Genomic DNA, 72,089 nt, shown 5'->3' with positions numbered 1-72,089 from the left:
GTCATGTAAATATTGAGATATAACAACAAGAAAAACAACAATGAGTAACGACATAGTACAACTGAAGAATAATGAAATCGGTAAGTAAAGAAGTGAAGGGAAAGAAGTGACTCTGGGAGGTTTGGGCCTCAAAAGGAAGGCCCAACAGTAAAAATGACGAGCGATGACAGACTCTTGGACCACAGTAAGGCTAAACTTGGGCCTGAGTTCTTAAAGAACTCAACATGCCCAAATCATTGTACATGCGCAAAAATAAAAGAGAAGGTCATTAGAATAATAATATTATATACCTATCTATATATAAATTTCGTAAACAATCACTGACAATGTTTAAATACTAAGGGAATCATACTAAGCAAGGATTAAAAGAAGAGGTTACTAACTATATCTAAATGCTAAGGGAATCATGCTAATATGGAGGTTGTGTATAGTGAATGACCCAAATTGAATACCTTTCGTTGCCATTAAACTCCAAACCTAAAAAGAGTAATAAGTGTCAATGAATTAAAGGCTAAGGAGAGAGTTCTACTCAAGGGCGATACCCCCTTTGAATCCCACGACACTTCAAAGTTTTCAAGGGTCTCAAGGCCCGGGCAATGCTTGTGCTGGGGAGAGCAGCCCAACCTAGAGTTAAACTCTACTCCCAAATACCTTTAACCACTAACGACTAGCTCTTCCCTATAGGTTTGAATGCAATTGAGGCCCTTTCAATGCAAATCAACCACTATGTTCCTACCACACAAGCCCACTTTTCTTAGAAAAATAATACAAAAATAGACACATAGAAATATTCCCTATACTTTGGCATAACTGAGTGAAGCACATATTCGAACATGTTTTTAAAATCAGACTTCTAAGAACATATGACAACAGGTACACTTATGGTGTTATTGCTAAAAATCAGACAACATGAATCATACATCTCATAGACAAATAAGGCACATAGTTTTGAATTGTAACAACTTTAGGATACAAATACTAATGCCTTAACATTGATCATAGATTAGTTTGACACCATACACTATCATGAGCATACACGTAGGTTAATGACATTACTTGAATCCCTTGGGATCCTTAGTACAAATTCAGACAATGACACAAGCAAATTATTGCACTCAACCAGTAATAATAGAAGGTTTCCCTTACACCAATTTCAATCCAGAATAGCAAAGGAAAGAAAGGACTGACTATAGGTTCAAAACAATGTTCAAAATGTGAAGTCATGAAGGATAGAAAAAAGTTCATACCAAATCCCACACATACAGAGATTTCAATCAAAATTATGACCTCACAAGACATGATGAGTCCCATATATTGCAGAATTAGGTTGTCAGTATCCTTAGGGGGTTAAGAATAAGGGAAAACATCACACTTGAACAGACTTAAATTAGCTACACAAACTGGGTTGAATAGCTATACATGATCATGTCATATTCAAATTAAAGAAATGATCAACATTCCACCATAAAAGGCACAACTATGTTTTGACTCCATGAGATAGGCTGATCATAACAAATACTGCTGATATTAAAAGGAAAATTCATCCTAGTAAGAGTGTTTACAAGCTAACAGTTAGACATGGATGTATAGCTTTCATGATGAGGATTTAAAGGATACTTAAGGAATAATAAACATTAATGAAAGCATTTTGAACACTCAGGTTTCATAAACCTTAACCTAGTGAGGCAAGGTTATCCTATGTATCTTCATATATACCTTAGCTAAAGCTATCTAACAACATCCCACATTTAGAATGACAGAACTCAAAAGAACATGGTATGATAAATAGGAAGACTGCAATAACAACCCTAAATATAGCATAACAAAACTCAAAGAATATGGCATGATGAACTGAAAAGCCTAAGCATAGGATAACAGAACTTAGAAGGGTGCTTCATGTTAAACATGAAGACTATAGCAGAACCTAAATATAGAGTAACAGAACTCAGGAGAATATAACTTGTTGAATCATGAGGACTTATAACAGAACATTAAGTGGAACAGAATTCAAAATACAACATGATGATCATGAAGGTTATAACAGAATATTAAGTGGACAAAACTCAAAATGCAGCATAATGAGCATGAAGGTTATAACAGAACATTAAGTGAAAAAGAACTCAAAATGCAGCATGAAGATTATAAGAGAACATTAGAGTAAGGTCTGAAGTCTTAGGCAAATATGAGAAATTATCATGTTAAGCAACTTAAACACATAGGCTGTTCAATATAGAAATTGAGGTCATCAAAGTCACACAACAACCTAATTAACATAAACACAACAGCTTATCATAGATCATTAACAAGTCATAGTGAACCAAAATAAATAATTAAAGGCTGAATAAATATTATAGACTAAGCAGTTAATCAGGAAATTGATAACACATTCATGATTTTCTAATGAAGCAATTAAGAGAGATATGATGGACGTGTACTGACATCCTCTTGAGTAGAAAACCAAACAAAAGGCTTTTGTTTAGCCGTGTAGAATCAAGGACTCACTTGTAAGGCCTCGTAAAATTTTACCTAAAACACGAGGTTCCGTGGTGGTGAGGTAGGCTAATATGTTTGGTGATGGTAAGAAAGGGAAATTGAGTCCGAGGTATATCGGACCGTACAAAATCATTCAGAGGATTGGTCAGGTGGCGTACAAGCTTGAGCTACAACCTGAGATGTCATGAGTGCACCCAGTATTCCATGTGTCTATGTTGAAGAAGGTAGTTAGGGATCCGTCGGTTATTATGCCAGTAGAAACTATTGAGGTTAATGAAAAACTGACCTATGAAGAAATTCCAGTTTCCATTTTTGATAGGCAAGTCCGAAAGCTAAGAAATAAAGAAATTGCCTCCGTGAAAGTATTATGGTGAAACCTGTAGGTTGAAGAGGCCACCTGGGAGGCCGAGAAAGAAATGAAAAGGAAGTACCCTCATTTGTTTGAATATCTATGTAATAGTTTCTATGAAATTACTTCCTATGAACTATGTATCACTTGTATAGTTTATGCTCAGGATATTTCCTTTCTAGTAATATATTGTTTATGAGGCCACGATTGGTGTTGTTTCATATTATGTTGCATTGTTGGATTATGTATATGCTGTTAGGATTGGTTTCTGGGATTCTCTGACATGTGGATAGGCCCAGTTACAAGGAAAACTCTGCCGAAATATTTGGGAATTTGGGGAGTTAGTAAAAAATTGGAACTGCTAGTGTGTGAAGTAACAACTGGTTCATGTTGAGTAATTGGGACTACTAGTGTGTGAAGTAACATCTGGGTCATGTTGAGTACTAATGATGGATTTAAACCCTCATTCAAGGAAGAATGATCTTAAGTGGGGGAGGATTTAAGGCCCCATAAAATTTCACCTAAAACCTGAGGTTCCGTGGTGGCGAGGTAGGCTAATATGTTTGGTGATGGTAGAAATTCTTCGCGACTCGAAAGCTCTCTGCGGTACGGAACTTTTGGGTCGAACAGTGCGCTAGGGAGTTAAAGGAAAATTTTGGTAGAAAAAGACATTTCTGCGGCCCACTATGCGGCCGCAGAATCACTCTGCGGGTCGCAGAATCACTCTGCGGGCCGCAGAATCACTCTGCGGGCCGCAGAATGGTCGCAGAGTGAAGCAGGAACATGAGAAAACTTTGTGGGACATTGTGCGGTCTATTATGCGGTCGCAGAATTGCTTTGCGGGCTGCAGATTGTATCGCAAGATCGACATGAGGAATTCCGGGAGGGGATTCTGTGGTCCACTTTGCGACCGCAAAATCGATGTGCGGACCGCAGAATGGCCACATACCCAGGCAAGGCTACCCAATTCCGAAGGGACATTTCGCGGCCCCTTTTAAAGAACGCAGAAGCATTATCTGGTCGCATATGCGACCGCAGATTGGGTTCCAAAGCTTCATTTTTCTGGTTTTTATAACCCGACCCTATTCCATTATATAGACGCTATGGACCATTTCTTAAGTAAAAACCCATTATTTTGAGAGTGAGAGGGTGCTCTGGAGTGGGAGAGGGTTCCTCAATAATTTGTTCTTCAATTCTTGCTCAAATCTTGAAATATTAACAAGGGAAACTCACTAGGTCTTCATCCTAGAGGTAAGATTCTACACCCTAATTCTCAATTTTGAAATTCAACTAAAAATAGGTAATTAGTAAGGAAATTCTTGGGTGTGAAAGTTGTTCATTTTGCATGCATGTGTTATCAAGGTTTGTAGGAAGATTGTTGAGCTAAAAATGATAAATAATGGGCTGTGTGATGATGGAATCCACCATAGGAGGACCTTGAAACCTTAATGCACACCTACTGTTTGATAAAATGCTCAAATGAGCTGGAACCATGATCATCCTCCTATTTTTTGGTTCAATTTGTTATATTTATGAAATAGATCGAAGTTGCTAAGATTTTCGAAATATTTTAGAGTTTAAGGAAGCTCAAGTGAGGTATGTTGGCTAAACTCTTTCCTTAGAATTGAACCCCACAATGTCATTGTAAGTCCTAAGTTACTCATTATGAATCGATTATTCCGAATAAACTTTGCGTTAAAAGACTTTTATGTTCAATATATATTCCAAATGCTCTTGTTAAACTGTACTACTATTTGGTAATGTGTTCAAAGTATTAGTTGCTTAGTTAAATGCTATGACTTCAAGTTGCGTTTCAAATGATAGCTAATGCCAATTGTGTAAGAAATCTCAATGCACTTGAGACTCTTGTTTGCTCATATGTATGCTTATTGTCTTGAACATAAATTCCTTGTTGTTGAAAATCCATGATGATAGTTTAAAGTGAAAACGTAAGCACGGAATATAAAATATGAAATATGGCCAACACGCCACAAAAAGAGGATATTACAATTGTGACCATTAGTGTTAATGAAATAAAAAGATGTGAAATAGATATGAAATGGGATGATTGATAGGGAAGGGTGATGTCTCGGATGAGGCGGCCTAGCTAATCAGGTCGTGATCAGATGCCATGCCGCACACATGGTGGTGATTATGTTGGAAATTGAAATTGAAATTATGATTATGGTTGATGTCTTGTATGAGACGATCTAGATGATCGAGTCATGATCGGATGCCATGCCGCACTCATAGTGGTGACTGTGTCGAAAATTATAATTGAAACTATAAATGGTGGCATATCGGTAATAAAGATCTCCTAACTTAAAATATGGAAATCACTTGAAAACTTGTCTTGTTTCTAACTTGATGTTTTGGGTATTGTTTGAGACTCCCATTGATTTTATGATTGTTCATTCTTGCCTTATCATTCGTTCTAGTGAGATGGTGCTTAGTCATTCATACTAGTACTATTCCATATGTACTAACATCCATTTTTCCGGGGGCACTGCATCTTTAATGGATGCAGGTGGTTCCACAGCAGGTGACTTTGATCGTTGATAGCAGTACACCCTCTTCCCAGCTGACTTGGTGAGCCCCACCTCATTCGGGGTCGTATATCTTTTGTCCTTATGTATTATGTTTTGAGGTATAGCCGTATGTTTTGAGGTATAGCTGGGGCATTGTTGCCGGCACTATTAGAAGCTCCGTAGACATTGTGTGGGTGGTATGTCGGTGTTGGGAAAGTCAAACTAGTAATTTTGGTAACTGCATCACACGTTCCACATCAAACTATGAAAGTGTATGTATTCTGAAACTTATAGATGATGAAACTACTGATAATGAATTGGTGTTGTTGTTCACATGAATCTCCTCACTGTCTAATCAATGAAATATATCTTCTCTTTATTCATGAGTGAGTTCGGGTAGAAGGCATTGTGCCGGCTTGCTCGGCCGGGTTATCTCGGTTAAGCACTAGTCGCACTCCCCGAGGTTGGGGCATGACATCACTCGACTAGTGCAATACTCAAAATCATAGAGAAACCAGAAACTAAGTAGAACCCTAGCTCAATTTACTACTCAAAACTAAAAGCGAGATCTTTCTAAGAAATTTCGTGATAGATTTTGTGTCTATTGAGTGTTTTAGCTCTATAGGTTGAAGATGTTAATGTCTTTCTTGTCGTGTCTTAAGTCTGGTCGGTGAGAGCATTGAAATTCCCTTTTATAGTGCCATTAATGGCTTAGGGTTTCAGTAGAATTCAAATTCAGTAGTGGAGGATGACAACTACTAGATGATGCAAGCATAGGAGAGTGAAATTAGAGTTAGTAGAGGGTAAATCATTTAGGGATTTTACCTGAGAGGAGGGAAGCTAACCGTTGAAGGAGAAACACATCGGGTAAAGCCCCAATGTCCAGAGGTCATTGTATTTGACCTCTGGACCTCGAATAGTCATAAAGAGGTTCTAAGGAGGCTCACATGCGCCTTGATTTGAAAGAACACAAGAAAATCTTAGCTGATTTGAGATATCATACTTCGGTCTATGACTTCGACATTAGAGCTTTTGAAATTAAATGATGAAAATGGAAAGAAAGTGATGAGTTTCATAGTACAGAGACAAAACAAATGCCATGCCTCCCAAAGAATTTGAAAAATCGATGGTGAGTTGAGGTTTCATCTTTGAAGGCTAGGGTTCGGATTTGAGGGATTTTGAAATGAAGCGATAAAACGGGAAAGTATCAACGGGATTCACGGATAGGAAAGACAAAAAACATGATTCTATGATGAATTGGTGACCTTGCACTAATTAGTGCAAGGTTTGGGTGATTGATGGGTCAGTTGGTTTGAGAGGGATGATAGAATAAGAGGAAAGGGTGGCGACTGAGTGTTTAGAGAAATGATTTAGGGCTTTGGGGGTATTGGGGGTTGGTCTTTAGGTTTAAGAGTGAGAGAAGGGATCTGGGCCATTGGATCTATTGATCAACGACCCTGATAATTCGGGCATTAAACAATTAAAATGTGAAAACATCACAGCCGTTGGATTGTTGGATTTGGACGGCTGAGATTAAGTCTGGTGGAGTCCTAAAATTAAAGGAAAAATGGGGATAAAATGCAAGTCGTTGATCTATCAGATCAACAGTCCAGATTCATTATGTTTTCTTTATGAGTGAGAGAGGCGAGTGACGTGGAAGGTTATGATTGGCTTAGGGAGAGTTACCCGAAATGCCAAGTTCGAAAGAGATGTGGTGTCTGGACAGGGTATTTTCTGGATTGGGCTTGTCGTTCGGCTGGAATTGATTTAGGAAATAGCCACTTGTATTTTAATTAGGAATTGCAACTGTAGCCTTATAGTTTTAACCCCTTTTAAAATTTCTTTAATTTAACTTAATTAATTTCTAATACAATATAGTAAAATTATAACTTATCAAATATACTACTAATTATTGTAATTATTTATGAAATACTTTATCTTCTAAATTATGACACTAATTTTGAATTATTAACATAGTGACCTATTCAACTAAAATTGAGAAATAATTTGTTAAATTGACTACAAAACCTCTGTGGTGTATTTTGTTTTAACAATCTAAAAAATGATAAGTGTATTTGTAATTATATAATACTGATACTAAGTTATTAATTTCAAAACTACTAATACCTAGTTAATTTTGTAAAATAAGTATTTATTGATAGAAAATACTTTCAAAACATTCACCGTAAATTATTAAGTATAATTAAATTAATTTTAAAAAAGAGGTTCAAAATTGGCCGTCAACAACTGCCACTCTTTGACCGGAGACGATGAAAGAGTTTGCGGGAAAAGAATTTGAACCAAAGCCAATTTTGTCCCGATTTTAGGCATGCATTGTAGGAGGGGAACATGGATTCAAGAAAGATTATGGATCGCATGATTTAGGGAGAGTTAAGGAAGATTTCAGGACGATTTTAGAGGAATTGGGGCCGAATTCTAGCTTTGAATTGCTTACCTACCTCGGGCTTAACGAGGATCAGGCCTCATGTAATTATGGAGTGAAGATTTTTGAGGAAGCGATACTTGCAGGAACTGCCCCAGTATCGTATTATGACGATACGGCGAGACGGAGGATTGGGCACTCACGATGGCTTGAATTTATGGTTTGACTTGAAGGATTCGAAGATTTGGAGTTCCACCGGTCGTTTTGTGTTTGAACTTGGATCCTTGGCCTGCTAATGAGTTTGTTGTACATTATATCATTGTAGTTTGGTTTGCTGCTTAGTATATATCATGATGTGATGTATATCCTGCAAAAAATGAAATACACATATACCCATATATTGCAATGTAAAATATATCATGATGTGATGTAAATGATGCAGGAATGATGATGCCTGGCTGCCGGCGAGCCATTATTTGGGATCGAGATGATGGGATACTTGAACTTGACTCGATTTGTTAGCCGGGTTATGTACCGTTCCGTAGCTGTCTGAGCATTGAAAAGTAACTCCGCTTGTTGGGAGAGCTTTGCACTGAGGAGATGTCTCCGCTTGTTGGAAGAGCTTGATTCGTGGAGTGCGTCTCTGCTTGTTAGGAGAGCTTTGCACTAAAAATGTAGAATAATCTCCGCTTGGGAGTGATTGAATTAGACCGTAATCATGACTGAAGCTGCATGAAAAAAATGTCAAAACATTCAAGATAATAGTTTAAGAAAGAAAACGCATGCCCAAGAGATACTCTTGACTGCGCAGCTAAGTTGCGGCCATTGATTGGCAGAACGTCGGTGACGAGGTTTGTGACTGTCTATTCTGGCTTCCGTTGCGATAGAGTGGCGGTGCGGATTGTTCCGTTGGCAAACTGAACAATTTTCTATATACAAGGCTTCGATTGGTAAAACTGACATTTGATTTGTACATGGCTCTCCAATCGATTAAGCTGACGGTTTGCTATATACAAGACTTCAACTGGTGAAGCCGACGGCTCATTTGTACAAGGTGCTCCGATTGGTTGAGCAGGTATTTTGCTATATACAAGGCGTTAACTGGGTGAAGCCCGTAGTTTGTTTTGTACAAGGTGCTCCGACGGGTTGAGAAGACAGTTTTCTATATACAGTTCCTTTTCCATATCTGCGGTCAAACTCTGAGGTACCTGCAAAGGATTCAAGGATTAGATTTAGCTATACCAGAAAAATTCAAGTAATGGAGTAAAGGGAAATAATCCTGGGAAGGTGACAGATTCGTCATCTGCCCAGTGTGGTCTAAATGCTTCCTTGCTTCTTGTTGACCCTACGCTCAAAGAAAAATTCTTAGTGGTAGCGGGGAAGTTGGTTTGTGTCGACCACAGTGTTGGTTTGCCCCGACCTTTGATATGGTTATGCCACGAAGTTCGGTAGGTGGAACAAATTACTGTATGTTTAAAAAAGGTTTTTTGAAAAACTTTATTTTCAGACAAATGCCGTCGTTTCAGATTATGACATGTTACGAAAAGTTCTCCACATGCAAGAGACTCTTCTTGAAAACTCTATCCCGTTGATGTCGATCTTTCGCGATGCTTGACAATTCAGATGCTTGCCATTGCGACTGCGTTCTAGTTCAACTAATGCATTACAAAGGTTTTTCTTAAGATTATAACCGAACCCTTTCAGGTTGCCTACGTATCCAAAATGGAATCAGGTCTGAACGTAGTTCGTGGATGATGACAAAATGTGATGAAGATGACCGAGCCTGACTCAGGCAGCCTACGTATCCAAATGGAATCAGGTCAAGATGTAGTTCAATTACAATTGATACCAAAATGATGAGATTAAGAATGAAATGGCCGAGTCTGACTCAGACTACCTGCATATCCAAATGGAATTAGGCCAGAACGTAGTTTAATTAAAAAGATGACTGAATCAGATGAGGATTGCCTACGTATTCCGTTTTGAGGAAATCAAGTCGGCGTAGTTCTAGAGCAACAGAACCCTACATGGGTTGCCTACGTATCCCTCTATTGGAAGTCAGGTTGAACGCAATTTTGTTACAACAAAAACCAAACTCTATTTGTCTTCAAACATAGTATCTCTTGATTGCGTCTAAGTTGATGGGCTTTCTGTTGATTCTTACATCCGTTTCTTCCAAAATTAGAGCTCCACCCGACAACACTCGGTGAACCATGTAAGGACCTTTCCAGTTTGGTGCGAACTTTCCTTTGGCTTCCTCTTGGTGGGGAAAGATTTTCTTCAAGAACAACAACCCAGGTGTGAACTGGCGAGGCTTCACCCTCTTGTTAAATGCACTGGCCATCCTGTTCTGATATAGCTGACCATGGCATACCGCATCTATTCTTTTTTCATCGATGAGCATGAGTTGCTCCTGTCTGACCCATATCCACTCTGTATCGTCCAACATGGCCTCTTGAATGACCCTTAAAGATGGTATCTCGACCCATGCGGGTATCACAGCTTTAGTGCCGTATACTAACATGTACGACATTGCCCCATTGGATGTTCTCATGGTGGTTCAGTAACCCAATAAGGCGAAGGATAGTTTTTCGTGCCATTGCCTGTGATTATCCATTATTTTTTGTAGAATCCTCTTGATATTCTTGTTGGCTACCTCTACTGCATCATTCATTTGTGGTCTGTAGGCTGTGGAGTTACGGTGGACGATTTTGAACTTCTCGCAGATTTCTCTCATGAGGTCGCTGTTGAGGTTAGTGACATTGTCAGTGATGATTGACTCAGTTATCCCAAATCTGCAGATGATGTTGTTTCGGACGAAATCTGCCACTACCTTCTTTGTGACGGCCTTGTAGGTGGATGCTTCGACCCATTTAGTAAAGTAGTCGATATCTACCAAGATGAAGTGATGCCCATTTGATGCGGCGAGCTCTATGGTTCCAATCACATCCATGCCCCAAGCGGTGAACGATCAGGGTAAACCCATCACATTCAACGCATTCGGCGGAACCCCGATGAAATCCCCGTGAATTTGGCACTGGTGACACTTTTGCACGTAGCGGATACTATCACCTTCCTTAGTCATCCAAAAGTATCCATCTCTTAAACTCTTATTGGCTAATGTGAACCCATTCATGTGGGGTCTACACGTTCCTGCATGTATTTCTTCCAATAACCTGGTTGCCTCAGCAGCATCTACCAACTCAACAAACCTAAATCTGGGGTCCTATTGTACATGACTTCCCCGTTGAGGAAATATTGGTTTTCCCACCTCCTGAGGGCTCGCTTTTGACTATTAGTTGCATTCTATGGGTATTCTCTAGTTACAAGGAATTTCCTGATGTCGTGATACCATGGTTTACCATCTGGCTCTTTATCCACATGGAAGCAATAGGCATGTTGATCCCTGATCTCTACCTCGATAAGGTCGATGTAGTTCTTGTCTGGATGCTGAATCATGGATGATAGAGTTGCAACGACGTCAACAAACTCGTTCTGAATACTGGGGACGTGCTTGAACTCAATCTTTGTGAACTTCTTGCATAGCTCTTGACCAAAAGTTCTTTGATGCTCATGTCGACTGCTATTCTGATCCCAAGGATGCACGCTTCGTATTCAACTATATTATTAGTACAATGGAATCTTATCTTTGCCGACACTAGATAGTGCTATCCAAATTCAAAAATTAGGACTGCCCCAATTCCGACTCCTTTAAAGTTTATTGCTCCATCGAAAAACATTCTTCATCCAGCGTATGATTCTGCAATATCTTCTCTAGCAAATAATACTTCTTCATCAGGAAAATACGTACTGAGTGGCTCGTAATCCCCGTCCACCGAATTCTCTATGAGGTGGTCAGCTAAAGCTTGCCCCTTGATAGCCTTCTGAGTTATGTACACAATGTCAAATTCGTTGAGGAGAATTTGCCATTTAGCTAGTTTTTCGGTCGGCATCGGCTTCTGGAAGATGTATTTGAGCGGGTCAAGCCGAGATATCAGATGTGTAGCGTATGCTGACATGTAATGCATTAGTTTCCGGGCGATCCAAGTCAAAGAACAACAAGCGCGTTCTATCAAAGTATATTGGCCTCGCATGGTGCGGACTTCTTACTTAAGTAGTAGATGGCCTGCTCCTTTCTCCCAGTTTTGTCATGCTGTCCCAACACACATCCGGAGGCGTTATCCAAGACTGATAGATATAGTAACAATGGCTTCCCGGTATCGTGGGGAACCATCACTGGCGGATTTGAAAGATACTCCTTGATTCTGTCGAAAGCTCTCTAGCACTCTTCTATCCATTTTGTGGCAGCATCCTTCATAAGCAACATGAAAATAGGTTCACAGATTACTGTGGACTGGGCTATGAAACGACTGATGTAATTTAGTCTACCCAAGAATCTCATCACGTCTTTATTTTTCTTGGGTGGTGGAAATTCCTGAATGGCCTTGTTTTTTAATGGTTCCAGTTCTATCCCTTTCCTGCTTACAATGAAGCCCAACAGTTTTCCAACAGGGACTCCGAACCCGCATTTTGCCGGATTCAATTTCAAATTGTACCTTCGCAGGCGCTCGAAAAATTTTCTCAAATTGTCCAAGTGCTCTGAACTCTTTCGAGACTTGATGATGGTGTCATCCACATATACTTAGATCTCCTTATAAATCATGTCGTGAAAAAGAGTCATTATGGCCCTCATGTATTTTGCACCGGCGTTCATGAGACTAAATGATATGACTCTATAGTAGCAAACTCCCCAAGGTATGGTAAAGGCTGTCTTTTCTGCATCTTCCTTGTGCATCAGGATTTGGTGGTACCCAGCAAAAAAATCCACAAACGACTGCAGTTCATGCTTCATGCAGTTGTCGATGATGATGTGGATATTTGGTAGAGGGAAGCTATCCTTTGGACTAACTTTGTTGAGATCTAGGTATTCCACACATATCCTAATCTTTCCATCTTTCTTGGGTACTGGACGATATTTTCCAACTAGCTGGAATAATTGGTGACCCTAACCACATTCGTCTCTATCTGCTTGGTCACTTTCTCATTTATCCTCAAACTTAAATCAAGTTTGAATTTTCTGGGTTTCTGTTTGACCGGCATTCTAGTAGGATTGGTGGATAGTCGAAGCGAGACAATGTCAGTACTTAATCCCGACATGTCATCATATGACCACACAAACACATCGATGTATTGTCGGAGGAGCTCAACCAGTTTTTCTTTCTGCTCGGCTTCTAGATGAATGCTGGTTCTGGTTTCTTTCACGTCTTCTTCATTTATGAGGTTGATCACTTCCGTTTCTTCGAGGTTGGGATTTTTTTTAACTCTCCAGCTGTTCGATCTCTTGTGGGATATTTTATGGCATCATACTCTCATCATACTCCTCGTAATCTAGGTCATTTCGCTTGACGATTTCATTACATGTCACAATCACGGAATGCGGTTTTTTAACATTTTTATTACTAAAAAGAAAAACTAAGTATAAATGAAGCGGTAAATAAAGTTGCAATATTTTTAAAAAAATGATTCTTTTAATTTCATCAAAAGAGGAACGTCTGAGCGTTCGCAAGAGGCAAATGACAAAAAGGTACAGACACGGTGCATGCCTTAATTGACCGTGTGCTTTTCAAAAAAGAAAACTTTTATAGTTCCACACTACTAAGACTGTCGGCGAACCAAAGATGGACTGGCGGTCCATTTCCACAGCTCTTCCCTTAGTTCAGCATTCCTAATGGTCAGTGTCTTGATGTTAGTCCCATCACAACACTCTTCAATCATATTCATGAACATCATTCCCATTCCATCGAGGATATCATCTTCTGGTACTGAAGTTTGGCCCGTACTTGAAATATGCTCTAGCAAAAAAACCCTTTTCTCGGAGCTACCGGTATGAGCTTTCCCCACCAGAGGCTGATATCTGATGCCGGCCCTTCCTTTCTGCCCATTAACTTCTATTGGCTCTGTGATCACGTCCGACCTGACTCCTAACCCTGTTCCTGGTTTGTATCCATATTTCATAATCTCCCTCATAGCCATATTGGATCTATACGGCAACTTCATTCCCAAGTTTTGTTCAGTCTCTTCCATTTCAGTGGTCTGTATGATTTCCACTGCATGGAAAGCAACTTCATCTAGCCCTTCAATGAATGGAACAACATGCTCCAAATAAGCGGAGTGACCCCACTCTCCATGGACCACAATCTCCTGACATCCCCACTCAAATTTCATGCATTGGTGTATAGTGGATAGGACGGCGCCGACCATGTGTATCCAGGGTCTTCCCATCAGCAAGTTGTATGAAGAAGAAATATCCTATACTTGAAATAATATGGGAAATTTGACCGGCCCGATCTGCAAAGCCAAATAAATTTCTCTGATAACATCCTTTTGCGAACCATCAAAAGACCTTACCCTCACATGTATTTCCTTAACTTCCCCCAAATGGATTCCCAACTCCCACAAGGTAGATATCGAACAAATGTTGACTCCTGATTCTCCATCAACCAGACCTAGGGACACTACTTTGTCCCCGCATTTAACAGTGATATGAAGAGCTTTGTTGTGACTTATGCCTTTGACCAGAAGTTTGTCTCTTCTGAAAGTGATCATATTTGCTTCAACCATTTTCCCGATTGTCGCGGCCAGCGCCTCACTAGTGGTGTTAATTGGTACACTTACCCCTCTTAGTACTTTAAACAGGGCATCCTTATGACTGTTGGAGCTCATCAGCAAGTCCATGATTGATATCTGTCCTGGAGTTTTCTTCAGTTGCTCCTCCACGGAGTACTCTTTGGTAGACATTCTCTTCAAGAATTTGGCAGCTTCTGGGTCTGTTATGTTCCTTCTTTTAATCTGCTCTCTTCCGAAGTTCCCTCTATTAGCATCTTCAGGAGCGTAGCATCTCCCAGACCTAGTCATACCATGGGTTACGACAGAGTCTGTCATCTTGGCCTTCCCCTTCTGCTGGTACGTCCATGGGACAATTTTGTATTCCCGACTCTCTTCATCCCCTGTAGCAACGGCAGGTTGTCACTGTTAAGTCTGAATTATCATCGTACATATCACTTGTACTATAATAATTTAAGTCCTTTGAGGTGGGATCCTTGCGGCCTCTGCATTTCCTATTGTGACAATCGTTCCCTTCAGATCATGTTCTTCATCTAATGTGATCATGTTGACCCCCTAGTTTCGGTGATCTGGCAACGGGTTGCGATTCACATTGGGTGGTGCCATAGTGCACTGAATGGCTACGCTCTTTATTAGTGTTTTAATCTTATTTTTCAGCTTAAAACAATCTTCAGTATCATGTCCAGGCACATTGGAATGGTACACACACCTTTTAGTTGCATCAAAATACTTGGAAGGATTCTCAGAAACCCTTCCTTCCACTAGATGTATCAATCCTTCTTTTCACAATCTCTCGAACAACTGGTCCAGAGGCTGAACAATCAGGGTATAATTTCTGGGACCCCTCTTTTCAAAATTGGGATGAGGGCGTGATGCATAAGTGGGTCAGTTTTGGTGGGTAGTGGTTTGGACAGGGGCATATGGTCGTTGTGGGTTCGGGTTATTATGGGCTCCAGGATGGTTGTATTGGGGTTGAGGGTGGTAATATGGATGGGTGTTATAGACTGGAGTAAGCGGGTGGTGGTGAATGGTTGTTTGGGGAATAAGAAGTGTTTAAGTGATGTGGGTTGGGTTGAGAGTAAAGGACGATTGGTGAGACCTCCTGTTTCTTCTTCTTTCCGCTACCGATTGACCCTGATTGGATTTCCTTGCTGGCTACTTGTAGTGCTGCCATAGATTGTACTTTACCAAATTTTATACCTTCTTCTAAGAAATCTCCCATCTTGACCAGCTCGGGGTATTTCTGTCCCAGCATTCCCATCATTTTTTTGAAGTATATCCCTTCCTGGGCTTTGATGAAATACTTGGTTAATTCACTGTCGTTCAGCAGAGGTTGCGCCCTAGAGGCCTCTGACCTCCCCCGACGTGCATATTCTTGGAATGACTCAGATGGCTTTTTCTGTAGGTTTACTAGTGCGAACCTATCAGGAATGATCTCTGTGTTGAATCAAAAGCGATTCATGAAGTCCTCCGCCATATCTTGCCAGGTTCTCTAGTTTTGCGGATGCTGTCGATTATACTAGGTTAGTGCTTCTCCCATCAGGCTCCTTATAAATAGCTTCATTCTTAGCTTCTCGTTCCTTCCCAATTCATCTAACTTGTCAAAATATGACCTCAAATGCACATGGGGATCACCCGTCCGATCGAAGATATCGAGCTTCGGAGGCTTATACGCTGCTGGTATATCCACATTCAGATGGATACACAGATCCTTGTTGTCCAAACTTTCACTTCCTCGGGCGACTTGGAGGTTCTTCATTTGTTTTCTCAAGATTTGAAGCTGCTTAGATACTGACCTCTCTTCCTTACTCCTAGCTTCCCTCTCCATCCTGACATATCGGTCAATCTCATAAGGCACCTTGATCGTGACAGGCGCTATAAAGGTAGGTTCAGAAATGGCATATACATGAGGAACATATCGCTCATGGGCGGCGGTATGTGCCATAGGTATTTGTTGATTTGGATGAGTGGTAAAAGTGACTCCGTCATGAGGAGGGGTGTGAGTTGCGTTGGTTGTGGTAGGCGATTTTGTGGTGTTTGAACGTATTGTGTTATGTAGGGAGTGTTGATAGGGGGATTTGGTGGGTTTGCGGGGGTTACTAGAGGTATGACTTGAGTGGTGGGGACTGAAGCTGGGATGTTGTTGTTTTGGCGCGATGTGGAAGGAAAATTGTCGGGAATTGAATCCAAAGAAGGAAAGCGAGGTGGTTGAGGAAGCGTTGTCACAGCCAGGTGTTCTAGTTTCCTGATATGCTGTACTTCCTCCCTTAAGGACTCCATCTCTTGGGCCATCTTGGCCACGTGATCATTATTCCTGGTATCGTCCTTCTCCCTTGATCACTCTGGGCTATCGGCTATGACCAAAGTATGTTCAGTCAGTTTTTTGTAGCTGACATCTTTCCCTTTGATCTTAGATTGTACAGTGGTTCCGCCAGTTTCGGTTCGACACAAACCAACTTTCTTTTGAGGAGAAATAATAAAGTAAAAAACAAGAAAAAAAAGAAAGGAACATGAGTCAGTCTCTTCATTTATACAAGAAGGAAATCACACAGAGCAACTAATTCACGCATTAAGACTAGCGTGTTTTCCAAGATTTCGTGGGACCTCTCATTGCCGTAGGTAGGCTTAAATTGTAGATGTTTGACAAACAATTAGACTTGACTCATTTAGATACGAAGCAAGTTTGTTTTCATTGATAATTTTGGACTGAGATAAGTGGGAACAAAGATTACATCACCGTTTCTAGAACTACATGGGCTTAAACAACTTGCACTTTAGGAAAGTAAAAAACAACTGGGGATAAGGGTACAAAGTGGGAAAGAAGGGGAAGTCAACCAACATCAAGTACCCATCCCGGAATCATTTCCCATCTCATCTTCTTCTGGTTCTTCCTTCGGGTCTTCTTCAAACTCCTTCTCATCATCGTTGAACTTAGACCTTCCTCTGGATCTTCTTCCGGCCCTGTCCCAGATTCTATCTGGATGCACTCCACTAGTTAATACACTTCTAATATTCAAGTGAGTCTCTCGAATTCACTCAATTATTAGTTCAAACGTTTAGTAGAAACTCCTCTCTCGATTAAGTCTCAACCTCACAATGTGAACCAATTTAAGATCGGTGAGGATATGCAAGTGTTCATAGTGGATTGGTCTTTGGGAGAACCTCTTTCGATTATTCTCCTAACTAGGTCTAAACAATAATTCAACTAGCCTCTTCGATTACTAAGAAGAATTAATGAATTCAACCAACAAGATAGTGCAAAGATGTCACAAGTATGCCTCTCTCGATTATATGAACATGTAAAAATAGATGCAATAATTAAAACACCCAAAATGATTCAATGCATAAAAACTAGAGTTAATATCCATAAACAAATATCAATACACCAAATCCATCAACCGCTAAAGAGAACTACTCCATAGATATGGAGTAATTCATCACAAATATAAAGAAAAACATAAAATTATCCAAACTCTTGTCTTGAGTGAGGATTGAATGATGAATCCATTGTGCTTTTGCTTCTTCACCTCCTTAGGTCTTAGATGTGTCAAAAGTCTTAAAAATAGCATTTTTACAAGTATTTATACCAAGTAGGGTCGGGCCCAAATGAAACCACTTTTTCCTACGTGAATTAGGACAATTACTTTGTAAAATTTGTAGAGGCGCGCCACACGGGGTGTTAATGGGAAAGTCCAGAGAGTTAAAATTTGTCATGCAGCTGGAAAATGTACATGCACGCCCCATGCGATGGGTGTGCTATTTTCTCAGAATCCGGATTTTTCTTGACTTTTTGATATCCAGACGTGGTTTTCGACCCCCGAACGCGATTCCAGCTTTATCCCTTGGGCTTTTACTCAGACTTCAAATCTCCAAATCACTTGAATTCATTATGTAACATCTACATAGCTCGGAATCCTCCTACAAGGCATAAAACACATAATTAGTGCAAAACACTATCAATTAAAGCTCAAAACAAGTAAAGTATAATAAATTAGACTGCAATAAGCGACTAAAACACGCGATTATAGCCTACCATCAATACCCCACACTTAAACCATTGCTCGTCCTCGAGCAATCAAACTATACTTTATAAAGACACGACCTTTTTACACAACCCTCCTAACTCATCATACTAAGAATATTTAAAATATATTAAGCACAATAACATAACATCATAGCCTCAAAATTCGACTCAAAAGCACCAAGCATTATTTATAACCCGATCACTTACTCTAACATAGAGGTCAACGACATTATCTTTCCTTCATGAATTAACTACCCTCACCACAATAGAGAGTCGTTCCACACACAATAGAAATTAAGAATAATTAGGAACTCAAGATAGAAAGAATTCACTCATTCTCAGAAACAACATTCATATGCCACAAAAGATGAACCATAGGCTTGCCCGTAGTGTACTACTCTACTAATCGAGCCCATTCAGTCAAGGATCAAGTAGGACTTTAATTGGTTGTAATGTAGGTTGAGGGACGAGTATGATACATTTAGATATAAGAGTGACTACACCTCCCTAAGCACTTTAATACAAACAATTTAACATTTAAAGACCCCACATTTGTGTCAAACCATACTCCACCTTCACATCAATATACATTAATTCCCAACTTTTTTAAGCACAATTACATCAAAAGTTACCACTATCAAAGAATATTTTTGCACAACAATACAACAATTTTTCCTTTTCCTATTCAATTCAAGTGGTTCTTACTTACTTTTGTTTTCAAAACAAGTGCACCTTTCTCCTTAATTCATTAGTTCCACTCAAAAGCCAAACCAACCACCCCACACTTCAACTTTTGCAAAGTTCATATCAAATTCAATTGCTCACGAGAGGTAAATGGGTCAAATATATGGTCAATTCAAACAATTGGGTAAAACCTGTAATGTGGTTGCCAAAGAAACATGATTACAGGCTCAAACGTGTTAACTAAGATACATAACAATTAGGTGGGTAAGAGCATATAACTGGTTCAACAAAGAAATGCCTAAACCACTTCCAAGACTGAACAACGCTACTATTTCTCTTTGCAAACACACGGGGCAAGTTCTAGATATCAAATGCAATATATAGAATACTCAAAAACTCACACACACATGGCACCTAACTCACTCAAGATCAGACTATCAAGACACTCTAGTCAAAGCAGTTAAGTAAAGTTAAAATCATACAATTTAAGGTGCTTATGCAAAAGTCAAAAACTAAGCCTAAGCGTCACAACTAAAGCACTCACTATTATCAAGGCATAATAAAGTCAAGATACATTGCTTCCAATTCAAATCATAACACAAGGTTTTCTACTATTCTATAAAACCAAAAACTAACTACACCCAGTTCAAACAAAACCCTTAGAAAAGAACCGCGACACAAAGAAAAACCAAGGGGGAAATATTACACTACCTAACAAAAAAATATTTTTTGTCTTTTTCTTTCGACTTTAATCCCTCAATAAACCCGTCGAATGATATCCATCATCGGGAAAAGTCGAAAATTTTAAATTTTTATGGTTTTTCTCATTTTTCTATCTCTAACTACTAAAACAACAAAACTAAATTACTAACACAGATACATACAACATACAACATACAACATACAACTATCCCCCCACCCAACACTTTAAGTTGTGGCATGTCCCTATGACATAGAATTAAAAAGCATAAGGTATAGGAAACTTCCTTGAATCTCTAGTCAGGGTCTAAGTCAAAGTTGGACTCCATTCTTCATGCCCAAACTAGTGCACACATCCACGTGGACAACTTCTTCTCAACCTTCTTGGGGTACACCCCACACTTGTCTTTCTCAATCACTAGGACCTTCTCTTTTGAACTTTTCACTTTCCACTCTACGCTTGTAGCTGGCTTCTCTATTCTCACCCCATCTCCACATTCATCTCGAAAGTCACCGTCTCCTCACCCACTCTAAGCATGAGCTTTCTATCATGTATGTCTAATATTGCTCTGTCCGTCGCTAAGAATGGTCTTCCTAAGATAAGGGGGACCTCTTTGTTCTCCTCCATCTTCACAACTATGAAATCTACAGGAAATACAAACTTATCGACCCGAACTAAGACATATTCAACTATCCCTTCAGGTATAAAAGTTGTTTGGTTGGCCAGTTGCAAGGATATTGGTGCGGACCTTATCTCTCCAATCTCATTCTCCATCTTCCTATAAATAGACAAAGATATTAAATTTATTGAGGCACCAGAATCACATAAAGACTTATCAAAATTAAGAGTGCCTAAAGAGCAAGGTATAGTAAAACTTCCTAGATATCCACACTTTTGTGGGAGTTTGTTTTGCAACATTGTACTGCAATACTCTGTGAGCTTGACCATTGAGGTCTCTTCTATCTTCCTCTTCTTTGTAAGGATCTCCTTCAACGATTTGGCATAAGCTGGCATTTGTCAGAGCACTTCTGTGAATGGCAAGTTTAAATTAACCTGCCTCAGCATCTCTAGAAATTTGGCAAACTTCTTGTCCAACTTTTATCTATATAACTTTTGGGAAAAGGGTAGATCAGGCATGTGCTTGCTTTCTTCAGATTCATCCCTTCTTGAATTCTTTTCCTTCTTCTTTTTCTCAGTTCCCTTCTTGCCTTTCTTCTTCTTATCAACTTCATTTTTCAGCTGCTCCACACTTTCTTTTCCAGGTACCACCTCTTTTTAGTGGGCTCTTTCACTACTTGCCCACTTCTCAAAGTTACAGCATTTACAGTCTCCTTGGGGTTTCTTTCAGTATCAGCTGGCAGAGTACCTAGGATCCTTTCAGATAATATGGTGGCAATTTTTCCCAACTGCTTTTCCAAGTTTTGCAACACTGTGCCAAGTTCTTTGATACATGCACCATGAGCATCTAACCTCTCATCTGTCTTGATAATGAAGGATTTCATTAGATCTTCTAACCTAGGCTAACTTGGCTGTTGAGGATGGAACTGCGTCCTAGGCTGATTTTGGAAGCTTAGGGGCTCCTTGTCCCTGGAATCTGGAGTTGTTTTGTTGCCATGCATTTGCAGTACCCCCAAGTGAACTTCATAAAAAACCGGGGTGCTTCTGACCCATTGCATTGAAGTTATAATTCCCCACATCATTTACTTCCTCAGTTGAGGCTTGGCACTCATGAGTAGGGTGTCCTCTTCCACATATATCACAAGCTGCGTTATTCTCACTTTGTATTGAAGCTAAGGTTAGCTTCCGTATCTCTTTCGCCATGGCATCAAGTTGTACTTGAACAAATATGTTAGCATCAACCTGGTGAACACCATTCACCCGTCTTCTTTCAGCACTTTCAGAGGGCCACTGATTTGCATCTTCAGACAATTCATCGAGAATAGTGACTATCTCCTCTGGTGTCTTTTTCATCAAAGGGCCTCCAGCTACATTACTCAATGTTTTACGTGAGGTCGGTGTCAAACCATCCCAAAAATCCTAGAGTTTCATCTAGAGTTCAATTCCCCTATGTTGACACTTTCGCACTATCTCCTTAAACCTCTCCCATGCTTCAAACACAGTTTCAGTATATTTTTGGCAGAAGTTATGGATTTCTCTTCTGAACTTGCCTGTCTTAGCTGAGGAGAAATATTTATCAAAAGAAATTTTCTGGTCATCTCTTCCCATGTTATAATTGATCCCGGGGCAAGCTTCTAAGCCACTGCTTTGCATCATCTTTGAGTGTGAAGGGGAATGCTCTTAAATACACTGCATCTTGTGACACACCATTGTATTAAAAGGTGTTCATAATCTCCTCGAAGTCCATTAGATGTGTATTTGGATCTTCGTTTGGCTTCCCTCTAAAGACACAACAATTCTGAAGAGTTTGGATCAACCCTTGCTTCAATTCGAAATTGTTCACAACCACTGGAGGTGGTTTAATACTTGATAAGCCTTGGTTGTAGACCGATCTAGCGTAATCACCAAGTGGTCTCCTAACTCCAAGAGCTATGTTTCCGAACTGGTCTGCAACCACGGGTTGATTCTGAGCAATTCTCCGAGCCCTCTCCTCTTCATAGACAAGTTATTCATTTCGAAGAGCATCTTCCTCCACATCTCGTGCAGCTTTTTCCCATTGTTGGGTGCCTCTCTTGCAGCCAAATCAATATTATCATCATCTCCAGCCATAATTTCTTTGGTTGAGGATTGCCCAACCTTTTCTATAATCTCGGGGAAATTTCTTTCCATCTTCAGTTGTCCCAGTTGTTTCTCGATTTCTGGTTCGTATGGTAGAACTTCCTTCCCAGAAGATTGAGTTATGCACCAACTTAACCTGCAGCCTGCGCATAGTCAAAGAACATCAAGCGTAAAAATGGAAAAATAAAATAAAATAAAAAGAAAAATTTCTGAATTAGCAATACAAACTATTTCAAACACTATTGATTACCAATCCCCGACAATGGCGCCAAAATTTGACGAGCGCAAAACACACACAGAAATATGCTCGCTAGTCAAATATAGTATAATATAATATCGTATCCACAGGGATTAGAGTTAAATAGTATTTTCGTAGTTTATAGCTTGGTTGCTATCCAAGATGATCAACAGTTGAGAATTATGCGATTAAAAACTAAAATTAACTAAGAATCTAGAGCTAATTGACTATGACAATCGTAACAAAAATAAGCAAGGAAGATATCAATGGGAGAAAATAGGGGTTGATTTGATAGGTGCAAGATAATTGTCTGGGATTTAACTCTAGTTAATTCACTTCTAATGTTCAACTGAATCTCTTGAATTCACTCTATTATTAGTTCAAATGTTTAGTAGAAACTCCTCTCAATTAAGTCTCAACCTCACAATATGAATCAATTTAAGCTCGGTGTAGATATGCAAGAGTTTGTAGTGGATTGTTCTTTAGGAGAACCTCTCTTGATTATCCTCCTAACTAGTTCTAAACAATAATTCAACTATCCTATTTCGATTACTAAGAAGAATTAATGAATTCAACCAACAAGATAATGCAAAGATATCACAAGTATGCCTCTCTCGATTACATGAACATGTGAATATAGATGCAACAATAACAACACCCAAAATGATTCACTGCATAAAAACTAGAGTTAATATCCATAAACAAATATCAATACACCAAATCCATCAATACCTAAAGAGAACTACTCCATATATATGGAGTTATTCATCACAAATATAAATAAAAACATAAAACGATCCAAACTCTTGTCTTGAGTAAGGATTGAATGATGAATCCCTTGTGCTTTCGCTTCTCCACCTCCTTCTTAGCCTCCTTAGGTCTTAAATGTATCAAAAGTCCTAAAAATAATGTTTTTACATTTATTTATACCAAGTAGGGTCGGGCCCAAACGAAACCACCTTTTCCTACGTGAATTAGGACAATTACTCTGTAAATTTGTACAGGCGTGCCGCATGGGGAGATGCGCCACGCGGGGCGTTAATAGGAAAGTCCAGAGAGTTAGAATCTATCAGGCAGCTGGAACATTTACAGGCGGGTGCGCCACGCACCGCCCCACGCGCCGCGGGTGTGTTATTTTCTCAGAGTCCGGATTTTTCTTGACCTTTTGATATCCAAACGTGGTTTTCGACCACCGAACGCAATCCCGACTTTATCCCTTGGGCTTTTACTCAGACTTCAAAGCTCCAAATCACTTGAATTCATTTCGTAACATCTACATAGCTTGGAATCCTCCTACAAGACATAAAACACACAATTAATGCAAAACACTATCAATTAAAGCTCAAAACAAGTAAAGTGCAGTAAATTATAGTGCATAAGCGACTAAAACACGCGATTATAGCCTACCATCAGTATACTGACTTCCTCTTGAGCAGCAAACCGAACAAAAGGCTTTTGTTTAGCCGTGTAGAATCAAGGACTCACCCGACTAGTGCAATACTCATAATCAGAGAGAAACCAGAAACTAATTAGAACCCTATCATAATTTACTACTCAAAACTAAAAGCGAGATCTTTCTAAACAATTTCGTGATAGCTTTTGCGTCTATTAAGTGTGTTAGCTCTGTAGGTTGAAGACGTTAGGTCTTTCTTATTGTGTCTTAGGTCTGGTTGGTAGGAGCATTGAAAGCCCTTTTATAGTACCATTAATGTCTTAGGGTTTCAGCAGAATTCAAATTCAGTAGTGGAGGATGACGACTACTAGATGATGCAAGCATAGGCGAGTGAAATCAGAGTGAGCAGAGGGGAAATCATTTAGGGATTTTTACCTGAGAGGAGGGAAGCTAACCGTTAAAGGAGAAACCCATCGGGTAAAGCCCTAATGTCCAGAGGTCATTGCATTTGACCTCTAAACCTCGAATAGTCATAACGAGGTTATGAGAAGGCTCCCATGCGCCTTGACTTGAAAGAACACAAGAAAATCTCACACGATTTGAGATTTCATATTTTGGTCTATGACTTCGACATTAGGGCTTTTGACATTAAATCATAAAAATTGAAAGAAAGCGATGAGTTTCGTAGTATTGAGACAACAAATCCCATGCATGTCAAGGATTTAAAAAATCAATGGTGAGTTGAGGTTTCATCTTTGAAGGTTAGGGTTCGGATTTGAGGGATTTCAAAATGAAGCGAGGAAACGGGAAGGTATCAGCGTGATTCACGGCTAGGAAAGACAAAAACCATGATTCTCTAATGAATTGGTGACCTTGCACTAATTAGTGCAAGGTTTGGGTGATTGATTGGTCTGTAGGTTTGAGAGAGATGAGAGAAGAAGAGGAAAGGGGGCGGCTGAGTGTTTGGAGAAATGATTTAGGGTTGTGGGGTATTGGGGGCTGGTCTTTGGTTTAAGAGTGAGAGATGGGATCTGGGCCGTTGGATCTATTGATCAACGACCCTGATAATTCGAGCATTAAAGAATTAAATTGTGAAAAAGTCACGGCCGTTGGATTGTTGGATTTGGACGGCTGAGATTAAGTATGGTGGAGTACTAAAATTTAAGGAAAATGGGGATAAAGTATTGGGCATTGATCTGATAGATCAACAGTCATTGTGTTTTCTTTGTGAGTGGGAGAGGCGAGTGACATGGCAGGTTATGATTGGTTTAGGGAGAGTGACCCGGATTGCTAAGATGGAAAGAGATAGGGTGTTTGGACTGGATATTTTCCGGATTGGTCTTGTCTTTGGGCTGGAATTTATTTAGGAAATAACCAATTGTATTTTAATTAGGAATTGCAATTGTAGCCTTTTAGTTTTAACCCGTTTTTAAAATTTATTTAATTAAACTTAATTAATTTCCAATAAAATATAGTAAAATTAAAATGTATCAAATATACTACTAATTATTATAATTATTTATAAAATAATTTATCTTCTAAATTATGGCACTAACTTAGAATTATTAACATAGTGACCTATTTAACTAAAATTGAGAAATAATTTGTTAACTTAACTATAAAACCTATGTGGTGTGTTTTGATTTAATAATCTAAAAAAAATGATAAGTGTATTTGTAATTACATAATACTGATACAAAGTTATTAATTTCAAAAATACTAATACATAGTTAATTTTATAAAATAAGTATTTATTAATAGAAAATACTTTCAAAACATTCATCGTAAATTATTAAGGATAAATAAATCAATTTTAAAAGGGAGGGTCAAAATTGGCCGTCAACAATAACCGGCCCTGCATCCGCTACACACCGTCATCTCCAATAGAAACCTCCTTAGCATCACCGTGCTGTACCGTGTCCTTAAGGACAAGCAAATGGGGGTCGTCATACTGACGCTCTCTGATGCGATCATATAAAGAAGACCGAGAAACGACGTAAGCAAGAACTCGACTGGGCTTCGAAACATCCAATCTAACAAATTGGTTGGCCAAGGCCTGAACATCCATGGCTAGCAGCCTCTCCGCTATCGGTAGATATGCCAAACTACCCATACTCTCTGCTTTTCAACTCAAGACATCGGCCACCACATTGGCCTTCCCCGGATGATATAGAATAATGATATCATAGTCTTTAAGTAACTCTAACCATCTCCGCTTCCGCAAATTAATATATTTCTGTTTGAACAAATGCTGGAGACTCCGGTGATCAGTATAGAACTCATATGGGATACCGTACAAATAGTGCCACCAAATCTTCAAGGCATGAACAGTACCTGCCAATTCTAAGTTCATGTACATGATAATTCTTCTCATGCACCTTTAACTGTCTGGGCGCGTAGGCAATCACCCTACCATCTTGCATCAACACCGCGCCAAGGCCACTACGTGACGCATCATAATACACAGTGTAAGACCCCAAACCCATAGGCAAAATCAACACTGAGGCTGTAGTCAAATCAGTCTTGACCTTTTGAAAGCTCACCTCACACTCCTCGGACCATCTGAAAGGAGCACCCTTCTATATCAATCAGGTCATAGGTGCAACAATGGATGAGAAACCATCTACGAAACGGCGATAATACCCAGCCAAACCAAGGAAACTCCAGATCACAGTAGCTGAAGACGGTCTGGGCCAACTCTGAACTGCTTCAATCTTCTTCGGATCTACCTTGATCCCCTCACTCGACCCCACATGACCCAAAAATGCCACCGAATTAAGCCAGAATTTACACTTTGAGAATTTTGCATACAACTTCTTTTCTCTCAAGGTCTGGAGCACAAACCTCAAATGCTTCTCATGATCCTCCCGGTTGTAGGAGTACACCAAGATGTCGTCAATAAACACAATGAAGAATGAATCAAGATATGGTTGGAATACACTGTTCATCAGGTGCATAAATGCTGCTGGGGCGTTGGTTAGCCCAAATGACATCACAAGGAACTTGTAGTGACCACACCAAGTCCTAAAGGTAGTCTTCGGAATATCCGGATCCCGAATCTTTAGCTGATGATAACATGACCGCAAATCATTCATCCTCGATTGATGATCCTAAGTTAGCGAGGGCATCGGCTTCACTGTTTTGATCTTGAGGTACGTGTTGCAAAGTCCATTCTTTGAACCGATGTAATGTTGCCTGCAACTTATCCAGGTACCTTTGCATTCATTCTTCTCTGACCTCGAACGTCCTATTAACTTGGTTTACCACAAGGAGAATGTCGCACTTGGCTTCGATCACCTCTGCCCCCAAGCTTTTGGCTAGTTCGAGACCTGCAATCATGGCCTCATATTCGGTTTCGTTGTTAGTCAGTTTCATAGTCATAATAGATTGTCTAACTGCATTTCCTGTTGGTGGCTTCAATACGATGCCAAGTCCGGACCCTTTTGCGTTCGAGTCGTCGTCCGTAAAGAGGATCCAGATCCCCGATGAGGTCCCTGAGTTGATTAATAACTCTCTTTCGACCTCGGGGATGAGGGCTGGCATAAAGTCGGCCACAAAGTCTGTCAAATTTTGAGATTTAATGGTGGTCCGGGGTCGATATTCAATATCGTACCCACTGATATTTACAGTCCATTTGGCCAGCCGGCCCGAGAGCTCGGGCTTATGCATAATATTCCTCAACGGGTAAGTAGTCACGACACATATAGGGTGACACTGGAAGTATGGTTTTAGCTTTCTAAAGGCGCTTAGCAAAGCGAGCGCCATCTTTTTTAGGTGAGGGTACCTAGTTTCGGCCTCACCTAGGGTCCTGCTAACATAGTAAATTGGAAATTGCATACCTTTCTCTTCCCGGACCAGGACTCCACTTACCGCTATCTCCGACACCGTCAAGTACAAGTATAGTTGTTCGTCTGGTTTCGGCATGTGAAGTAGCGTTGCGCATGATAGATACCGCTTGAGTTACTCCAAGGCCAGTTGGAACTCCAGGGTCCATGAGAATTTATTATTATTCTTTAATAGTATGAAGAACTGGTGGCTCTTGTCGGAGGACCTAGAGATGAATCGCCCCAGGGCAGTTATGCGCCCAGTTAACCTTTGCACGGCCTTCACGTTATCCACAACTGTTATATCTTCGATGGCTTTGATTTTGTCAGGGTTGATCTCGATTCCCCGATTGGATAGCATGAATTCGAGGAATTTACCTGACCCAACTCTGAACACAAATTTCTCCGAGTTCAGCTTCATATTATATTTCTTCAATATGCTGAAGGTTTTCTGTAAATGTTTTAAATGGTCCTCTGCTCGTAGGGACTTAACCAACATATCGTCAATGTAAACCTCCATTGATTTTTCTATTTGTTGCTCGAACATCCAGTTTACTAGGCGTTAGTAAATGGCACCGGTGTTTTTTAACTCGAATGGCATGACGTTATAGCAGTATGTGCCGTATTTAGTGATGAAGGAGGTTTTTTCCTGATCACCGGAGTTCATCCGTATTTAGTTGTACCCGGAGTAGACATCGAGAAAACTGAGGATCTCGTGGCTGGTCGTGGCGTCGATCATGCGATCGATGTTGGGCAAAGGGAAAGAGTCCTTGGGACATGCCTTATTCAAATCCTTATAGTCTATGCACATTCTTAATTTATTCCCTTTTTTAGAGACTACTACTACATTTGCTAACCAATCCGGGTAATTAACCTCCCGAATGGACCCTATTTTAAGGAGTTTAGATACCTCGTCCTTGATGAAAGCATGTTTGACCTCAGACTAAGGTCTCCTCTTCTGCTTGACCGGATGGAACTTCGGGTCCAGGCTCAGTTTGTAAGTGGTTATCTCTGGCAGGATCCCTGTCATATCAAGGTAGGACAAAGCGAAATAATCTTCATTAGCTATAAGAAATTGAATGAGTTTTTTCCTGAGCTCGGGGCTTAACCCTGTGCCCAGGTATACCTTTTGATCGGGTAGGTGTTCACTCAATACAACTTGTTCCAATTCTTCGACCGTTGATTTTGTAGTGTCGGAGTCATCGGGGGCTATGAAAGATCTGGGGACCCCGTAGTCATCGTCCTTATCTACCCCTCGTTCCTCTAATTTTGTCGAGGTCGGTATCAGTGATTGCTATTTGGCCCTGTTTTTGACCATCTGGTTCGGATCCTCCGATGTTAAGATTGTGGATGCTGGGATCACTTCATCGACCGTGAACATTTCCTTGGAGGCCGGTTGTTCCCCATAAACTGTTTTGATTCCGCTGGGAGTTGGGAATTTCAGCACCTGGTGCAGTGTTGAGGGTACTGCTCTCATGTTGTGGATCCATGCCCTCCCAAACAAAGCGTTGTACCTCATATCTCCTTCGATCACATAAAACTTAGTTTCCTGGATGGTCCCGGCGGTGTTCACTGGTAATGTTATCTCACCCTTAGTGGTTTCACATGCCGTGTTGAATCCGTTTAGAACTCGGACTGCAGGCACGATTTGATCTTGTAGACCGAGCTGCTCTACGACCCTCGATCGGATGATGTTGGCCGAGCTACCTAGATCGATTAACACATGCTTAACTCGAATTTTATTTACGAGTACAGATATTACCAGTGCATCATTGTGGGGTTGCACGACCCCTTCTACGTCCTTATCGTTAAAAGACAAGGTTCCTTCCGGTACATAGTCTTGAGTTCATTTCTCCCTTGTGATGGACACTTTGGTGCGCTTCAACATCGGACCTTGAGGGATATCGACCCCAATGATGATCATGTTAATTGTGTGTTGAGGTTCTTCTTGTTCTGACTATTTGTTAAAATCCCTATTCCTGAAATGATTTTTGGCTCAGTCGCTCAGGAATTCTCGAAGATGCCTGTTATTGAATAGTCGGGATACTTCCTCTCTTAACTGTCGGCAATCCTCCGTTCTGTGGCCGTGAGTGCCATGATATTTACACATCTGGTTATGGTCCCTTTGGGTTGGATCGGATTGTATAGGTCGAGGCTATTTGGTATCTTTGATGCGTCCGATAGCTGATACAATGACGGCAACATCGACATTAAAGTTGTATTCTGAAAGCCTCGGTACTTCTTTAGGCCCGATGGGCATGTCGAAGCTGTTTTTGCTCATGAGTCCCCAGTTGCTATGACCTCGGTCACTTCTCCTTTCATTTCTCATAGAGTTCCGCCCTGACCAACTACTTCTTCGGTCTCTATTATACGGCTGATACCGATCCCTGTTTGGTCTCGGTTCACGATCGATGTCTCTCTTGACTCTGTCGATGTTTCTGACGGGATAAAGAGACCCTGAAGGGGCCCCGAGTTGATCATCTTCCACTTTGATCTTCGATTGATACCGGTTATGCACGTCGGCCCAAGTAACGGCCAAATATTCTATCATGTTTTGTTTCAATTGTTGTGAAGCCACCGAGCTTCAAACATTGACCATTGGGTGAAAGCCTGAACGGCCCAATCATCAGCGACAGATGGCAGGTCCATTCATTCTATTTGAAACCGGGACACAAACTCTATGAGTATCTCTTTATCCTTCTGTTTCACTTTGAAAAGGTCTAATTTCCTGGTTTCGACCTTGATGGCCCCGGCGTGTGCTTTCATGAAAGCATCCGCAAGCATTGCAAATGAATCAATAGAATTAGGAGGTAAGTTGTGATACCATATCATAGCCCCTTTTGAAAGGGTCTCTCCGAACTTCTTCAATAGGACAGACTCGATCTCATCATCCTCCAAGTCGTTCCCTTTGATGGCACATATGTAAGAGGTCATATGCTCATTTGGGTCGGTCGTTCAGTTATACTTAGCAATCTCAGGATGCAGAATTTCTTAGGGATTGGCCTTGGAGCCGCGCTCGGAGGAAAAGGTTTTTGCACGAACTTCTTGGAATCCAGGCCTTTCAATATTGGCGGTGCTCCTGGGATCTGGTCTACCCTTAAATTGTAGGTTTCCACTTTTTTGTCATTAGCTTCAATTTTCTTCTCCCCTAATTCTATCCGTTTTTGTCAGTTCTTCGAGCATCTTTATGATATCGGGGTTAGCCCCCGATTCATATTCATTTGACCTTTTCGTGGCCGGTTCATCGCTGCGGGTGACTTCCCGGGGTTGATTGGGTTCAACCCTGCTCGGTGCACGGCTTTGGTTCTGTAACTAAGCTATCGCCACATGTTAAGCCTGTAGCATTTCGAAGATCACCCGCAAACTTATCCCATCTCCTCCAATGTTTTGTGTGTTTTGAGTTGCCGATCGGGCTCTACCACGGATGCTATTCTCAGGGTCGGTAGGCAAGTTTGCGTCGATAGCCACATGTGAATTAGCGTCAATCGGGCTAGCGGCCGGAATTCCGATAGGATCAATGGGCGGTACCTCGTCACCGAGCGCTATGTTGTTAATTTTACCGTGATGGTCAGACTCGTTATCAATATCTAGGGGTGTTGATTGAGAGTTCGACATTTTGAGTTTTAACCTGAAATTAAAGACACTTCAAAGAACAAGTGTAAAGTAGTGTGTATTATGGAGATTTGTATTAAATAACCACTACTATCCTTAGTCCCACGGTGGGTGCCAAACTGTTTACCCTCAAAATCGGATAACATCTGAATTTATAAGTAGTTTTAAGGATACGTGATTTAACTTGATACAAAACGACAAATTAGATTGCAATTGAAATAAGTAATGGAAAAGTAAGCACAAACCATACGAATTGAATAGTCTTAGCCCTGGAGAATTAATCACCCTCGAACCAGGTACTTCGATCGATATCAAGACAGAAGAAATGAGATCTTTAAAGAGAGTAGTAAGAACTTAAAGAGAATAATAATGTATTGCTTTGGAATGCGTGTTACAATGTCCCCAATGAATTATTTAGACCCCCCTTTATATAGTAGAGGAATCCTACTTTAGGTACAATTCTATAAAAGGTAAAAGATCTCTTGATTCATTGATTGTTGGTTCCTTATTGAATTGTGCCGAGATTCCCGCCGTAATATCCAATCGATCACGGATATTTCGATCTTCTGTTGGTTATGCTAACAATATTTCTTCGAGCTTGATCGGGGCTAAGTTCGACTCCGAGATTACTAACTTAATGTTCTCGAAGACAGGCATTCTGACCCCGGGTTCTAGCTCGGTGGGACTCAGGGTCGATCTTCAGTCTTTGGTTGTCATGTTCCGAGCCTAACCTGCCATGTCGTAGGCAAGCTCGATTCCGACCGTATACAAGTATGTTTGCGTATTATTTATATACGGTAAGATTTTTGACGAAGTGGTGTCACGTGATATCGCTTCGTATAATGTGCATCCGTTCCCATGCAATTCAAGTATGTTCTACAGTCAGTGCTTGACTCTACCTATTGAGTTTTTATGACAAATTAAATGATTCGAATCTAAATTGATTTTGGGTTGTACATCTAATTTTTTTGAGATTGTATTTCAGTCGATCAGAGTATCACCGTGTCAAGGTGAAAGCTACAAGTTTGAGCCCTATCAATCTTGATAGATACAATAAAAATATCAATCCATCTCTCTTTTTCTATGAAAAGGGAGTACATGGGGCATAAGTTCATTCAATTATACAAGTTGAATGGCACCTTATCTGCCATTCAAATACGTTGATCGGCTCTATGGTTATTATGACTATGGGTGGCAAATAGGTTGTTTGGGATGCTCAAGATGGGCTGACTCATTAAATGTGTCATTGTTCAATCCTGTCCAAAGTTTACTTGGGTTAAGATAGGCTTGGTCAAGATGGACTAAACAATAAATTATAATCCAACCCGTCTAAATTGATCCAAATATTTGCAATACTCTCAAATTATAAACAAGCATACAAAAAACGGATAAATTATCCGACCCGATTCATATTTAATACGGATAAAAACAAGTTAACCGGCGGATAATATGGATATCCATATTATCCATGGCTTCTTGAATATGATCATTTTTTTAGAGAATTCCAAGTCTCCCAAACTTGAGGAACCCTCAATTTGATGTTTTACAAATGTAAAAGTTAAACTCATTAGTTATCCACTTAGTTATCCATTTTCTAAGTGAATAATAAGATTCTTATCCATACTTGACTTGTTTTTAAAAAGTTTATTATCCAACATATCTTTTAATGAATAATATGGGTGATTAACTATTGTTTTTTAACCATTTTGCCACCACTACACGATGAAATTAGTCTATTAACAATATACATCGACTTTGGAGGGGGGGGGGGATTACATTGTCAATGAGACCCACATTTGAATTAAAAAGAAATTCATTTAGAAGGTTGTGAACAACTGTACTTCGATACAAGTGTAAGAAGACGAAAAAAACGTATTTTTCATTATAAAATTTAACCATCTGTATGGCTTATGAATAAAGAAATCCTGTAAGCAACTCTAATATTCTTTTTCTTTGTGCAAATAAAATGAGTCCACCCGTTGTTAAAAGGAATAGAAGAGCTCAAGAATGTCATTGCAGAAGATGAACAATATTAATATACATTTACACATATATGATATAGGCAACAGGAGGATAGAATCCTCTAAAACTAAATGACAACTACAAAGAAAAACGACGTGGATTATCAATTTTCACTTCTTCTGGAAACTTATCATGCCGATGAAAGCAATGATACGACTACCTAAACCTATGAGAAGGAGAATGCACAAAGAAAGACTCCAATCATGAAGACTGTATCCCCAATTCATAAGCGCACCACAACGTGTTATGAGCCATACACCATAATACCTGAAATCACATAGCATAATGATCAATTACATGCAACTTCGAATTTGAAATTATGTACAAGGTATTTTGCAAATTTAAGATCGTTGTACACGCGGACATTACGTCAATCATCCCTATAGGATTCCTGCTGTAAAATAGTGTATTTTCAATTTGATATGTTGTTTGTGGAAAATCATTCAAGAAGGGCTTTACGATGTAAAGTAAATGTTGTCAAAGATCCAAAAGTCTTATACATCTGTATTTTCTACATCTTGCGTTCTGATCTAGCTCTCTGCTTTCAGTTTTTGCAATCAAAGCAAAGTAATTTTAAAAACTGAAAATTTGCCGAGTTCATCTAGAATGAACCATCACAGGAAGATTAAACTAAGATGAAATTAAAAGAAAAAAAAACATTTATTTTTACCACAAGCACATGCGGGCAAGTGAGGAAGATATACGAGTATGAAGCCTTAATCTCTATATTTGAACTAGGTTTCAGTAGGAATTAGTAATTCTTTTGACAATTTCTCGATTTGTGCATGTCATCCTTGCGCTGGGCAATGTTAATCCTCTCCGTATTGTTCCAATTTCATTGAATTCCCCCAAATGGACATTCATGATAATAAATGATGCCACAATTTTAAGAGTCATTTATAGTTACTAACAAGAACTGTGGAAAAATACATGTTCAAAAGAATAATAGCCTGTTTGGCCAACCTTCTCCAAGTTCAAAGGCACTTTTTTTTCAAAAAAGGTGCTTTTGAACAAATTTGAAGTGTTTGGCCAAACTTTTAGGAGAGAAAAAAGTGCTTCTGAGGAGAAGCAGAAGCAGAAGCAGTTTTGGAGAAGCAGAAAAAGGTACTTTTGAAAAAAGAACTTTTAAAAAAAAACACTTCTCAAAATAAACTGATTTTTTCAGCTTGGCCAAATGGGCTATAAGAGAGTTTTACCCAAATAAATACGACGGGAAAAGAGAATACCCTAAGAATCTCTGCGAGTGAATGACGAGAAAATTCCACAAACATTTAAAACGAGAATGCCCTTAAACTTAACTTCTCAAGGCCACTGGACCCAAGCAAAATACTAGAGATGCAAAGCACATGGTCTAGTCAAAGAGATGACTTTCTGTTCTCGATGTTGTCACCTTTTACCAAATATCTAGTCTAGAAAATAACTTAGACTCTTAGGTTGTCACCTACTGAGAAAGAGTCCGCTGTTTTACTTAATGTTCTGTCTAACAGCGGTAAAACTCTTTTTTCTCTTAGATAGGTAGAGTCGAAGAACGACTCTACTTCTTGATGTGAAGAAAAAGAAAAGTACCTAAGATGGTTTAGCGGCACGTGATGTTTGGACATAGTATGAAGTCAAGCTATTAAGCCTGCTGAACTACATGCATATATGCCCTTAAAGTTACGAAGAGAGCAAAATTGATGTGCATGCATATGCCCTTGAATTTACAAAGAGAGCAAAATTGATGAGTAATGATTATTTTTAGAATCTTTGTACATATCTTAGAATATTAGAATGACAATATAGGATTAATTAGTGATCAATTAGTTCATGTAATTGTGTACTCTTGATTGTCTTTCCTTTTTTAGAACATGTAACTAAACTATTTAAAAATCCTATTAGCTTGAGGAAATAATCAAGTTGCGTTCTCTCAAACTCTCTTCTTACTCACATGGTGTCAGAGCAAATTAGTGAGAAAATAATCAGAGAACTCACTGCCGAGCAATTTTCGGGCAAAATACACCATTTTCTGAAGGTTCGTTGCTTCCTAGGGGTACTATGCATTTACCAGTACCACCAATAGGATTGGAATCTTCGTGCGACCAGAATCAACCAGACTCAGTGTCATCGGACCTCCCACGTGCCGACCAGAAGGAGGAATTTTCCAGCAAGATTCAGCTATGCGTCGGGGCGTGAGACTTACTTCGACAGATTCCGGCAAGAAGTTTTCTTCTCCGGTGATCGCCTCTTTGGTCCAAGCCTACCCAAACAGATTCCACCACATTCCGGCAAACGTTTTTAGATTCCGGCGACTGTTTTCACAATTTTCTTGATTTGGGACAACTTCTTTATTATACCCAGGGGTCAACTAAAGTTACTACATCTTCCTGATTGCCTTTCAGAATTTCCCGTTGACTTTCTTGCCATCAACACAACTTCAGTCACTTCCCAGGAAAATCAGATTTTCCGACAAGTTTCAAATACTGTTACTAGTGGATTTAATATTTTGGGCAAGAATTCTTCGGTTGTCTTTGGTTGATTTGGTAACCCCCTCTTGGATTTGAGAAATTTGGTTGCAACAAAATGGGAACCAATAGTATTAATATTTGGATCATTTTTCTACTGGATTATATTAAGTTCCTTCAGTACAAATCACGTAAACAAATATCTTTTGAGATAGCTTCTTTGTTCAAACAAGTAATAGCGTGACTTGTGCCTCCCAGTCTTCTTTTTCCGGCTCTTGGATCATTGATTCAGGTTCATTTGATCACATTTCTAGTAACAAATTTCTTTTTACTACTATTTCTTCCTCAATCATTTCCAACACTTACAATGGTCAATGGATCTCAAACCATGCAATTGGAATAGGTCAAGCTAGTCCACTTCCTTCCTTACCTTTGAATTCAGTTCTTTATGTTCTCAGGTCCTTTTAATCTCATATCCATAAGTGGTTTAGCAAAATCACTTAAATGTTCTGTTTTATTTCTTGATAACTCTATTTTTATACAGGAACGCAATATAGGACGAATCATTGGTATTAGGGGTGGATCAAATGGACTTTATTATCTTATCATTGTTAAATCACATGGACGCACATCGTGTCCTCCTTCAACAACTTGTCCTACTACTGATTCATCAGACTTATTGCATAAATAGTTGAGACATCCCAGTTTATCAAAACTTTAAAAAGTGGTACCTGCTACATGGTTTGTCTCACTTGTCCACTGTAGAGTGTGAGTCATGTCAGCTCGGTAAGCATACACGCTTCTATTTCCCTTGACGTCCTGATAATCGGGCAGTCACCTTTCATGTTAGTCCATTCAAATGTTTGGAATCTTAGTCGGGATAGTTCTACCTTGGGATTCTGCTACCTTCTCAGTTTCATTGATGATTATTCCTGGTGTACTTGGATATTCTTGATGAAAATCAATCTGAGTTATTTTCTATTTTTCAGACCTTCCACATTGAAGTCCAAAATCAAATTTGGGGTTTCTATCAGCACATTTCGTACTGATAATGCCCAACAAATTTGTCTCCTCCATTTCAACAGTTCATGAACTCTCATGGGATGATTCATCAAACATCTTGTCCATATACCTCTCAACAAAATGGGGTAGCTGAAAGAAATAATAGGCATCTCACTGAGACTACTCGTACCCTACTCATACAATTTCATGTTCCGTTGTGTTTTTGGAGGGATGTAATTCTCACATCCTGTTATCTTACTAACCGTATGTCATCCTCAGCTATCCAGAATCGAGTTCCATTATATGTCTTGTTTTTCCACTTATCTATGTTCTCTCTTCTACCTCGTGTCTTTGGGAACACGTGTTTTGTTCACAACTTGACTGCGGGAAAAGATAAGATAGCTCATCGTGCTTTTAAATGCGTATTTCTAGGTAACTCGAGGAAGCAGAAGGGATATTGATGCTATTCACCGGACCTTCAGCGATGTCTTATGTCTGCTAATGTTGCCTTCTTCGAGACCCAGTCATACTTCACAGGTTCAGGTGAACACTTAGACATTTCTAAGGTAGTAGCAGTTACATATTTTAAAGATTTAGTCACTATCTCTCATTCACCTTCCTCCACAACTCCGATTTCATCACCTACAGCTCCAACTCCACTACCTACAACTCCAGTTCAATAATCTATAGCTCCACCACTCTTGACTTATCATCGCCATCAGTTTCTAGCATCATGTCCAGATGATTCATGTCTTCTATCGGATCCTTCACCTACTGCAGACTTGTCTCCTCCTAGTCCACCAATCGCACCCTGAAAAGATATTTGATCCACTCTTAATTTGAATCCCCATTATATTGGTTTGAGTTATCATCGTTTATCATCACCTCGTCATGCCTTTGTGACATCTTTATCCTTTATTTGTGTCCCTAAGTCCATATGTGAAGCACTATCTCATCCTGGACAGTGACAGGCTATGATCGAAAAGATGTCTGCTTTACATAATAGTGGTACTTGGGAGCTTGTTTCTCTACCTCTAGGTAAATCTACAGTTGATTGTTGGTGGGTGTATGCGATCAGAGTTGGTCCAGATGGTGAAATTGATCTACTTAAAGCTCGTCTTTTTGCCAAAGTTTATCTCAAATATTTGGACTTGATTACAATGATACTTTCTCCCCCAGCTAAAATAGCATACGCCCGTCTTTTTTTTTTTGGATTATTGTTGTTCGCCATTGGCCTCTTTTTCAGTTGAATATTAAAAATGCTTTTCTCCATAATGATCTTGAGGATGAAGTATATATGGAACAACCACCTAATTTTATTGCTCGGGGTCTAATGGTCTTGTATACCGGTTGTGTCGGTCCTTATATGGTTTAAAACAGTCTCCTCGAGCAAGATTTGGTAAGTTCAACACGATTATTCAGGAATTTGGTATGACTCGCAGTGAGGTTGATTATTTTGTATTCTATCGACATACTGCTCATAATATGTGCCTTTATTTGGTCGTTTATGTTGATGATATAGTCATCTAGGGCAATGATGAAAATGATATAATTAAATTGAAGCAACATCTCTTTCAGTATTTCCGGATAAAGGACCTAGGATTGAAGTATTTCCTAGGCATTGAGGTTGCGCAGTCCAAATTAGGAATTGTTATCTCACAGTATAAGTATGCCCTAGACATTCTTCAGGAGATAGATATGACAAGTAGTAGACCATTGACACTCCTATGGACCCGAATGTTAAACTTCTACTATGACAGGAGGAGCCCCTTAGTGATCCTGGAAGGTATAGGTGGTTAGTTGGTAAGTTGAACTATCTCACCGTACCTCGAACTAACATTGCCTTTTCTGTGAGTGTGATAAGTCAGTTTATGGACTCTCTGTGTGATAGTCACTGGGATGCAGTTGTTCGTATTCTGTGATACATAAAATCAGCCCCAGACAAATGAGTTGCATTTTGAAAATCAAGGTCATGAGTAGATTGTTGGATACATAGACGCTGATTGGGCTGGCTCACCTTCTGATAAACGATCTACGTCTGAATATTGTGTTCCGATAGGAAGTAATTTGGCATCTTGGAAAAGGAAGAAACAAAATGTGATTACTCGATCTAGTGTAGAAGTTGAATACCGATCAATGACTGTGGCAACCTATAACTTATTTGGATTAGACAGTTGCTCAAAGAATTGAAGTTTGGAGAAATCAGTGACATGAAACTTGTGTGCAATAACCAAGCTGCCCTTTATATTGCATCAAATTCCATGTTTTATGGAAAAGATAAATTATCCTTTCATCAGGGAAAAGATACTCTCAAGACACATTGTTACAAAATTTGTGAAGCCAAATGATCAACTTGTAAATATTTTCACCAAGTCCCTCACTGGTTCTCATATGAACTACATTTGTAACAAGCTTGGTAAATACGATTTGTATGCACCAGCTTGAGGAGGAGTGTTAGAATCTTTATAAACATTCTAGAATATTAGAATTATAGTAATTAGTGATCAATTAGTTCCTGTGATTATGTACTCTTGATTGTCTTTCCTTTCTTAGAACATGTAACCATAACTATCTAAACCCTATTAGCTTGAGGGAATAATCGAGTTCTCTCAAACTTCCTTCTTTCTCACAATCAGGAATTCCAGCGCACAATATGGTTTTACAGGTTGCCCCTCATATCCATCAGCAGCAGTATTACCAACTCATGCTTCCATAAACAAGAAATGAAAACATGCCTACGATCTACAAGGAAGGCATCTTTCCACTGCTTAGATAAGGGATCAAATCACGGCATTCATAAAATACCTACATGCACATTCTCTCTCTCTCTCTCTCTCTCTCTCTCTCTCACACACACACACACACACGCGCGCGCGCGCCAATCACACCTACATGTTGTTGTGTGAGATAATATACATTTATATATATACATCTAATTCGAACATTTGAATGGTCTTTGCCCAGGAAAGGAGCCAAGATTTGCACAGCTAGAACCATTAAAGTAACAAGTGCTAAACCTTATATTGCTCGATCACTACAGGGAACTGTCATAACATACCTTTCGGCATTTGAGATGACAAATGCCTCCAGTGCCCACTTTGGATAGCATAAATCTGCCAAGACCTTGAGGAATTTACCACCGTCGGTGCGAGATGCAATGAGCGTCAACACCACAGGAACAAGTACCGAACACTATATAGAAGTGAAATCTGTTAGTACGGGATATGAAAAGAAACAAAAACTGTAGCAATATAACATGTCTCAGCGGGAATTCATGCTCACCAGCTGGGAGGGACCAGGTGCTAGGAAGATGGCAAATGCGTAACCCATTCCAGTCACACAATACACAAGGCAGAGTAACACAATGTAATTAGCTGCGAAAGAAGATCTTGGATTGCAGAAGAAGTAGTACATTGATAGATATACAGCAGGCTTAATCACTGTGTTGAAATGATCTATTGTATCTTTGGCAACAAAATGAGCAACGCTACTAATGCCAGAAGCACTTTCTCTCCAATACTGCAACTTGTCCAATGCAAATGTCCTTAAAGCCGCAATTTTGCATAACAGAGCTGAAAAAGAATTATAAGAAATACAAACTGGATCAGAAATTCAGGAGAAGAAGTTGTACTCTGAACTAGTATGGACTTTTACTCCCTTGGAAATGATTATCAACTTACAGACAGCAATTATTGTGTGTGTATAGCCAGGTGCGCCAAAGCTTTCATCCCTCACTTTGGTTAGTGATCCTAAGCAAGCTCCAGCAACTAAGAGAATGAGATAATCTATTGCTTGCATTTTTGCTTCACGTAATCTTTGCTTGCTTATCCTGGGATAATTTTAAATACAAAAAAATGTGAGAACTCAACTGCAGTGTAAAAACAGTGATTTAGAAGCTTATTCAATTAAATTTGCCCATGCATCCAGCAGTGGCGTGTAAGTAAATGCATGCTAAAAAGAACAGAATTTTCCAACAGTTAAGTCATACCAAATCTGCTATGGGGAAATTTCCCTCTTACAAGGTTATAAAAGAGAATTACTTTGTCTCAAGCCTACTTTCAAATTCGAGAACGTGCCCAAATCTCCAAATTTGATATCAACCTCAGTCAACTATACTAATACTTCTAATTGCTACTACGCGCAGGTAATGATTTACTCTGACAAGTGAATATCCAGGGGAATTTCCTCGATATAACATGGTTTTAGATACATCAAAATAAGGAAAACAAACAACATAATGCCCTCTTTAAATACTCCATAAATGTGATGGGAAGAAGTAATTTGACAGGGAATGATCAACTTTCCTGCAGCTTGCTCTGTGCAGGCATTATTTTATTTTTTATTTTTTTTAATTATCAATGGCATTATGTATTATAGAATAGGGCTTCAAATCAGAACTTAACACAAGGGCTTAAATAAGTAGACAAATGACAAGACGAGGGGATGCACGTTTTTATTTATTTTGCACGTATTTCTTTATTTTATTTCTTTACCCTTACTTTTAGTGGCCAGAAAGAATGGTGGCAGAATTAAGAGATGATTTATTTCATAATTTTCAGAATTTGATTCCTTGCCAATGGCTAGAAAATTTTGATTGAGTCGACAACATATACTACTGGTCCCACCACCCACAGAAGTTGATTCCTTGCCAATGGCTTGAAAATTTTGATTGAGTCGACAACATATACTCCTAGGAACAATGGAATTCCCTTTGAATGATATCAATCAGAACTCCGGAATTTCTGCGAGGTTCTTTTTTTGAGAGGAAGCAGTGGCTCTTATCAAAATTGACCGGCCTGCTTCTTATTGGATGAAATAAATCTTGATCTCTGGAAGCGTTCTTAGCTCTTCTTTTTGCGCTTAATTTTTTCCTCGAGCAGGGGATATGCACATGTGTCCCAAAGTGAAAGAGTATATTCAAAAACCATTATCTTTTCTTTGTTTGTATCAAGATGACCTCGGTTGAGAAACTGATGCACAAGACACTAGACCACTGTAGGAGATTCAAAATATTGCTCATTGGTGCAGGCAGCTTTAACAACACTTCTCCTCTTCAATGGCTTCAGATTCTACAATGGGATATTTCTCCCAGTGGACAAATTGCTTGCCTGGCAATATTGATGTAACTCAACTAAAAGTAGATACTGGTTGCAATAACAGCAAACAAATTATAATATCAATTTTGAGCAATTCCGAGAATTTAGTAGGTAACAGAAATATGTGGACAACATTGGTCAACTTGTGGGCAATGTCAAAGTTCGTGATAGTGAGCTGGGTAATGGGTGTAGAGATTATTTAGGACCCAATTCCCAGACTAATGGTTCGATATCGATACTTAAAATAATTTTGAACTTACCCTGTTGTAAGCTTTTCTCTCTATTGTTAATTCATGATAAAAACACATAAAGAACTATCCGATGAAAAGAAATTGGTTTTGTGAATATTTACCTTCCAATGAAGTACTTGTATTGCAGAAGAACATTTGGAGTTCTCCGGTTGGAGAGGTCCTTTGACATCATAAAGTTGTGCAGTATAATATCACGTTGGCGCTCCACGTTAGTCTTCATGTCTTGCCACATTTCCCCAGCAAAGGAATGTTCCTCTGTTACATGATCAAAAATTGCTTGATTGCCATTGTTTACATCCACTGGTGAAGATGCAAGTACAGCAGCACTCTGTTGCATTTCTGGGGGCACAGAATAACCATTGTGAAGCATCCACAACACGGGAAGCTCTTTATAGTCCACATTTGAATTGGTGGTTGGTTTGACCAGCCCTTCCAAAACATCTATGAAGTGGTCCGGAGGATTAACTCGTTCTGGGACATCGATACCAAGGCCTGCAAAGTAGTCCTCAACTTTCTTTACAGGACCATGGTAGACTACAAGACCACCCTTTGCTAAGAGTATCAAATCATCAAACATCTTGAACAAGGTGTAGCTGGTAGAAAAAAGTTGCAAAAAGGTGATTAAGAGAAGGAAATAATTAACAGCCTAAGAAGGTCCACTTCACTTTATTTGCAGTTTCACAATTCATTGTTTTTAGTGCCCTTCTGGGTTGATTTCCAATGACGATGAAGGTTAAATGGCTATTGTTGGACGATTAAACAAGCATTTCAGTGACAAGACAACGGGAAGCATAATTTATCAATCAGAAGGAAACTTCAACTAGCTAGAAGAAGATTTCTTCTGTTTAAAGAATTATTCACTTAACTTATCAGCTGTCTGACATTAACAACTAAAGACTGAAAGCTTTTGCATTTTTGTGCTACAAGACTAAATACCTATAAATGGAAAGGATGAATGTACATGCAGTATCAGAATCCAAGTCAACAAATTCCGGTGGTTACCTTGGCTGATGGACAACCATGCAGATATTGACTCCTTCAAGGGCTTCACGTCGAAGTGCTCTGATAAGTAATTGAGAAGATGCACTGTCCAGTCCAGATGTCGGTTCATCTAGAAATAGAAGTGATGGTTCCATTACCAACTCTAGCCCAACATTAACTCGTTTCCGTTGGCCTCCAGAGATACCTCGCTTCTCCACTGTTCCAACCAAGGAACCCCGCACGCTCTGTAAGCCCAAGAACTCAATGACTCTCTCAACAATAAGAACCTTATCTGGCTTTGGCAAATCTGCTGACAACCTTAAAATTTACAAAAAGTTAAAAATTTATCTTTTAAACTAACAGCTACAGGGATCAGATGAACTTGAGATACAAGAAGATACAAGCCAGCAGTAGCCAATAGAATAATGTGTTTGCTGCTTGTTATGTGATTTAGAAGTGACTGAAAATTTTGAAAGTACCCTGTGCTGAACATTATAACCCGAGTAGCAAGGACATAGTAAGTAACGAAACCAACTATTACATACCTGCACCTTGCACTGAACCATAGATTCTCCTCAACAGTCAAGTTTCCGTGCACAATATCATCCTGTGGCACAAAACCAACGATTTTTCTGTACGAATGAATTGGTTCTGGTTTTCCATTTATAAGGATGGAACCAGAAATTGTACATCCAACAGTTTTTCCTGCCAGAGCTGAAAGGAGAGTAGTTTTCCCTGCTCCTGATGGACCCATGACAGCAGTAATACGACCGGGCATGATTTTTCCATTAACAGATCGTAACAGATGCTTCTTTTTACCTTTCAAGGTAACAGTTAAACCTGTAAAACCTATCTCAATTACAGGTCTTTTCTTGTAATCAGTATTTGTGGCCATAGAGATTACACCAGAGAAAGTAAGGTTTTTGTTCTGCTGTTGCTGCGCTTTTTCTCTCTCAAGTTGTGCATATGCATACTTGAAAATTTGGCTACGAGTTTGAATTTCTTTTCCTTTAGGCTTTTTGGATTTCAAATTTTTTTCTTTAATCTCCAAACTGAAAGAGTCTGAACTATCAAAAGTATGATCTTCAATTTCATTTATCACCTCCATCAAGGGAATGGATCCTAATTCTTCTACTTCAGACGTGCTAAGCGAATTCTTGGACACTGAAGAGGTACTGTGCTCCTTTGATGAATATGAATTACCATCGATATCAGTATCTTGTTGATTCATTAATGTGACCTTGTCACTGATTGTGACATTTCTCTTGCGAGAAAATTTGTGAGACAATTGACCTTGCAATTCAACAGCATGCTTTTTAGCAGCCTCTTTTGCGGCTTTCCACCTTGCACGTGCCTGTATCTTTTCTTTTACAACTTTTGCAGCTGCTTCCCGGGATCTAGCAAGTCTCCTTTCTCGTATGGTGATTATTTGGTCCGAACAGTTGTAAATTATAAGGAGAAGTGTAGCTAAAGCTGCCTGCAAGAATGAGCAAGATTTTTATCTCCTACAATGGTATAACTTCTTAAACATCAAACATGAATAAATTCAAATACTAAAGAGAGAATTTTTACGGGATCAATTTCAACTTTAGCACTGGGAAGGTAGTACAATAATATCAAATTTGTTATCACCAGAAGGGTGCTGCTACTTCTTATGGACAACAGAATAGTAAACTTTAATTGAAACCAGAGTTATTTTGTTGCATTACTGAATCGAATTCTCACCTCATATAAACCTAGAAACAGCTAGAAACTATGAAGGGATATCAGGCAGGGCAGTTACTAGATAATAATCAAAACTTACAATGAGCATTGCCCCATATGCATGAATATTCTGACTTGCAGTGTTCGGATTACATGAAGTCAACTTGAAGCATCCTGCAAATCCATCAAGAGGTGAATGCTTAATGAAGCAGCACCACTGGAGAAATAATCTAAATCCATGCTATAGCAATATGCTTAATGGAAATATAATTCGTTATTTATTTTGCACTAAAAGATTTCTATTTTAGCAATGTATTGCAAATAGTTGGTCACTTTCAAACTGGAACTTACGTTTCTCAGCCGTAGAACCTGTGGGGCAATAATTCCTGAAATTACAGGGTAAAGAATAAGCCTTGAAAAGACACATGAGGAGCAAAATTGATGAAATATCATAAAAGAAGTGTGTTGTGCATGTAGAACTAACTGGTAAGGATTTTTTTTTAAGGGGTTTCTGTAATCAGATATCAGCCTGATATCAAAATTTTACAACTAGAAGACAACCAGACTGTTATCAAGAGTCGGGACAGAAACTACTACCCACTAGTACAAGGATTCTTCTCTGTATTTGTTGGACAATATGACCCTGCGGAACAGAATACCTCTGAGCTGCTGCGAACATCAGACCAAATGTTTGCCCCGCCACAAGTATGATTTGGCTGCCCAGGAGGTAATTGATAACTATATCTACAGACATACCAATAGACATGTTATACAAACAACAAATGGGCAGTAGGAAGTAAAAGATCAGAGCGACCTTGTATCAAGAATCTGGACTCACGGTTCGCATATTCCAGTATTCACATTGAGCGTGGCAAGTGGACAGTAGGAACCTAAAGGGCAGGCTGGAAAAATGAAGCAAGTTATCAGAAATCCTTTCTTTTGTAAAAACTCAGTCAATAAGATACTTATCAGAAAATAATTAGCAACTACGATTTAAGAAGTCTTCAACATGTAACCGAAATAAGTGAAAAACAGTGTTATACTTAAACATTCCATGTAAAGTATATATATAATATATATATACGTAAACACATTGTGGTAAAACATCAAATTAGTGGTCTTGGCACTAAAATAGATTCATATGTGGAATCAACAACAATCAATTATCATTTACCAAATAAAGCAACAACAAGAAGCCTCCTTGTTCAACTGTAATTGCAGTATGCTAGTAATCTCTTAAATTATTTTTGCCATAATGCTCCTGCAGTCATGCATACATACGGGGCTTTACTGTCCACTCATCGGTATTAGAAGATAGAATTAAATTACTATCTGATAGTTGATACTAGAGCGTAAAACAAGAACAAGTCCTTGAAGTAACAGAAGAATAAACTGCATTCTAGTTCTGTCCCACAAATGGTTGAAGAAGAAATATTGACAAGATTGATGATATACTTACGTATCATACAAGTAAGACCGTGAGGACAGAAGAAACCCTCACAGCAAGGCTGACAAGCAACAGTTCTCGCTGGTATATCTCGAGAATCTCTTAGGTCAGGATTCTGATCTGGGTCGGTGCTACATGCCCATCCTGGTTCACAACCTGGAACCCAAGAGGTCAAATTGCAGTTTCTGTTGGCCTTCAAATAATTGGACCCTGATGTTATGGTGTTACTGAAGTAAAAACTGATTTCTGCAGCAGTACACAGTCTTCGTTGAATATCCCCTGTTCCAATAAATATAATTTTCATATCATCTTCGAACTGTAGTGTAGCCTGAAGAGAATGATTAATGGCACGAAATTCTAAGCAATGTATAGGGTAAAATATGCTATGCTACGTGGCCGCCCAAAAGAGGGACACGTGGAATCTAAGACGGGGATAGCCAAAACCGAAGGCAACGGTCCCGTTTGTCACCAGAAAGAATAACGCTCATAAAAATGCAATAAATACTCTTTGCCCGGTAGCATTTAATGGAGAATATTCCATAGCATTAAGTACGTTGCCCGTTACAAGTAATTTGGCATTTATGCTCACCGTTACATCTTCATCAATGGCCCTCATAATTGACATTAAAGAAGGGCACGATCCTAGGACCTTCTTTCCTACACGTAGCTATAAATAAACACGAATTTTCTGGCAAACTAATACTACAATCTACTCAAAGCCCTAATCAATTTTACCTTCTTATTTTCCATTCTTGTTCTTATTACTATTGCGTCTGGAGGCTTCACTACCATAGTCTTTATTTCTGTCATTGCGTCTTCCTATCAAGGCTAAGTGTTATATATTTCTTCAATTATCTTGTTATTTCAGGATCGAATTAATCCACTTGTCTAAAAATCACGTATAAATTTAACTGTACCGTTTTACGGGTAAACAGTTTGGCGCCCACCGTGGGGCCTAGACAGTCGTGCAATTAAGTTGATCCTTGCCTTTTTTACTAACGTGTTTTGATTATTTTATTTTAAAAGAAATCATAAGAAATGGCAGATAACGGTGTTAACAACACGCACAATCCCGAGGTTCGAGGGGATCAACCTCATTTCGAGGACTCAATCAGTGACACCCACAACAAGGGGAATGACGCCACGCCGGTTAGGGCTGTGCATTATTTGAGTCAAACCGAAAATCCGAACCGATACGTGTTATTTGGATTGGTTCGGATCGGATTTCAACTCTTTGGATCGGATTCGGATTAAAGATTTAATTATTTTGGATATCGGATCGGATACGGTTTGGCTAAATTTAAATCCGAACCGATCCGAAATACGAAATATAGGGTCTACATATAAAAGTGAGGGTGCCATCAGATAAATCTAGGTTTCATTTGTCTTATTTCTCTCATACTCTTTCATGAAGAGCACATATCAACAGAAATAAAGGCTCTCAATGGGGTCTAATACTAGTTGAGACGATTGCAACAATACTTGATGTTGATTGTCTTGTGCAAAATAATAGGAGAAGTTGTTTAGACAGTAAGAGCATCAAAGTATATTTCATTATTTGGCAGCAATTAGTAAGAAATTTGGACAGGTCTTGTTTCTCTGAGTTTTCTTGTTGAGAAACACAAGTGAGGTTAATCATGTCCTTATATTTTTGTTCTAGCTAGGTATGTGATGGTTGAAACGGGCGTGCTTTTGCCTATTTCTCAATCCAAGTGTATTGTGATCTTACATAGTTTCCTTATCATGAAAGATTTGAGTAATTGTATGGAATGTTGTGTATGACTCGTTAGTTATAGCTAGCTATACTTAAAGTCTTTTATTTTTGCATCTTAATATATAAGGCTTACAGTTCGAAGCGTAATCCAAAATATTTATCCGATCCAAATATCAAAATCCAATCCGAACCGAATTTAATTTGGTTCGGATTCGGACTACAATTTACCAAATCCGAAATTATAGTCCAAAATATGCCAAATCCGATCCAATCCGATCCATGAACAGGCCTAACGCTAGTGCATGACAAGAAATACCCTCGACATGTTCGAGAGACAACTCCCGATGATGCTGAGGAGGAACATGTCATTGACGCGGTAAAGGTCCTACAAGAACAACAGGCGATCAATCTAGGCCACCTCACGCGACAGGATAAGGTTATAACGGAGTTGAAGCAGGCGTTGTCGGGGGCTTCGAATAATGCGAATAGACGAGATTTGGTTCCTCCCGGCGCTCTCGCGAATCAAACAACGCATAGGGTCGACAACAACAGCCCGAGGAGCGAAGTTGGCTCCGATGGGGCTGGGGGAGCGCACCCGGCCCCAATAACGAAAACGATCCCTTCAAAAATGAACTCTACGGTTTATGAGGGAAGTGAACGTCCGCATGGACCAAATCCCAGGCGCACCACCGGTGCTGAAAAGTCTGGGCTCAAAGAAGTATACTCAATTGTCATACAAGCCAAGTGCGGCACAAGAATTAATCCCAAAGCGGTTTAAAATGCCTGATGTGCCAAAGTATGACGAAACTTCAGGCCCTCAGGAGCATATTACCACCTATACAACGGCAGTGAAGGGAAATAATTTAGCTCTTCACGAAATTGAATCTGTTTTGCTGAAGAAATTTGGAGAGACTCTCTCGAGGGGAGCCTTGACGTGGTATTCACTGTTACCCGAGCATTCCATAGACTCCTTTGAGATGCTCGCAGACTCTTTCATCAAGGTTCATGCCGGGGCCAGAAAAGTACAGGCTCGAAAGGCCGACATATTCAGGATTGCGCAAGGAGAGTCCGAGTTGCTACGAGAGTTCGTTACCCGATTCCACAAGGAAAGAATGTTGCTCCCGGTTGTCCTGGATGAATGGGCGGCTGAAGCATTCACCAAGGGACTGAATCCGAGAAGTTCAGACGCTTCCCGAAAATTGAAGGAAAGCCTGCTTGAGTATCATGCAACGAATTGGGCGGATGTCCACAATCGGTACGAATCAAAGATAAGGATCGAAGATGATCAGATTGGCTTTCCATCGTCGACAAAAGGACGGAAAAAGAACAAAGAAAAATCAAAAGACGATTTCGACACGGACGGACGGTCTTCGAGGGGCCGGTTAATAATCACCATATTACAATTCCTTCATTATTATTCATCGCACGGACAATCCTTGCATTTTAATCTCCGCATAACCAGCATGTGAACCAAACCATGCATAGAATTAGCTATTCCAATAATTGGGAATATGTTTTATGCAATGTTAGTCGCGCATATGAATTAAAAAATCCCCTAACTAAAATATATAGTCCATATCTAGCAGGGTCGAGCGATGAAATAAATAATAGGAGGAAGATTGTGAGAGAATTATTTATCTTCTTAGAAAGTTTGTTTCAGTAATTGAATTCTTGTATGGTTATTACTATCCTAATAGCAGTACTGTTCTAACTTCTACTAGTGAAATTTTAACAGTATTTTTTGGATATAAAGATAAATCTTATATTGCAAAATTCAAAGAAGAGATTAACTATTAGCATTACCATTTGCAATATCAAATAATATTTCCTTGATAAATACCACCTAATTCATCTAATTGGTCCGTTGTGAACCAGTTAGAACTTGTTTCACCCACCAAAAGAGTAGATGCTATATATTCCAGTGTAAATCACAGCGTTCTGACCTGATTAGCCATTCCAGTCTTATATAGCATCAATTACAAAAACGATTGACAATCTGATCTAACAAGGTGAAAGTAAATGCACAACCACAAACTTGTTATAAAAAAACTGTGATTTACAACCGTTGACTTTATTTCAAAAGGACAATGAAATAGGATAAATTTCAATGCCACTTTTTTCTACAATTAATGCCAAACAGCCTCATTTATCTTCTATCCAAAAATCACAATCGCAAAGGAAAGGAGGGGGGGGGGGGGGGGGGGGGAGCGCACATAGTAACTAAAATCATTTTATTCTCTTCCAAACATTTCTGTCGCACTTGATTTCGTGCAAATAAAACTTGAAAATGCGACGTACCTCTTGTTCTGGTAACACAAGCACTGAGAAAAGTGAGATCCGATGAGTAATTGAAGGCATGATCCCACTCTTCATCTCTGCAACACATCGTATATTAGAACTAAACTACATATCCGAAAACATAAGGAATCAACCACAATTAGACCGAGTATTTGCCTTTTTAACTATAAATTACTTCACTTTCCCTTTCGTTTGTTCGTTATCAACTCCCCACACACACATTCACATAAATTAAGCAAAATATTTACCGATTTAGAATGCAGAATTTGAATTTATCCGCAAATTCGTTGTCGAAAAGGCTGTGCGTCTGATTGTATATACGGTTATATACAGTTCGAGTAACTAAATCAACTACCGCGGGATTATCGAGTTGTGAGGCGGTGCCGGCACCGTTATCGATAGATTGACTCCGAACTGAGCTCCACTGCAAATTCACTAAGTTCACAAGCACGACAATGACGGCCAGCTGGAATGTCGACGACGGCGACTTTCGCCGCCGCCGGTGAGTCGCCGCGGTAGCAGCGCCCATTTAGGAAATGAGAAAGGGAGAAGCGCTTTAGCCAGCTTTTTGCTGGTATATAAGAAAGGAAAATGGTGAGAAGACATGGCGCGGGTGAATGATTAAAAAAGTGAATAGGCAGAGATCATAGTGGGTCCCATCTTCTGCAATTCGAAGAAGACCACGTCTTGGTCTTAAGTCTTAACCGTAGCCGGCTGGCTCTCCATTTGCCAGCTTGTTTCAACATTTCACGGTTTGGCTAAGCCGGTGGCAGATTCAATATCTTGATCTTTATGTATATATTTTCTGTTAACTTTTTGTTTTGGCTCAGTTAGGAGGGAGAGGAATAGGCCGGCCAAGTATAACTTGGAGTATCTACGTTTAAGAGATCAGGTTTTTACAAGTGTTGATTCGAGTTAATTCGAATGGCACCATCATTAGAAAAAATGTTTTGAATCTTAATAAAGTATGGCTGCGTTTTTTTTTTGAGACATTGATAAAAGGAATGATACATAAATCAAGTGAAGATGACGCTCAAATCAAAAAAATTAGTCAGTTATAAATGTATTATATTATGAATGTTCATTTAGTATTTCCCGAAAAAACTTATCTATACGACACTTCGCCGTAAATATGTTTATCTATTTAGTATTCTATTGGAAATAAGTCTCCTGAAGAAACTTATTCTTTCAGTACCCCGTTATAAATAAACTTCACATCCGGTAGAAGATTATCTATATCTGGTACAATGAGTTTATTCTTTCAGTACCCCGTTATGAATAAACATTACTCTGGTAGAAGATTATCTATATCTGGTATAATGAGCTTATCCTTTTGGTACTCCGTTATGGATAAACATTATCCCCGGTAGAAAATTATTTATATCTGGTATAATGAACTTATCCTTTCGATACTCCATTATGGATAAACATTACCTCCGGTAGAAAATTATCTATATCTAGTACAGTAGCAGCTTGCAGAAGCAGCTTATACATCAGCTTGCTTTCTTCTATAAATAGAGGAGATTTCGGTTCATTATGTACATAAGTTTGAAGTTTGAATAATATATCAGTTTCTCTCCATACTTGTCTTTACTTTACAGTCTTTATTTTATAACACGTTATCAGCACGAGACTCTACCATCTCGAGCAAATACTTTGAAAGTATCAGAGGTACGAACTTTCTTTTTTTAAATAATATCAAATCTTTCTAAACTTGAGTTTGTAGCCCTGGATATATCGGGCAAAAGCTACATGTCTTGGGTGCTTGATGCTGAAATTTATCTTGATGCGATGGGTCTGGCAGACACCATCATGGACAAAAATCAAGCATCAAACCAAGATCGTGTCAAAGCAATGATATACCTAAGACATCACCTTGATGAAGGCTTGAAAATGGAACATCTCACTATTAAAGATCTAGTCATACCGTGGAATAATTTGAAAGATAGATATGACCACATGAAGATGGTCGTTCTTCCACATGCACGTTATAATTGGACTCATCTAAGGCTACGAGATTTTAAATCTATCAGTGAGTATAATTCTACTATGTTTAGAATTATTTCCCAATTGAAATTATGTGGTGATAATCTTACTGATCATGATATGTTGGAAAACTTTTTTACCACTTTTCATGCCTCGAATATGCTCCCGTAACAGCAATATCGAGAGATGAGATTCAAAAAGGTATTATGAACTTATCTCACATCTTCTTGTAGCCGAGCAACATAATGGGCTATTAATGAAAAATCATGAAAGCCGGCCTACTGGTTCTTGTCCATTCCCTAAAGTGAATGAGACGAACTTCCACCAAGCTAAGCTTGGAAGAGGACGTGGCCCCAGTCGTGGTCATGGCCGTGGTCGGGGAAGAAACTCTAAACATGGTAATAATAATGCACCAAAGAACCCTCCTCACCATCAGAAGTGGAAAAGGAAGGAACAAAAACATGAAGCGGTGCAAGCAGCAAAGCCAAAAAATGCATGATATAGATGTGGAGGAAAAGAGCACTGGTCACGTACATGTCGTACGCCAAAGCACCTGGTTGAACTGTATCAAGCCTCCTTGAAGAAGATAGAGAAAAATGCTGAAGCAAATTTTATTTCTGAAGATAATTTAGACTTCATGTATTTAGATGTAGCTGATTACTTTGCACTCCCGGAAGGAGAAACAAGTCATGTGATCGGTGATGAATCTGTAGAGATGTAAATTAAATATTTTAATTTTTGTTGTTTATAGTAGATAGTATGGTTATGTAATTGTTGTACATAAATAAAAGTTATGCTTTGATAATGATGTTTACTATCATATTTATTTTCTTTATGTCATTTTGAAGAATATGGATAATCCTCAAATTATATTTGAATCAAAGACCAATCATGAATATATTTGTGTAATTGATAGTGGAACAACTCATGCCATATTCAAAGATCAGAAATACTTTTCTTATTTGCATAAGGAAAAAGCAAATGTTTCAATAATTTCTGGTAATATAAGTTTGACTGAAGGCTCCGGAAGAGACACTATATTTATGTCTAAGGAAACAAAACCTATAATAGACAATGTATTATTCTCCTCCAAGTCCCGAAGAAACTTGTTGAGTTTTATAGATATCCGCCGAAATGGGTATCATGTTGAGACGATAGATGAAATGAATATGGAATATCTTTGTATTACAAAGAATGTTTCTGGCCAGAAGTGCATTGTAGAAAAGTTACCAACTTTATCTTCTGGCTTATACTATTCAAAGATTAGTACAGTTGAAGCACACTCTATCGTAAATCAGAAGTTTACTGATTCAAATATTTTTGTGCTTTGGCATGGCCCTTTGGGCCATCCTGGATCAATAATGATGAGACGAATTACTAAAAATTCGAGTGGGCATCCATTAAAGAACCTGAATATTCTTACAAATAATAAATTTTTTGTGATGCTTGTTATCAAGGCAAAATGATCACTAGACCATCACCAATGAAGGTTGGCATTGAATCCCCTGCCTTTTTAGAACGTATACATGGGGATATATGTAGACTTATTCACCCACCAAGTGAGTTGTTTAGATATTTTATGGTCATAATAGATGCATCTTCAAGATGGTCTCATGTGTGCCTACTATCATCTCACAACCTAGCGTTTGCAAAGCTATTAGCTTAAATAACTCGATTAAGGGTACAATTCTCAGATTATCCTATAAAGGCTATTTGCCTTGATAATACTGGAGAATTCTCATCTCAAGCTTTTGATGATTATTGTCTATCAGTTGGGATAAAAGTTAAACATCTTGTAGCTTATGTTCATACTCAAAATGGCCTTGCAGAGTCATTTATTAAACGCCTGCAATTGATAGCAAGACCACTACTTATGAAAACAAAATTGCCCACTACTGTTTGGGGCCATGCTATCTTACATGCAACATCACTTATCCGTCTCAGACCGACACATTATAATAAATATTTTTCGTCACAATTAGTTTTTGATCATGAACCAAATATTTTCCATCTACGAATTTTTGGATGTGTTGTATATGTGTTAGTAGCACCACCACAGCGCAGTAAGATGGGCCCGCAGAGAAGGTTAGGAATATATGTTGGTTTTGAATCACCCTCTATTATTCGCTATCTTGAACCATTGATGGGGAATTTATTTACTGCTCGATTTACAGATTGTCGCTTTGATAAAATAAATTTCCCACAATTAGGGGGAGAGAAAAAGGAAATCAAAAGAGAAATTGTGTAGAAAGTTTCATTATCTCATTTTGATCCACATACCCTTATATGTAATCAGGAGGTCCAGAAGATCATCCATTTATAAAATATAGAAAATCAAATGCCAGACGCGTTTACTGATTTGAAAAGGATAACAAAGTCACATATCCCTGCAGAGAATGTGTCTATCCGAATTGATGTCCCAACAGGACCATCTACTAGCATGAGAGCTAGTGAATCTAAAGTACTCCTGAAGCGTGGTAGGCCTTTGGGTTATAAGGATTGAAATCCTCGAAAAAGAAAATCAACAAATGATCAAAATGATACTATAAAGGGATCCCCTGAAGAGACCCAATATCTGATTAGTTCTGAGATTCCTGAAGAAATAAATGAACCCGAGACTCAAATGAGTGAGAAGCTTTTAATAAGTTCTATTGGTAAAGGGATTAATTTAAATCGATCTGAAATACTGGTGGATAATATTTTTGCATATAATGTTGCACTTAACATTATGCAAGATAGTGAGGATCTTGAATCCCGATCTGTCGAAGAATATCGACAAAGATCTGATTGGCCAAAATGGCAAGAAAACAACTCATCACGAATTGTGACTATCTGCTCTGGAGTATTCTTCATCAAAGGGCCTCCAACTGCATTGCTCAATGTTCTACGTGAGGCCGGTGTCAATCCATCCCAAAAGTCCTTAAGTTGCATCTAGAGTTCAATTTTGCTATGTTGACACTTTTTAACAATCTCCCTAAAACTCTCCCAAGCTTCAAACACAGTCTCAGTATCTTTCTGGCAGAAGTTATGGATTTCTCTTCTAAACTTGCTCGTCTTAGCTTATGAGAAATATTTATCAAGAAATTTTCTGGTCATCTCATCCCATGTTCGAATCGATCCATTAGGTAAGCTTTGAAGCCACTGCTTTGCATCATCTTTGAGTGTGAAGGGAAATTCCCTTAAGTAAGCTGCATCTTGTGACACACCATTGTATTGAAAGGTGTTCATAATCTCCTCGAAGTCCATTAGATAGTTATTTGGATCTTGGTTCATCTTCCCTCTGAAGACACAATAATTTTGAAGGGTTTGGAGCAACCCCTGCTTCAACTCAAAATTATTAGTTGCAATTGGAGGTGGTCTAACACTTGATAAACCTTGATTGTAGATTGGTCTAGCATAATAACCAAGTGGTGTCCCATGTAAGGGTTGCTGTTGATTAATTCTGAGACCCCTCTATTCTTCATAGATGTTCTGCGCATCTCTAATAGCTGCTTCCCTAGCATACTGTGTAGCTTGTTCTCTTCGTTGGGCTGCTTCTCTCGCAAAATCTACATTATCTTCACCGTTTCCAGCCATAAGTTCTTTAGTTGAGGACTGCCTAACCTTTTCTGATGTCTCTATGAGATTTCTTTCTTTCCTCAATTGTCGCAGTTGTTTTCCTATCTCTGGTTCGTTAGGTAGCACTTCCTTCGCAAAAGTTCTAGTCATGTACTACTCTGAGCATGTAACCTACGCACACTCAAAGAACCAAACATAAAAAGAGAAAAATAAAATAAAAGAAAAAGAAACATTCCTGAATTAGCACTACAAACTATTTCAAACACTATTGATTGCAAATTCCCGGCAACGGCGCCAAATTTTGACGAGCTCTAAACACACTTAAATTATGCTCGCTAGTCAAAGATAGTATAGTATAATATCATATCCACAGTGATTGGAGTTAAACAATATTTTCATAGTTTCTCGCTTAATTGCTATCCAAGAGAATCAACAATTGAGGTTTATATGATTTCTAACTAAAATTAACTAAGAATCTAAAGCTATTGACTAATGATAATCGAATCAAAGATAAGCAAGGAAGTTATCAGTGGGAGACAATAGCGGGTCAATTGGATAGGTGAAAGATAATTGGTTTGGATCTAACTCTAGATAATTCACTTCTAATGTTCAAGTGAGTCTCTCGAATTCACTCAATTATTAGCTCAAACGTTTAGTAGAAACTCCTCTCTCGATTAAGTCTCAACCTCACAAGATGAACCAATTTAAGCACGTGAAGATATGCAAGAATGTGTAGTGGATTGGTCTTTAGGAGAACCTCTCTCGATTATTCTCCTAACTAGGTTTAATCAATAATTCAACTAGCCTCTTTCGATTACTAAGAATAATTAATGAACTCAACCAACAATATAATGCAAAGACATCACAAGTTATGTCTCTCTCGATTATATGAACAAGTGAATATGGATGCAATAGCTAAATCATCCAACAACGCTTCATTACATAAAACTAGAGTTCTAATCCACAAACAAACATCAATACACCAAATCCATCAAATCCTAAAAAGACCTACTACATATATATGGAGCAATTCATGTTCTTCCAACTCCTCCTTAGCCTTCTTAGGTCGAATATGAGTCAAAATTCCAGAAAATAATGTTTTTCCATGTATTTATACCAAGCAGAGTTGGGCCCAGACGATACCACCTTCTCCTAGTCGAAATAGGATAATTACTCTGTAAAATTTTCACAGGCGCGCCGCATGGGGCGACATGCCATGCGGAGCATTAGTGGGGAAATCCAAAGAGTTGATTTCTGACATACATCAGGAGAATGGGCACGCGCCGCGACAATGGGGCTTTCTCACAGTACGGAATTTTACTTGCTTTTTGATATCCAGACATGGTTCTTGACTCCCGAACATGATCCCAATTTAATCCCTTGGGCTTTTACTCAGACTTCAAAGCTCCAAATCACTCGAATTAGCTCCATAACATCTACATAGCTCGAAATCACTCTTATAAGGCATAAACACACAATAAATACAACACACTAGCGATTGAAGCTCAAACACAATAAAAGTGCAGTAAATTAGAGTGCAATAAGTGACTAAAATACGGGATTATAGCCTACCATCAAAGGTGCGACGACCTTACGTCACTCTGAAAGGTTTAGAACATGATTCCATGAGTCCAACATGAATTATATATATGTATCTATTTTACTCTACCGAGCTGCACTATAGTTGGCCGGGTATGGCATCTATTGTGCAACCACTGATCAGTTGGTTTTACCGAGTTACGCATGGCTGGGTACAATTCTACCGAGCCTTATGATGGCCGGGTATGTTTTTATCGAGTCCTCTTCGAGGCCGAGTATGATATGATGATGATGATACCCACAGAGGCGTATGTTTTTAAAAGTGTATCTATATATATATATATATATATATATATATATATATATATATATATATATATATATATATATATATATATATATATATATATCATGCATTTCATGTTAGTAGCCCTCAGAGGCACTCAGATGTTACAGGTTGTATCTCCTCTATCTCTCTTTACATTACTCTTCTTATTTATGATTTCCGACCTTACTTACTTGGTACTTTATTCATAATGACGTCCCTTTTACCTGGGGAAGCTGTGTTTCATGCCCGCAGGTCCCGATAGACAGGTTGACATTCCTCCTAGTAGGCTATCATCTCAACGGAAGGTATTGGTGCACTCCACTTGCTCCAGAGTTACCTATTTGGTCAGTATGCTTTGGACATGTATTGATTGGTATGGCGGGGCCCTGTCCCGACCTTAATGATGTTTATGTACTCTTAGAGGCTTATAGGTCCGTATGTCACATGTATAAGTTTTTATATCATTTTGGGTCGTGCTATATCGAGTATTACCTCTTATTTTATTATGGTTATCGTGACGACCCTTATGGCCTATTTACCCATGATATTATTATAAGAAAGATACGTAATGTTGGTACTCCATTGAGTAAATCACCTGGTGCCCTTTTTGGCCCTTCGGTTTTGGTCGTGACAGCACAAGCCACCAAAAACAAAAGTCCAAATGCAAAAGTGATTGAAATACGCGATCATATCGAAGAAATTAACCAATGCTATTACTCTATTGGCCTAAGATATCGCCGTCCGACCCATCATCTTCCATCACTCTAGATTACCTCAATGATGATACGGAAGTGGCCCAAGTCCTCTGCACAACTCCATGCCGATGACAATTCCCAAGAAAGAAGAAATAACCTTTCCTACAACCGAGTAAATATCTTCCTTTTCCACACCAGAAAAAATGACAAATGTTTAAGATAAGTTATTCAACCCTGTCCATCATTCAGGTGTAACACATCACATATCGATAAATCCCTATCCAAGTCAACCTTGATGCCACTATACTCAAGTCACAACAAGCCCACTAATGTGTAAAGACCCTATTAGTCGTTTTGAGTATTTGATCCATGTTCCCTTATCTGATGCATTCCATATTTGTATTTGATGTATTGTGACTTGTTTGGATGGGTTGTTTGGTTTTATGGGGTTTGGAACTGAATTGGAACACTTAGTCTCATTTTTGAAGCATCAAAAATTAGAAGATTTGACCAAGGTTTGACTTTTATGTGAACGACCTTGGATTTGTATTTTAATTATTTTAATATGTTCGTATGGTGATTTTAAACTTAGGTGTATCTTTGGATATGTCCAGTAGTGTCCCTAGGAGTGAGATTTATGGCTCGGTGAGTGGTTGGATGGATATATGATGAGTATGATGTTACTGTGGGATATGTTGAGATGGTTTGGATGTGAGGAGTAGAGTTTTCTTGGGATTTGAAAAGGACTATTGGGTGCTTGATTTCTGTCGTGATGTGTTGTACAGTCTCGAGTTATGAGCGTGTTAAGGGATATTTCATGTTGTTCATTCGTGGGATGAAGTAGATTCTTATGTTTTGTTGATGAGCTTAGACTCTGGAAGATTTGGTGAATGCATAGTGGTTGCGACTATGGTAGGTCATAGACGTAAGGCCCCATAAAATTTCGCCAAGGGATTCTAGTTTTGTGGTGTCGAGGTCGGGTAATGAGTACGGATGTAGTAGTTAAGCTCGCCGAGGTATGGACTTTTTGGGTTGAAGAATGCACTGAGGAGTTGATGGAAATTTTGAAGGTCGTTTTGCGGTCCAATATGCGTTCCCATTATTGTTTCGCAGTCTGCATTTTTCGTCACAGATTTGGCATGAAGAATTTTGGAGAGTGATTCTGCGGTCCATTCTGTGGCAGTATAAGTGGTCTGCAGACCGCGGACCTGTCGCAGACCTATCCAAACCATTCCAGTTCTTGGGCATCAGTTTTGCGAACCATTTTGCTAACCGTATATCTGTTATGCGGTCCATTCTGTGACCGCAGACCTGAGTTCGGAGGGTCCACTTTCCTATTTCTATAACCCGACCCCATTTTATAAATAGCCTTTGGGGCTTATTTTGGGGCGATTACCTGGTGATTTTAGAGACCGGTAAGAGCATTTTAGAGAGAGAAGGAGAAAACCTAACACTCTAATCATCCAATCTTGCACCAACCTTCAAGAATTAAGAAACCCAATCACTAGATTATCATCTATCTGGGTAAGTCCTACTCCTAAGCTTTCATGCAAGTGGTTATAAGTTCTAGTATATTGCGGGGGTTGGAAATAGGCTATGCATGTGACAATAGGTTGTAGTATGTGGGATTAATGAACCATTTTGATTAGTTTCTTGTTGAAATTGGTTGGGGGAGGAAGGGATTACCATTGTAGAGCTTTGTAGTCTATTTTGTATACTAGGTGTTTGACAAAATTCCTAAAAGAGTTACACCATGTGAATAATTCTAGTTATTAGTCGATTTTCGCTATCTTCCTATACATTGTTATTGCTATAAGTGTTGGGACGTTGTACTAACTTAAAGAAAGCTCAAACAATGTATGTTGGCTAAACTCCTCTTTTAGAATTGAACCCTACAATGGCCTTGTAAGTCCCATGTTGCTCATTATAAATTAATTATTTCGAATAAGCCTTGTGACAAGAGATATATGCATTCAATTTGTATTTCAAATGTAGTTATTATGTTGAGTTACTATTTGAGAAGGTGATTAAGTGTGGGATGTGTTTTAATATTTTATGATTTGAAAACATTATCCTAATGAAAACTAGCATGTCGAATTATGTAAGAAATTACATGTGCCTAAGACTCTTAATTTGGTTAGTGGCTCAAATGTGTATTTAAAGTCTTGAGTAGAAATTCCATATTGTTGATAATCTATAAGGATGCTTGAAAGTAAAAGAAATTGGTTAGAGATATAAAGTGTGGCCAACGTGCCAAGAACGAAAGTTATACTTGTGGCCAATGGTGTCGAGGAAGTGAAATGATATGAGAAAGGTCATGAAATAGGCCCTTATTCAACTGTTCCAAATTGACTTCAAAAATAGATGTACCTAAAAGCTTATGTACTCAGGTCATGCCCAAATGTTGTTGTCTTAATTAATGCTATGCTTTGTAAGTATTTCCAAAGTGTTTTGAGCTCTTATATATTCATGAGTTGAAATTGGGTATTGCCCTTTTTGCGAAAATGTATTTCAAGAATGAATGATGTGTTAAAGATTTTCGACTGTGACTTAATTATGTTATACCCCTTTCTTGGGAAGAAAACCTTGTATGAAATCAATGTAATCAAACACTTATTTCTCATATGAGGAAACCTTATGAACCTACTCTTGCTAAGGCCAAATGTACAAACTGGTTGATTGGAACAGAACCCCTTGTATGAACTATTATCGTTTTGGAAATCTAGAGTTATGGTATTATGATTACACCTCCACCCGCATACATTAGGGTGAGGTGGTAGGGCCACTTTGTGTAGAGTTGTGGTATAGTGGATACACCTCCACCCGGATACATTGGGGTGAGGCGGCAGGGCTGCTTTGTGTAGAGTTGTGGTATTATGGATACACCTCCACCCGCATATATCGGGGTGAGACGGAAGGGCCGCTTTGTGTAGGGATTATGGTATTGTGATACACCTCCACCCGCATATATTGGGGTGAGGCAACAGGGCCTCTTTGTGTAGTGTTGAGGGTATCGTGATTGCACCTCCACCCACATACATTGGGGTAAGGCGGCAAGGCCGCTTTGTGTAAGGGTAGTTGTAGAGGATCCTCGACTTATGAATTTATAAATGTTATTGAAAGCTTTTAATAAATATGTTATGGCTTTAACGGCTAACTAAGACTTTTATTGTTACCATGATTCATCATATTCATGTTGTATTTCTAAGTCCTTGAATAGGTGTTTTGGTTTTCACACTAGTACTATTCCATATATACTAACGTCCCTTTTGTCGGGGATGCTGCATCTTCAATGGATGCAGATGGTTCGTCAGCGAGCGGTTTTGATCCTCGTTAGCAGTTACTCTCTATTCAGCAGATTTTGGTGACCTTACTCTATTCCGGGCTTCATGTCATTTGGCATTTTACTTTATATTTTGAGGTATAGTTGGGTCCTAGACGCCGACACTTCCATTCTTCCCTTCTGTTGTATTTAGAGGCTCTATTGACAGATTACGGGTGGTGTTTGATGTTGGGTAATGAACTAGAAGTGTTGGTATGGGGCAAACATGTTTTTCATCAGATCTATAAACTTGTAATATTTGTAAGTCGTAATTGAATCTCTTTTGAATAAGGGGAAAAGAATGGGAAACACTTGACTCTTCTCATGTCTATCACTTGTACTGGTTATTATATTGTTAATGGGCAAGGTTTGGTAGAAGGCATCTAACAGGCTTGCTTAATTAGGGTATATCGGTTGAGCGTTGGTCGCGCTCCCCGAAGTTGGGGCGTGACAATAGAAAAATGCCAGTTTGAGGCTAAGCATATGGTTTATCTCCCGCGGGATGTTCTGAGGTTGTGTGATTCTCATGATGATTCTGTGGAGAGCTTTTTGCTACTAGTGGGTTACATGTGTTGCAATTGGAGTTTGGATCGCTTGAGAAAGTTGGCTTGACTATCACGAGGATGAATGCGTTTAGTAAATGATTTGGGGTGTTTTTATTATTAGTGCTACATGAGTTCATGATGTATTTGGCTAAATTATGGTACGAGAACAAGATAGTTATGGAGTAAAAGGTATTGTTGTTTATCGGATATTGTGTTATATGACTTTGAGCCAAGTGGGGGAGTCTATTGTCGACGATTTGATTGCATGGTTATGTGTTATGCTAGTTTTGGTCTTAGATATACTTGCGAATCAGTTGTGACTTGAAGAGGTTAGTTTCGAGGATGTCTCGAGTAAGAAAATTTCTTGATGCATGGTGTATTATACTTTATAGGAATATTGGAAATCTTTGAATTATTTGAGTTTGCTATTCGTGGTGGAGGTAGTGTGCACGGAGTAGGGATTTACTCGTTTGCTTAGAGGTGTGGGTTACTTCTTGAGATCGTTATGTGCTAATAGAGTGCGGGTCGTTCGGCTCGTTTTGGCGATGCATTTGAGATTAGAGTAGGGTGGATGACTCTCGAGAAAGTTCTAATGAGTTCATGATTCATATGTGGAATTTGAGGAAATTTCGAATTTATGAACGGCTAAGATCTGTGATTTACATTCGATGATGTCGAGACTCGCGGTATTTCTATTTCATTATGGATTTATTTAATTTCAGTATCATGGAGGTTAAGGAAACGGCTTAAGATTCACATAAGGTCTTTACATAGTAAGTATCAAGGATGCGGTAATTCGGGCGCTTAAGAAGGAATACAGTGGCTTATGGGCTTTATGAAGACATGGTTTTATGTTAGGATCTCTTGTAGTGAGCTCCTTGCAAGAATTGTGGTGTTCTGGAAAGGAGAAGTTTTTACGACCCAATTCCATTATAGGCTGTGATGGCGCCCAACACCGTTATTAGGCAAGCCAACACTGATCAATCTATTGGTTTCCCGTTTCTAATAAGTTGCTAGGTGGATAACATTCCTCATTGATAAAAGATTTAGGAATTTACAAATGTAAAATAACTAAGCGAAAGCAATTGAGTGCAAATCGTAATCATAAAAATAAATCCAAAATCATAAGTCTACTAGCGTGTGCCAAGAACTGGTATCACAAGTGTGTGGACTACTAGTAGAATATACAAAAGATCTCTACTCTACTATCTGAAATAGAAAGACAGAAAATTAATCAAAGAGAGACTCTGGTTGCTGCTGAACGGCTCGGAAGGGCAGCTCACTGTGTGGTCTCGGACCAAAAGTCAAGCATGCGTACCGGACCGATAACCAGATGCACCTGCCTCAGATCCTGCATATCAAGTGCAGAAGTGTAGCGTGAGTACATAAACCACATGTACCCAGTAAGTATCCAGTCTAACCTCGAAATAGTAGTGACGAGGGGTCGACTTTGATACTTACTATGGGCAAAAAATACTATGCCAAAATTTACTAATAAGCATGGATTTCTTGAAAAATACTGAAAACTCAATAACAGGAAATAACAAATAATTCTTTCACAAGTACTAAAGCCCAAATCTTATTTTCATCATTTAACAAATTGATATCTCGAGCCAATGAAGCAATATCAATTATAAATGATTCCAAAGATGTATCATGCTCAACTTGCCCTTCTTCCCAAATCTCATGATCCCCTTCATCGGCTAGACTTTCAAGAGAACCTTCTCGCCTACCATAAATGATAAGCCACACGCCTTCTGGTCCGCGTAACTCTTCTGCCTGGACTGTGCTGTGCGATGTCGTTCCTGAATCAACTTTACCTTTTCCAAGGCATCCTTCACAAAATCAGTACCATATAACTTAGCCTAGCCAGGCTCAAACCACCCGATGGGAGAACGACATCGCCGACCATATAATGCCTCAAATAAAGCCATCTCGATGATGGACTAGTAATTGTTGTTGTAAGCAAACTCGGCCAAAGGCAAGAACCGATCCCACTGTCCCCCAAAGTCAATCACACATGCTCTGAGCATGTCCTCCAATATCTGAGTTGTCCACTCTGACTGCCCGTCGGTCTGTGGATGAAATGCGTTTCTGAGCTCTACACGGGTCCCCAACTCACTCTATACAGTTCTCCAGAAATGAGAAGTAAACTGAGGACCTATGTCTGATATGATGGAGACAGGCACACCATGCAGCCGAACTATCTCCTGGATATAAATCTGGGCCAATCTCTCTGAAGTATACGTAGTCATCACAGGAATTAAATGTGCCTACTAGGTCAATCGGTCTACAATGACCTAAACTGCATCAAACTTTCGTAAGGTCCACGACAACCCAACTACGAAGTCCATAGTAATGCGCTCCCACTTCCACTCAGGTATAGTTATCTGCTGGAGTAGGCCTCCTGGCCTCTGGTGCTCATACTTAACCTGCTGGCAATTTAGGCATCTAGCTACATACTCAACTATGTCTTTCTTCATCCGCCGCCACAAAAAATGCTGCCTCAAGTTGCGGTACATCTATGTAGCACCTGGATGAATGGAATATCGGGAATTGTGTGCCTCCTCTAGAATCCTCTCCCTCAAGCCATCAACATTTGGAACACATAGATGACACTGGAGTCACAGAACACCATCCTCGCCGATAGAAACCTCCTTGGCACTACCCTGCAGTACCGTCTCTCTGAGAATCACCAAGTGCGGATCATCAATCTGTCGAGCGTTGATCTGCTCTAATAGTGAAGACTGGGCAACGACGCATGCAAGAACTCGGCTGGGCTCTGAAATATCCAATCTCACAAGTCTGTTAGCCAAAGACTGAATGTCCAAGGCTAGTGGACTCTCCTTCGCTGATATGAATGCCAAGCTACCCATACTCTCTGCCTTCCTGCTCAAGGCATCAGCAACCACATTCGCCTTGCTCGGATGATAAAGAATGGTGATGTCATAGTCTTTTAGTAACTCAAACCACCTACGCTGCCTCAAATGGAGGTCCCTTTGCTTGAAAAAATGCTGCAAGCAGCGATAATCAGTATAAACCTCACAAGACACCCCATAAAGATAATGCCTCCAGATCTTAAGAGCATGAACAATCGCGGCTAACTCCAAAGCATGCACATGATAATTCTTCTCATAGGGCTTCAGCCGACGCGAAGCATATGCAATAACTCACCCCTCCTGCATTAATATATAACCCAAGCCAATGCGTGAAGAGTCGCAATACACAGTATACATCCCTGAACCGGAAGGCAACATTAGGACTGGTGTTGTGGTCAAAGCCGTCTTGAGCTTCTGGAAGCTCGTCTTACAATCATCAGACTAACAAAACTGAGCACCCTTCTGGGTCAATCTAGTCAAAGGTGTTGCAATAGATGAGAAGCCCTTCACAAACCTGCGATAATAACCTGCTAACCCCAAGAGGCTCCTGATCTCAATCGTTGAAGTAGGGCGAGGCCAACTCTGAACTGCCTCAATCTTCTTGGGATCCACCTTAATACCCTCGCCTGATACATCATGCCCCAAGAATGAAATAGAATCTAACCAAAACTCACACTTGGAGAACTTAGCATATAGCTTCTATTCTAGCAAGGTCTGAAGCACCACTCTCAAGTGCTGCTCGTGCTCCTCCAAGCTAAGTGAGTAAATCAAGATGTCATCAATGAAAACAATGACAAACGAGTCAATGTAAGGCCTGAACACCCTGTTCATCAAGTCCATAAATGCCGCTGGGGTGTTAGTCAAGCCGAAGGACATCACCAGAAACTCATAATGGCCATATCAAGTACGGAAAGCAGTCTTTAGAACATCCGAGCCCCGAATCTTCAATTAATGGTAACCGACCTCAAATTAATCTTAGAGAACACCCTAGCACCCTACAACTAGTCAAACAAATCATCAATACATTCTAGTGAGTACTTGTTCTTGACGGTAACCTTGTTCAATTGGCAGTAATCAATGCATATCCGCATAGTCCCATCTTTCTTCTTTACAAATAACACTAGTGCACCCTAAGGTGACACACTTGGCCTGATGAACCCCTTTGCTAGCAACTCCTCAAGATGCTCCTTCAACTCCTTCATCTCTTTCAGAGCCATACAGTATGGTGGTATAGATATAGGCTGGGTACCTGGAGCCAAGTCAATACAGAAGTCGATATCACGATCTGGTGGCATGCCTGGAAGATCAGAGGGAAACACATCAGAGAACTCCTAGACTACTGGTATTGAATCAATCGCTGGAGACTCTGCAGTAGTATCCCGAACATAGGCTAGATAAGCCAAACAACCCTTCTCGACCATGTGTCGGGCCTTCATAAAAGAGATAACCTGACTAGATGTACTGACAGACGAACTCTTCCACTCCAATCTAGGCAACTCTGGCATCGCTAAGGTAACAGTCTTGGCATGGCAGTCAAGGATGGTGTGATATAGGGATAGCCAGTCCATACCTAGGATGACCTCAAAGTCGGTCATATCAAGCAATAGAAGATCCTTTCTAGTCTCGTATCCACATAATGTGACCACACAGGATCGATAGATCCGATCCACAATAATAGAATCACCCACATCAGTGTACACATAAACAAGAGTACTTAAGGACTCACGAGGGATATCCAGGAAATGGGAAAACATATATGACACATGTGAATAGGTAGATCCTAGATCAAACAATATTGAAGCATCCCTACCGCAGACAGAAATAATACCTGTGATCACAACATCTGAGGCCACTGCATCTGGTCTAGCCAGAAAAGCATAGAACCTAGCTGGAGTGCCGACTGGCTGGCCTCCACCTGTCTGAACAGTAGCTGGCTGACCTCCCCCTACCTGGCCTCCACCTCTAGGATGGCCCTTACCCATCTGCCCTCCTTTTCTAGGCGACCGGATGGCTGGTGTTGAAATCATGGGCTGATGACCCTGCTGTACTAGCCCCAAAGCCTGGGGAAGAACCTCCGCACATGACCGGTATCCTCGCACTCAAAACAACCTCTCGGTGTGGTGATCTGCTGTCTTTAAGTTTGACCCTGATGGCTTAAATACACACTGGAAGAACCCTGAATGTCTTGGGGGTGGTAAGAACTCTCTGGCATGGTACTGAAATAGGCGCTGGAAGAACCCTGAATAGCCGGTGGGCGGAAAGAACTCTTCGGCATGGCACTGAAATAGGGTCGTACTGGAGCACCCCGAGGAGGCAGCAGTGCTCGATATGTAGGCCTGCTGAGGTGACCCCTCATGAATTGACCTCTACCCCTAGCCGGGGCACCTCTAAACTCTCCGGAATAACGGACCCTCTTATCCCACAACATCTTCTCTCTACCCCTCTGACGGTAACCCTCAATCCTCCGAGTTATCTCCACTACTAGCTGATAGGAAGTTCCCATCTCAACCTCCCAGGCCATAGTAGCCTGAATACCTGAGTGCAACCCCACAACAAACCTTCGCACTCGCTCTACCTCAGTAGGAAGTATCATAAGTGCATGGCAAGATAACTCAGAGAATATCGCCTCATAATCGGTCACTGACATCTGACCCTACTGGAGCTGCTCAAACTGGAACCGCAACTCTTCCCTCTGAGAGGGTGGGATATACCTGTCCAACAATAGATGTGTAAACTAGTCCCAGGTCATGGGAGGAGAACCTACTGGTCTGCCAAGAAGATAAGACTGCCACCACCTACGGGCCCAGCCCTCCAGCTGGAAAGTAGTATAATCCACCCCAAGGGACTCCAGTATCCTCATGGTGTGAGGCCTACGTGAACCTAGCGCTCTAATACAATATTGTCATGACCCAATTCCATTATAGGTCGTGATGGCACCCAACACCCTTGTTAGGCAAGCCAACACTGATAAATCTAATGGTTTCCCATTTCTAATAATTTGCTAGGTGGATAACATTCCTCATTGATAAAAGATTTAGGAATTTACAGATGTAAAATAATTAAGCGAAAGCAACTGAGTGCAAATCGTAATCATAAAAATAAATCCAAAATCATAAGTCTACTAGCGTGTGCCAAGAACTAGTATCACAAGTGTGTGGGCTACTAGTAGAATATACAAAAGATCTCTACTCCACTGTCTGATATAGAATAGACAGAAAAAAATTCAAAGAGAGACTCCGACTGCTACTGAACGGCTCGGAAGGGCAGCTCACCGTGTGGTCTCGGACCAGAAGTCAAGCGTGCGTGCCAGACTGATAACCAAAAGCAGTAACGAGGGGTCGACTTTGACACTTACTATGGGATAAAAATACTATGCCAAAATTTACTATTAAGCATGGATTTCTTGAAAAATACTGAAAACTCAATAACAGGAAATAACAAATAATTCTTTCACAAGTACTAAGTCCCGAATCTTATTTTCATCATTTAATAAATTTATATCTCGAGTCAGTGAAGCAATATTAATTATAAATGATTCCAAAGATATATCATGCGCAAATTATACCGAGGTCGTACGGCCCGATCCAACATAAATATTTAAACAGTGCATTACCGAGGGTCGAACGGCTCGAACCATAGATGCATCTATCTTCTACCGAGGCATTCGGCCCGCTCCACAAAGAAAAATACTTTAAAGAAACACAAATTCATAATAACAGTCAAGTGTTCCATTCACAACTTCATGTAATTGAGATTTAACATTTTAAAAATTTCTTTTATAAGTTTCCAATCTAACTTAAGTAATTAAATTAATATTTAAGGGTGCAAACATCTCAAGTATAGAATGATATGGGTCCTAGACTACTCGGACAAGATCATAATTAATAGCTACGTATGGACTCTCGTCACCTCGTTCATATCTAGCCCCCCACAAATAGAAACACATGTTAATCAATTCACCTATGGGGATAATTCCCTCTTACAAGGTTAGAAAAGAGACTTACCTCATCTCAAAGCCTACTTTCCGATCCAAGATTGTGCTCAAACCCTCAATTTGGCGCCAATCGACTCGCAACTAGTAAAATATTCCTTTAAAATAATTAATACACGCTTAAAAGTTCATATCCCAACTATCAAATTGATTTCCCACGCCTATTTGCAGAATTCCTATAATTCACCCCCGGGCCCACGTGCCCGGATTCCGGAAATGTTTGAAGAAAGTTGTTACCCATAACCTCATGAACTGAAATATATGATTTTTACTAGATTCCATAATGAATTTCATGATTAAATCTCATTTTTATCAAAAACCTAGGTTTTCACCTAAACCCATAATTTTCACTAATTTACATGTTATAATCTACCCATAAACTATGTATTTAACAAACATTGTATGGAATTTACTTAACTCAAAGTTCTAGGTGAAATCCCTCTATCAAGAGCTCTAAATATCGCCTAATAATGGAAATAAATGAGCCAAAATGACTAAATACCATTTTAAAAGAGACCTCACTGCCTCCAGCGATCTCGTACCTGTGGTCGCAGGGCCGCACCTGCGTTGTCTCTTCTGCGAACAAAAGTCTGCTTCTGTGGACGTGCCCAGGCAGGCTGGCTCCACTTCTGTAGACGGGGTGCTGCTTCTATGAAGGTTGGGGGCGCACCAGCGGATCTTGGGCTGCCCTTCCTTGGCAGATTCTGCGAGCTCGCGTGTGTGGCTGGCCAAGCGCAGGTGCGATTATGACAACATCTGGGAGCTTCAACTGTTGCTCCCAATTTCCAACATGGTCCGTGTCTCGCCCGATTGACACGCGGGGCCCCCGGGCCCCGACCGAACATACCAACGAGTTTGGAATCATAAAACGGACTCGCTCGAACTCTCGAAACGCCCGAAACAATATTAAAACTAAGAGTCATACCCCAAAACCAATTGAATCAAAATTATGAACTTCAAGTTTTTCAATTTACTCCCAATGCGCCGAAACGTACTTAAACTACTCGGAATGACACCAAATTTTGCATGCAAGTCTTAAATGACATTACGAAACTATTCTCAGTCTCGAAATTCTATTTGGACATCGATATCACCAAAACCCTCTCCAAACCAAATTTAAAGAACTTCTAAAATCTTCAAAGAAACAGCTTTCACTATTAGGCGCCAATACGTTCCCGGGTCATCCAAAACTTGATCCGAACATAAGCCCAAGTCTGAAATCATCATAAAAACCCATTAGAACCATCAAATCCCGATTCTGAGGTCGTTTACTTAAAATTTTGACCGAAGTCAAACTTAGCCTTTATGGCTAACTTAAGGAACCAAGTATTCCGATTTCAACCTGAACCCTTCCAAATCCCAAAATAACTATCCGCGCAAGTCATAAAATAGTAAAAGCACGTACGGGAAGTCTTACTTAGGGGAACGGGGTTGTATAAAGCAAAACGACCGGTCGGGTCGTTACAGAAGTGTTAACCTGAAAGCAAATTAGAAGGAACTTGGAGAAATAGGGAATCTTGATAGTAGGTTGGATTCGCATGATAATGGAATGAACGGTTCTTTTGGTTCTTATGATGTGGTGAGGCTTTACCGGTATTTTATGGCAATACTCTTGGGTTTGACGACCTGCGTGACATGGTTGAGTTAGAGGAATTCAACGTTGATTGATTATGTGAAAATGGGTTTCGAAAAGTTCTCGGTGATTTTTACCAGGGCATGAGATGGATATTTTCTACCGGAATGAGGAGTATGTTGCGTTTTGTGATTATCTCATAAATGGGATCAAGTGGAAGATTTTTCTGGATGATGGGGTATGTATCCTGCTTGTGACATAGAGTTGATAATGGAATCTCGTGTTTTTATTTGATGGCATAATAGATGTGGTACGACGTGTGGAATTGAGAATATTTATGTATAAGGTTTTGGTTCAGTTTCGAAGGGAGGTTCATGAGTCTTAGGCAGTATGGATAATTTTTGAAGTTTAGAAGAATGTTGGCACTATCTGGTATCACCTAAGAAGAGTGCGCATTTTAGAAGACGCCTTGTGTTTGACTTACTGATGCTTCATTAGTATTTTGTTACTCGCCTGGTTGATCGATTGCTGATGTTTATATTTTTCTATGTGGCACGGAAGAATTATAGAAGTATTTCTTATTAGATGATTGTATATGATGGAGGTGTTAGTCATTCGAGTGATGGAGTTGGGACCGGTTATGGTGATTTTTGTATTCTCGTGGTTTGGAGACTAGGAGTCTCACAGGGGGACTATTCCTTAGTTGTGGACTATAAATATATGGTCCAAGTTAGACACCTAATGGTATGTGTTATTGATAGGTTTCACAGGATCTTTGGGAAAGTTATCTATCTATTGAGGATATGTAGTCTGCATCGGGTCATATTTGTTTACTCAACACTGCTATTGTTGATGGATGTGTCATTCTATAAGAGTTGAGCTTGTTCGTGTTCTAGTGGGTTCTATATGTTACCCTAGTATGCTGTAGTGGGTTGTGATCTATTAGTTATTTTCTCACAAGATGCGTTTCTGTTGGACCTTGCGGTGAAATTCAAATGAGATGTTCTTTTCTATATGAATAGTTGATTGTGCCTTGGTTATAGTCACACACTTCGTGCATTTGTTGTTGATTTGTATATGGTCATTGATTTTGAGCATTATGGCTTAAGGTATTTCATGTGGATCAGTA

General features: G+C 39.5%; 2 protein-coding genes and 2 non-coding genes across 4 annotated transcripts; 1 reads left to right on the top strand and 3 right to left on the bottom strand.

Annotated features, from left to right (window-relative positions):
* Nucleotides 1–9,860: 9,860 nt before the first annotated feature.
* LOC142168210 (uncharacterized) lies at nucleotides 9,861–10,286 on the bottom strand. Its single transcript, XM_075228866.1, has one exon. It carries the CDS (start codon nucleotides 10,284–10,286, stop codon nucleotides 9,861–9,863), a length of 426 nt encoding a protein of 141 aa, XP_075084967.1.
* Nucleotides 10,287–33,570: 23,284 nt separating this feature from the next.
* Nucleotides 33,571–51,149, bottom strand: LOC107805126 (ABC transporter G family member 24). Its single transcript, XM_016629116.2, has 14 exons — nucleotides 50,793–51,149; nucleotides 50,545–50,621; nucleotides 46,545–46,811; nucleotides 45,924–45,987; nucleotides 45,683–45,829; nucleotides 45,437–45,471; nucleotides 45,186–45,259; nucleotides 43,927–44,858; nucleotides 43,403–43,699; nucleotides 42,502–42,993; nucleotides 40,734–40,882; nucleotides 40,336–40,625; nucleotides 40,112–40,245; nucleotides 33,571–33,877 (listed from the first exon to the last, which is right to left on the bottom strand). The coding sequence occupies exons 1-14, from the start codon at nucleotides 51,071–51,073 to the stop codon at nucleotides 33,721–33,723; spliced, it is 3,396 nt and encodes a 1,131-aa protein (XP_016484602.1). The 5' UTR covers nucleotides 51,074–51,149; the 3' UTR covers nucleotides 33,571–33,720.
* LOC142168612 (U6 spliceosomal RNA) lies at nucleotides 34,367–34,469 on the bottom strand. Its single transcript, XR_012698452.1, has one exon. It is a non-coding gene; the product is annotated as a U6 spliceosomal RNA (small nuclear RNA).
* Nucleotides 51,150–55,471: 4,322 nt separating the features above from the next.
* Nucleotides 55,472–55,578, top strand: LOC142168466 (small nucleolar RNA R71). The gene has a single exon (XR_012698325.1). It is a non-coding gene; the product is annotated as a small nucleolar RNA R71 (small nucleolar RNA).
* The last annotated feature ends 16,511 nt before the right edge of the window (nucleotides 55,579–72,089 follow it).

The sequence above is a fragment of the Nicotiana tabacum genome, chromosome 13 (genome assembly GCF_000715075.1).
Source record: "Nicotiana tabacum cultivar K326 chromosome 13, ASM71507v2, whole genome shotgun sequence".
NCBI classification, from domain to species: domain Eukaryota; kingdom Viridiplantae; phylum Streptophyta; class Magnoliopsida; order Solanales; family Solanaceae; genus Nicotiana; species Nicotiana tabacum.
Note: the sequence above shows the minus strand (reverse complement) of the source record. Positions and strands in the feature narration are given on the sequence as shown.

Excerpts from the sequence above, each read along its gene's own strand:
- LOC142168210 (XM_075228866.1), bottom strand. The coding sequence starts at position 10,286 with ATGTCGTACATGTTAGTATACGGCACTAAAGCTGTGATACCCGCATGG.
- LOC107805126 (XM_016629116.2), bottom strand. The coding sequence starts at position 51,073 with ATGGGCGCTGCTACCGCGGCGACTCACCGGCGGCGGCGAAAGTCGCCG. Across the intron at positions 46,812-50,544 it reads TTGTGTTACCAGAACAAGAG|GGGATATTCAACGAAGACTG; the intron begins GTACGTCGCATT and ends TTATTGGAACAG. Across the intron at positions 44,859-45,185 it reads CATATGGGGCAATGCTCATT|GCAGCTTTAGCTACACTTCT; the intron begins GTAAGTTTTGAT and ends TCATTCTTGCAG.